General features: G+C 42.4%; 1 protein-coding gene across 2 annotated transcripts; it reads right to left on the bottom strand.

The window, feature by feature from the left end:
* Positions 1-29801: 29801 nt before the first annotated feature.
* Positions 29802-69643, bottom strand: LOC149320073 (ras-related protein Rab-38-like). 2 transcript variants are annotated; one of them, XM_089512872.1, is made up of 4 exons: positions 69374-69643; positions 46122-46402; positions 38869-39017; positions 30686-30759 (listed from the first exon to the last, which is right to left on the bottom strand). In XM_089512872.1, exons 1-3 carry the CDS (start codon positions 69588-69590, stop codon positions 38871-38873), a joined length of 645 nt encoding a protein of 214 aa, XP_089368998.1. In that variant the 5' UTR covers positions 69591-69643; the 3' UTR covers positions 30686-30759; positions 38869-38870. The 2 variants fall into 2 exon arrangements, with proteins under 2 accessions (XP_089368997.1, XP_089368998.1); XM_089512871.1 differs by lacking the exon at positions 38869-39017 and having other exon boundaries at positions 29802-30759.
* Positions 69644-72089: the final 2446 nt, after the last annotated feature.

Below are 72089 nucleotides of genomic sequence, written 5' to 3'. Positions count from 1 at the left end.
AATAATGAACAAATGGGTCATAGAACAAATCAGACCAGAACTCTTCCTAGAAACTCAAATGGCAAAACTGAGGTTGTCATACTTTGGCCACATCATGACAAGGCATTAATTACTCAAAAAGATAATAATGCTAATAAAGGTGGAGGGCAGTAGAAAGAAAGGAGAACCACATACTAGATGGATAGACTCAATCAGGGAAGTTACAGGCATGAACCTACAAGACTTAAGCAGAGCAGTGGAGGATATGGGGGCTTGGAGCTGTCTCATCCACAGTGTTGGCATGAATCGGGGCTGAATTGAGGCAGTTAACAACAACAAGAAGAACAAAAGCTGGGATTTCCAGAAACTCTTTTGTTATCTGGAGGTGCACTCAGTCAGTCCCAAAGGCTTGTCCAAACAAAAACATCTTCAATTGCCACTGGAAGGGCTTCACAGAGGAATCCAGTCTAGCCTCTCTAGGGAAGGCGTTCCAGAGCCTCAGAGGAGTCACCAAAAAGGCTGTCTCCTGTATTGCCACCAGACGTCCCTGTGAGAGTGAAGGAATGAAGAAAAAACCTTCCCATGAAGCGCCAAATACTCCAAAAAGCTGACAGGCCTCCATGTTATCTTTAGTCAACCAGCAGAAGTAACAATATAATTTTGGTTGACATTGTGGTTGGCTATTTGGAGATTGGAAGGTGGAATTCTCAGTAGATTTTCCTATCTCTAACCCTAACCAGTCCTAATCCTAAATACATTGGAATTCTCACTGAAGTCAATATTTGATTCACAATTTACTAAAAATTGGTGTATGAGGATAACTGAAGACTCCAAAGACTGAAAGTAAGTGAAGCATATCATTACACATTTCTTAGCAGATCTCTTTGAACAGGGCAACCGTTGTAGCTTGGCCTCAAGGTGATACCTGGCCAGAGTCAAGAATTTGACAAAGGCATATAAACAGCCTGAGATATTCAGGTCATGTTCCTCAGTGGGGGGTATTTGTCTGGAAGACTGTTTCTTAATTCAGGATCAACGTGGAATGTTTCACTTTGGAAAACCACTTAAAGGACAAGGGTTGTGGTAGCATTTCCCCATCATAGATAAGAGTTATATAATCTAGGGAAAGGGAACAAAAACAATTGACTTCAGTCAGCCTCAGGGTGAAGGAAGGAAATCTCTGAGCAGCAAGTCAGATCAAACCAATGCCCTGGAAGAGCCCACTCTTAAAACCTGCACCAGACCCTCCTTTTCCCAAGAAAATGGATTGCCAAGGTGTACCAATTTAACAGATTTAGCCTTTGCCTGTTTCCCCACAGTCCTCCTGACATCACAGAACCATAGAACTATAGAATTGGAACGGACCTCATAGATAATCTCATCTAACTCCTGCCATTGCAGGATATCTATGGCTAAAGCATCCCTTACAGGGACTCATCCAATTTCTGTTTAGAAACCATTGATGAAGGAGAGTGCAAGGAGGCCAGTGCCACTGTTGAATCACTCTCACCAGTAGATAGTTCTTCCTGAGGTTTGGAACAAATCTCCATTCATGTAATTTGAGTTTTATTCCCACCCTATGAACCAGCAGAAAACAAGCCTGTTCCATCTTCTGTGTGACAACCTTACAGTTGTTTGAAGATGGCTCCAATATCATCTCTCAGTCTTCTCCTCTCCAAGCTAAACATACCCCTCTCCCTCAACTGTTCCTCATAGGGTTTGCTTTCTAGGCCTTTTACAATCTTGATTAACTTTTTCTGGAAATTATCTGGAGTAAAGACACATCAGATCTGACACATCATTCTGGACTAACAAATCTAAAGGATGGGCAAATCCAGCTACCCAGCTCTAGGAACTGTTTTATCTTAATGAAATGAGAAGTTGTGCAGACCGGCCATTTGGACCAGCTTGGGTGCAGAGTTGGGGCATAGCATCTCCATGACACATGCCCCAACTCCACCCGCAGGGTGGTGTGACACCGCACACCACACCGCATGGCACACAGTGCTTCTCTGGTATTGCATACATATGATGCAGCCCCAAAGGAGCACCACCAAGCCGTGGCAATGCAACTATCACACCCTTTGCAGAATGCAAAAAGGAGGTGCTTTTTGTGACTCCTTTTTGTGCCCTGCAAAGGCCAGATCAGGGTTGTGGCATGCAGTTGCCGTGGCCCTGATCTGGCTGTAACAAGGGTGGTTCCAAGCTGCCCCTTCAGGGCTGTGTGTACTGTCCGTAAGTTCACCAAGAACCTCTGAAAGAGGAAGGGTTCAACCAGACAGCAGTTACCCCAACATTTTCTCCAAACTGGACACAATCCTAATGATCCTAGTTGAATGTGATTTCTCCCCTTTAGCATCTGTTCAGGAAAAGCTGAATTGCAGAGCCATACATGGCACGTCTACTAAGTTTATTTTGAGAGATGCCTTCATCTACACTCCAAAAAAGATGCAGAAACTGTGCTTCACTTCCACACTTTCCTCTATGCCTTGAGTTCCTGCATGGGTGACAGAGATAGATAATCAAAATGGAACCTTATTTATCTAGCATTGCCAGAGGACACAAGCTGCAAAGACTGGTCACAAGTGGAGTTCATTAGCAGGTGAATATAAATGCACATTATACACAAGTACCTAGGATGGATGGGCCTGTCTTTGAAATCCCCAAGATGCCCAAGACTTCATTAGACACATAGCTACTGCCAACATACAAGACCAGAGATCTGCTTTATATCTCTAATTAAGACACACAAGAGGGCTAAACACTCATTCATTAAAAGGGGGTCTTCTGGGGGAGAAATATGCCAGTACGTTCCCTTTTATGGAATGCCAGTGTACCCTTGGGTTACCACAAATGCATGCTTATGTACTAGCAAGTAGAGTGATTACATATGTACAGCCACACACACAAAATAAAGATGACACAAATGGAGGCTTGCATAAATTTGGATAAGGTAAGGACAGCCAGGAAGAGCCAGTGTGATGTACTGGTTTGTGTGCTGGACTATGACTCTAGGGACCAGGGTTTCAATCCCTGCTAAGCCATAGAAACCCACTGGATGGCCTTGGGCGAGTCACACTCACTTAGGCGTTTATCAGACGGGGTCTTTGCAGCTCAGATCCCGGGCTTTTGCGGATCGGGCGATTCGCATTCACATGATAATGAGAATGTATTTTCATACCTGGTAGTTTTAAATGTGAGCCCCTTCCGTGGGACTTCTGAACTGAATCCTTACTGGCTCCTCATTTTGGCACGTTTTGGCGAGTGCGCTAAATAAGTGGATTGACGCGATTCGCATTGGGGCTCTGTTCGATCTCACTGCAAATTGGTCTGGTGTGGAATCCCAGTTTGCTTGTGCTCCTGAACACCATCGCAAGACCCTCAAGGTTGCAAATCTCCCATGATGCCCTGCTGCAATTTGCCCCATGTACTTCCAGTGGCCCTTTTTGCTTTCAGGGCAACCGGGGCTCCATTGGAGCTCTGTCTCTGCTTCCGTCTCCTTCCTCGCTGCAACTTCTTGGCCAGCGTGCTTTCTCCCTCCCTGCCTCTCTCTCTCTCTCTCTCTCTCTCTCTCTCACACACACACATATCCCTGGCAGCCAAATCCAAAGGGATCCTCCATGTCAGAGCCCCATCCATTTCATCCACATGTACATCTATCCTAAGGATGTATACTAATGTTTTTGAAATAGATGTGAAGGAAATGAAACATGAGGATGGAGGGAAAGATGGAACTCCCAGAATTCCATAGCCTCGAGCCAAGGACCCCACAACAAACTCCAACTCCCATAATAGTAAAACTTTATTTTTAAAATAATAATAAGCTATTATTTTAAAATAATAATAATAATAATAATAATAATAATTCAGGTTATTAGTTTGTTGAGGTACCAGAGCTCTCTGGCAGAGAAGTCTCAATGTCTCTGGACACTACAGTTCCCAGAATTCCATAGCACTGAGCCAGGACAGTTAAACTGGAGTTAAACTGGATAATCTCCCCAGTGTGGATGCAACCTAAGAGAAGGCAACTGAATGACAGGAGAATGGATGTGGATATATAGAGATATAGCTCTTTAAGGGCTTCTGGACTTCAGCTCCCAGAATCCCAGGCTATTGGCCAACATGACTGAGGCTTCTGGGAGCTGAAGCCCAGGATCCTTTAAAGGGCACAATTTGGGGACCACTGGGATAGATGTAGATGTGGATGAATTGGATCGGGGCTCTGCCATGGAGGACCCTTTGAATTTGGCTGCCAGGGATGGGAAACTAGAAGGGAGGAAGAAAAAAGGGAGAGCTGTCATTCTGGAGAGGCTAGCATTCGCATGAAAGTGGAGCCAGGCTCCCTTCTTAGCCCCGGAAGTGCAAAGGTTCAGGATGCCTTCAGGGCCCCACTGAGCATGTGCAAGGGTCCCAATTTGAATCGTTGAATCCCCTATGGTATGCAGCGGTGTGGAAATACAATTTGCACTCACTCCGCTTTGCCTGAATCCGCATCACGCGACTTCCTTCGCTTCGATTCCCCCTCAGTTCAGAAGGGCAATGGAACAGCAACCAGGTATGAAAATACATTCTCGTTATAACATGAATTCGAATCGCCTGATCCACAGACGCCCTGGATCAGACCCCGTCTGATAAACGCCCTAGTCTGGTAATGGCAAACCTCCTCTGAAGAAACTTGCTAAGGAAGCCCTGTGAGGTTTCCCTAAGGGTCACCATAAGATGGAAATCACTTGAAGGCACACAACAACAACAAGGACAGCCCTCATGGTGTAGTGGTTTGCACATTGGACTATGACTCTTGAGATCAGAGTTCAATTCTCTGCTTGGTTATGGAAAGCTACTGGGCGAGTCACACATTCTCAGCCCCGGTAAACAACTTGAAGGCACACAACAAAAAAAACAATTTGTATGCATAAATGCAATACAATGTAATTTAAATAAAAATAGAATATAAATGCAATGCAACTTTCCATAGTGTGAAAGGGAGATGAGCAGGGGCCTTTTCACTTTAACTGCTATGACTGGACCTTACGGAATCTTGGGTTTTGTAATTTGGGAAGGCACTAGAGCTCTTAGGCTGAACATTCTAAATACCACCCCCAACTGCAGATCCCAGGATTCCACAAGATGTTGCCATGGCAGATAAAGTGGAACCACAGATCTACAACTATGTAGTATGAACAGGCCCCAGGTTACCTGTGTGCCTCTTGTTCCGATTGCTATCCAGATGTAAAGTGCTGATATCAAGACCCCTGTTCTCCTTTCTCTAGAGTTCTTTATTTTTCACATGGATGTTCACCAACAAACCACCCCTTCAAACATAAGACTGTCCTATGGTATGTATTTTAGATAACGATTTAATTTATGCATTGTACTGATAGTGGTGTTATTGTTTTACTGTACTGACTTTATTTTATATGATATTGTAGCTTTTATTGTTGTAATGTTGTTTTTATTGCTGTAATTCCACCATGATCTGCAGGGAGAGGTGGGAAATAATAATAATAATAATAATAATTATTATTATTATTATTATTATTATTATTATTATTATTATTATAGTGGAAAACACAATCACCCTATGAGCAAGTCCAATTCAGGGCACTGGGATTTATTTCTAAATAAACTGGATGGCTGGTTAATTGGTGACAATTATATCATGACTTTCCTCCAAGGAGTTGCTGGCTCCTCCCTACATTCTTCACTCAGTTATCCTATGAGGTAGGCCACCCAGAGATAAATAGGGGAGTGTAGCAGCCCCAAAGTCACCAAGCATGTTTCCTTGCTTGGTGAGGACTAGACCTCAGATTTCTCCAAGTCCCAGCTCTAATCAACAAAACTACACTGTCTCTCTCTCTATGTATCAAATCTGGATGTATATCTGCTGTCCTGTACATACTGATGTCTCACCTCAGTGGAAGTATGAGTGAAATCTGACTATATAAAATAGTCTTTTAGACAAGGCTGCACTAGCAGAGATGGGTAGAGCATGATTCACAATACCCCTCTGTGCTACACAGATGAAAATAAGGACATGGATACTTGTGAAAGCTCTTTTCTACCCCACTGATTTTGGTCAGAACTCCAATGACTCAATAGTTGAATCATGAGCTGACATGCAGGTAAATCCTATAGATACAATGGTTCTTTGTTGTTGTTGACTGCCCTCAATTCAAATGTAACTCATGGTGACCCTGTTTATGAGACATTTCCAAGCCCCTTTCTCCTCCACTGCTCTACTTAGATCTTGTGAATTTAGTCCCATGACCTCCCTGATTGAATCTATCCATCTGGCTTGCAGTCTTCCTCTCTTTCTGCTACCCTCTACCTTTCCTAGCATTGGTGGTTTACAGACCACCCCTTTGGGGTGGCCTGTACCAGCCCTTTCCCCCGACGGATCGGGGCCTCAGCTGCCACAGCAGCAGCCCTGAGGTCCCTATCCGCCACTTTTCCATGCTGCAGGGAATTGGCAAAAGGCCACTTCCCTGTGGCCTGGAAAGGGGTGTCCTTGGGGCTTCAAGCCCCAAGGACACCCCAACAGTGGTGGGGAAAGGGAAAAAGGGGCCACTCGGACCCTTTTTCCTTTGTGTCACTGGCACAACTCTGTAAAGGCTGCACCAGCAACACAAACCCAGGAAGGAGCTCCAAAATGGAGCTCCTTCCGGCACTGCAGAAAGGGCACCACAGGCGCCCTTCCGTTGTGCCAGGACATCACGTCAACGCTGCTCCGTTTGGAGGCTGTGTGGCCGTGACGTCGTAATGGCGGCACCCAGGTGGACAGGGTGCTGCCATTTTGTACGTACTCCGTACGTACTAGGGTTGGGGGCGTCTAGAAGAGATGCCCATTTGTAGGGTGCCCATTTGTAAAGGGCCATTGTTGTGTTTTCCAGTGATTCATGACTTCTCATGATGTGGCCAAAGTATGACAGCCTCAATTTAAGCACCGTGGCTTTCAGGAAAAGTTCAGGCTTGATCTCTTCAAAGAAACAATTTGTTTGTTTGTTTGTTTTTGGTTATCCATGGTATCCTCAACACTCTTCCCTAGCACCACATCTCAAATAAGCTGATTTTCTTTTTATCCACTTTCTTCTCTACTCTAGTTGAAATTAACCATGAAGAACACATGCCCCTCATTCTTTATCCACAGAGGTTTTTGTTGCCTGAACTGTGAACTGTGTCTTCAAGTTATTTCTGACTTATGGTGACCCTAAGAACAAATGGGTTTTTGAACAGATCAGACTAGAGCCCTCCTTGGAAGCTAAGTTGAATAAGCTGAGACTATCATACTTTCATCACATAATAAGAAGGCAGAGATCACTAGAAAAAAATAATAATGCTAAGAAAGGTAGAGGGTAGAAGAAAGAGAGGAAGACCTCAGACCAAATGGATAAATTCAATCAGGGGGTTTATGGACAAAGGCTTGTAGGATCTGGGCAAGGCAGCGGAGGATAGGAATTCGTGGAGATGTCTCATCCACATGAGTCAAGTCAACTCAAAGGAAGCTAACAACAACAACAAAGAGTTTATCATGAGGTTTCTTGGGGTTGAGAGTGTATGACTCACCCAAGGGGTTGGACTGGATGGCCATTGTGGTCTCTTCCAACTGTACAGTTCTATGAAGGTCACCCAGTGGGTTTCCATGACTGAGCAAGGAACTGAACCCTGGTCTCCAGAGTTATAGTCCAACTACCAGACTACGACACCATGCTGGCTGCCCTACACACACACTGATTTCTGAAACAATTAGCATTAGTACAGTGTGTGCATGTGTATGAGGAGGGGGGGGGAGAGCCTTCAAGTCACCTGTTGATTCTGAAAACACCATGCATTTCACAGGGTTTTGTGAGGCAAGAAATACTCAGAAGTGGTTTTGCCAGTTCCTTCCTCTGAAATACAGCCTATAGAACCTGGTATGTGTTTTTGGTCTCCCATTAAAATACAGAGCAGGGGTGACCTTGCTTAGCTTCTGAGATCAGATGGGATTGAGTGCCTTTAAGATATTTTGTACCAGAGGCTGAAGTGGCATGGAAAGAAAGATAGGTTACTGTTCCACAAGAAAAAAGCAAGTCAGCATATTTTGGTCTATTTTTATACAAAATGAATAGTATACACATGTGGAATGAAACAACCATGTCAGGTAGGCAGTAAACAAACACATTTTGAATCTCCCAGCAATCACTTGAAGGCTTCTTTCAAAATGCATTTGGGATGACATTTTCCTTCGCTCTTCCACTTTTCTTGTCATTTCCATTTTTTTGCTTCTTATTCTTTAACATGCTGGGGTTAGCTAGTGAGGCAAGCTTATCTGCTCTACCAATTTCTCCCTCTTTTGTTGTTCATGCATTCTCAGCATGGGACTCTGGAGCCAGCTACTTTTTACTTTGCTTGTCATAGGCAGATACACACAGCTAAAGGAGAGGCAGGCAGTGCAGAATGCAATCCCCCCCTCCAAGTTCAAGCTGTATTTCTACAAACAGGCTACTAAAACCTGACACTGAAGGAAAGTCCTCCTTTACCATCCTTCTCTCCTAGCTACTGGTGAGGAATGCTGTGAATTGCAATTGCACCATATGGGGATAGCAATATGATTCCCATCGCTTGTCTAAATCCAATTACTAATCCCAACTAGAGAACACTTATTGAATAAATGGAAATTAAATAAGTGTTGAATCATCCATCAACTGATTCAGTAGCTCTATTATTTGGGACTAGCTATTGTACTTAGGTCAAGGGCTGGAAGCTGGTAGACTAGGGTTGCCATAATTTGCTACCACCAAACGGGGACAAATGTCGAAAAAAATGTAGAACAAAATTTTACTGAAAATATAGGACATTCAAGAAAAATGGTGGACACAACCAACTAGGAGTCAAAAACATTATTTTTTTTTTTTAAAAAAGGCACACAACAGTAGAATTCAAAGATATGGAGATGTCGTACCTGAGTCCTGACTGAATGATACATCTGAGGAAGTAGACTTGTCTAGGAAAGCTAATGCTGCCTAGTTGCTGCCACTCCGCTGGAGCCTGGAGGAGGCCTTGTCATGGAGGCCTCCTTTTTAGTGCCTGGCTGGCTTGCCAGGCCCCTTGCGGTTCTGCTGCGGCCAAAGGAGGCCGCTGCTGGAGCCCCGACCATGGTGCCGCCTCAAGCCTCACTGAGGCCAGAAGAGGCTGTGGCCAGAGTCCCAATCACAGAGCCGCCTCAAGCCTCACCGAGGCTGGAGGAAGCCGCAGCTGGAGCCCCAACCATGGAGCCACCTCAAGCCACGCCGAGGGCGGAGGAGGCCACGGCCAGAGCCCCGACTGCAGAGCTGCCTCAAGTCCCAACTGTGGCGTCGCCTCCAAAGCCTCGCTGAGGCCGGAGGAGGCCATGGCCGGAGCCCTGACCACGGAGCCGCCTCAAGCCTCTCTGAGGCTGGAGGAGGACATGACCGGAGCCCTGACCATGGAGGAGACTCCAAGGCCTCGCCGAGGCCAGAAGAGGCCATAGCCAGAGCCCCGACTGTGGCACTGCCTACAAAGCCTCACCGAGACTGGAGGAGGCCACGGCCAGAGCCCTGACCACAGAGCCGCCTCCACTCCAAGGCCTTGCTGAGGCAGGAGGAGGCCACAGCCAGCACTGCCTCCAATGGGGGCAGGGCAGACTGGCAGATCCTGCCCCCTACCCAAGCGCAGCGCGCTTGCCCTCTCCATTATAAAAGGAGAGGGAGGTTGGAGCCCTGCGCGGCTATGCCCCCAGCCAGCCATGGGTGGCCACCCATGAAATTAGGGCAAGCCGGGATGGGACTGTGCAAAGCCCTAAAAACCCGGGATAGTCCTGGTTGTTTCTGGGATATGGCAACCCTATGGTAGACAGAAAGAGAGATGATTGTCTTAATAGCATTCACCTGCAGCATTCAAGCCATCCCATGAAAAGCTGGAAATCTATCTTTCCTTAGAATTGGGAACTTTACCCCCTAAAGTTCAGGAATGCTTGACATTCTGCTTCTCATCATCTCATCTTTGCAGCTCCTTCCTCTGAGCCACAGGCATCATGCTGAGTGTTTTATTACAGGGTTGTTTTCCAACTGTAGCTAATAGTAGGTCTCTACTTAGAAGGCACCTATTTTTAGCTGCTGATTTTTGCCAAGGATTGGAATCACAATTTACTGGAGCATTCTGCAGAATTCTTCAGATTAGCCTGAAGCATGGTTTGCTCCCAGTGGAATTGATCTTGGAGCTAACCAGCCTGAACAGCAATTTATACAATGTGGTTTTGGAGGCTGGGGTGGGTAAGGTGGGGATAGGGTAGATAAATAAGAAGCGAGATCCCAGACTAGGTTTCTATCTTTCTCTCCTCCACCTTTTTTTTTTTGGGGGGGGGAGGGGGATAATGTGAGGTGAAGGGACTGTTCTTATGAACTCATTCCATAATCTTTAGATGTAAACCTCCCCCAGACAAACAAGTATACAAGATGCCATATGCAGTTTGAGAAAAATTGAGAAATCTCTTTTGCTGTTGTGATACTGTATTATAGCTTTAAAGCACCCTTCAGATGTTTGCTTTGATCACCAGGGCTGACAGTAGGGTACTGTGGGAGATGAGTATTTTATTGTGTTGTTTGACTTTTGTTCTATGAATACTTTGTCAGACACCTTGGGAAACTTTTAGGCTGAAAGGTGGAATGGAAATAGGCTGTTACATAAGGTAGCATTATGCATAGCTGTCAGGTTTCATCTGGGCAGGCACCTGCATGGTCTGATCCTATCTACACTATTGCTCCTTACTTAGAATGATTTTCTTCCAGTGACTGGATTTTGGACAGCTTTACTTGGTTTTACTGAACCTGTTTTAATCTTCAGCACCTTTCTGGATGAAAACCTGAAGTAGATTCATTTCCCCACTGACAAAAGATCCATCCATCACCACTCCTCCATTCACTTTCTTCATACATTCATTAACCGATGGGTTGACTCCATCGTACTGATTTAATTGACAAATAGCTGATTTTGAACAGCAAAACAGCTGCATTAATCAGTTCAATACACATGATTCCTTTAAACCTATTGGTGCCCTGGGAAATCCTTTGTCTCATTAGAACCACGTGTTAATCTCCTTCAGTTCTGCTGAAGTTTCTGCCACCATTTTGCTTAGACAATAGTCTTTCTATTTAATAGAACACAGGTTTTTAAAAGGAGAATTACCATAAATCACATCAGATAGGGACCTGACAGAAACAAGCAGGGCACCACAAGATCTGAATGGAGGGGAGCCTCACTTCCAAAGTTTGGGGTGAAATGACATCCCACCCTGACCATAGGTTGCCTATGGAACAGCATAATAATATTCTTGACACTCAGCTTCTGATGTGGCAGAAAATACATCAGGAGACAATGAGGGACCCTCAAATCAAGAGTTCTCAAACTATAGTTCTTATGGCACATGACTACTATTTCAGCTTCCTCTCCTTCATGAAACCCAAGAACTTCAAGGCACACAAACTGAGCAAAACCATTTTACCTATTTTGCAGTCTCTAGAGTAAGCATCCATAAAATGATGCCCTCTAGATTTCTAGGATTATAACTCCTATATTAATCTTCTCTTCTATTGCTGGGATTAATGGAATTGTTATTCACACTTGTGGAAAGCACCAGTTCAAGGGAAGTTGCTCTAGTCTAGAAAATGTCATCATAGCATAGTAAACCAGTAGTGATGCAAGACCTCTAAGTCTCCCATCACTTACTGGAGACAAGAGGCTGCTTACAACTGGAAAAAAATATTGCATGAAACCAAGCTCTGGTTTGCAGCCTAGGAAGCAGCTGCCCAAAACTGAGCTGTGCTTTCAAACCTAGGTAAGGGCAAACAACAATGTTTAGTCCTCCGGAAGTTGGCTTGTTGTTGTCATTAACTGCTTTTCAGTCAGCCTCAAGTCATGGCAACTCTGTGAATGAGACATCTCCAAGACCTCCATCCTATCCCGCTCTTCTCAGGTACTGCAGGTTCAGGCTTGTGGCCTCTCTGATTGAGTCTAACTATACGGCATGCAGGCTTCCTCTCTTTCTACTACCTTCTACCTTTCCTAACATTATAGTCTTTCCTAGTGAATCTTGCTTTCTTATGGTATGGGCAAAGTATGATAGTCTCAATTTAGTCATCTTGGCTTCTAGAGTGAGTTCAGGCTTGATCTGTTCTAAGACCCATTTTTTGCCTTGGCCATCCACAGCATCCTCAGCACTCTTCTCCAGCACCATATCGCAAAAAAGTTGATTTTTTTCCCTATTCACTTTCTTCACTGTCTAGCTCTCACATCTGTACATGGTAATGGGAGATAGAATGGTTTGGACAATCCTAATTTTAGTGTTCAGTTATACATCTTTGCACTTTAGGATCTTGTCTGACTGGTAGAATACTGTGAATGCTGGGGGTCACAGTTCAGCAGTATCTGGAGGGCTGTGCTTTGCCCACCCCTGTATTACATCATGCTCTGGAGGCATGTAGAACTGAGCTGTGCTTTGAATATTTGATGGTGAAATACCCAACAAATGGCTAAGAATTATGGCTGGTATCCATTTTACTTTGAGCTCACTACATGCACTTAAAACATCCTTTCTAAGTAAGAATTTGGGTCTTGGCTAAAACAAAAAAAGAAACTGAATATTGGTCTGCATCCACACCTAGCAATACTTAGAGTAGGCACCTTGACATGATGATGAATGGCACCTAAGGTATCCATCCATGTGCAAACATGGATGTTTTTATAATTATTCCAGGACTGATAAGAGTTACAAGAATGTTCAGAATTATTATTTCAATAGAAACAAGCCTCTCTAAAAGACAATTTACCAAGGAAAAATTATCTGGAGAATCAAATGAAAGTGTTAACTACAGCCCCCACCCCATTGTTAAACTATTCTGTGCATTTTTATTGTTGGTGTAGTGAATTGGGAAGGATTAAGAGCATCTGCCTGGCAACACACACATTACTTGAGTAACACTACTTTCTCACTCATTGTTATAAAATTTAAAGGCTTCTTCACTGAATAAGGCAAGAGTGATACTTGCTGTAGGAGTGTTTGGCAATGGTTGTGTGCCGAGTGCACACAAAACTGCTGATAGTGTTAAGTGGCTTAACAAGTTGCATTTGAAACATAATGGTTTTAATTCCACACAGCCTTCATAGCAAAAAAACAAAACAAAAAACCCTAGAGGGCTTAAAAAAAAAAGAACCCAAACCTAATTAGAGCATTCAGTACTTTAATTACTTTCCCAAGTTTTCCTTGTTCAAAGCATGACGGGTGACTCTCTCCCACTTTGTTGTCTGCTTGCTTTCTATGAAAAAGGTTATTTTAAACCAAATGTAACTAGTGCCAGATAGTCATGCAGCGGCCTCACTTCAAATATCACATACTTTCTCTAGCTCTTTTGGACATGGCTGCTGTGGTTCAGCTGATTTCAAATGAGAAATATAAGCCAAGATCTTACAGCATTCTTCTGGAGTGTGAAACTACACTCTCTTAGTTAAGTGATGGCTCTACTGAATACTAACTTTGTACAATCCGTTGTATTAACTGTTAAAGTCTTTGTTTATAGTCCCATTGAGGACTAGGCTTTTTGGTAATATCTCACTAGTGTAAACATTGTGAGAGAAAGCTAAGTTGAGCATCACCCTTCTGTAACTCTATCAAGTCCCTGTCAGTCCTCCAAAGACATCCCAAGTTCCCCAATTTTAATTTAATGTGTGTGTGTGTGTGTGTGTGTGTGGAATTTGCTGGTCAATTTTGTTGGTGGTTTGAATGCAGTTCTCTGGTGAACAACAAAAGTAATGCCATTCCATCTGGGTTACTGCTGATGGAGAAACTGAGCCTGTAAATATTCTTGTAAATATTAGTGTGAACCATAAGACGGCGTGTGATTGTGTGAACCACACTGTGTAAACCACAAGGTATGGAAAAGAAATTACCCTCAGAAACCATCCATATGCTCACTGTCGAGCTAAAGAAAAACGCTGATTCCATGAAAACTGTTGTTCTTGCAGTTTGCCAAATACCTGTAATAGCAAAAATTGGCTATTGTACATCTCCAGGACATCTACATGGGTTACATGGAAAACTCCTAAAGGCTTCTTAGAGCCCGTGGTTTAAGGAGGAAGTGGGCAACTGTGTTCAATTTTTCCTTGCCTGCACTCCCTGCTCCGGCAAGCCCAAATACCTACATTTTCCTCTGCAGGCCTTCCCACAATGTGCCAATTCCTCTCATCATTTCGAGAGGGACTATAGAGGAGAAATGTGATCTTTTTGAGGTATTATGGGTTCTAGGGTACTTGTGGAGATGGGTGGTTTTTTTTGGCATGTTTTCCCTGTGGCTTGGGACACTGGAATATTGCCTGAAAATTGCACCAAGCCTTTTCCAGACTGCTGCACAGTTAATGCTTTCTGGCACTGCTTTGTCATAGCTCTATCCTATGGAATCCTGAGATTTGTAGTTTTCTGTGGCACCAGAGGACTCTGACAGAGAAGGCTAAATATCTCACAAAACTACAAACCCCAAAATTCCATAGCATTGAGCCATGGCCGTTAAAGCAGTGTCGAATTGCATTACTTCTGCAGTGTAGATGCAGCCTTAAACAATTTTGGGTGGGGTTGAAGATGCTGGGAGACTATTGGGGGGGGGGGGGGGCTTCAGGGCTACATGGACAGATTGTGTCCCACAGGCCACATTATCTGCATTCCTGTATTAGAAATCGCCCACATGTATTTTACACTGCATCTGTCAGTGTTGCTTTTTAAACTTGGTTGTTCCATTGATGGTTATTTCAATATTATTTATTGAGATCATTTATATACCTCCCCCTTCTGCCATCATGAAATTCAAGGCAGCATGCCACTAGCAATCAACATATCAAGTTTCAAATAGCTAATGCCAAATCTATACCAGATAACACTATTTAAACCCAACTCTGTGTATTCCACAGGATGTTTGAAGAGAGAAATCCATCTAGCACTGGCACACAAATCAATACATCCCACAAGACTGTAAGAAACAGAGTATCTCTCATATAAAAGACTTGTGAAGGGAGTGCTGTCAATAAACTCTTTAATGATAGACTTCAGTTCTTCAGGATTATCCCCTTCATCCCTCTTTTCTTATATTCTTGTAAATATTTAACACAATGCCTTCAGAGATATATTTTTTAAATATGGTGTTCTACAATTGGTTACTGAAGACTGACTAGCAGGAGGACACATGAATCTCAAGATTTATTTCATATCTTGATTTACTGAATTTACTTGATTTACTGATTCAAAATACAACCCATCTGGGCTCAGACTGATATAACGCTGCTTGATTCAGCTCAGTTCTGTATCTCTTGATTCAGAAATTCTTATCTCCTGAAATGGATTCTTAAGGTTGCTGACTTAGCCCAAATTAGCATGGCTTCTAAAGAATAAGCTAATGAAAGATATTTTGAAAGATTGGAAACCATTTATGGATTTTTGGAGCAATTAAAAAAAATCTAACAATGTAATAACTTCTGGCTGTGGTTATTAGTAATTTTAGTAGAATTATTTAGTGGATCTCCAATAGTATGATAGAATACTTTTTCCTTTCCCCTTTTCTTTTCTTTATAGTCAGGATGGGTGTGTGTGTCAAAGCCCTATTACAAGTACATACTTGTATTTTTTTTCTCCTTTCAGTTTCTTTATCTTTGTATATTACTTTGATTGCAAATTAGATTGTTCATGCTAAAAATTAATTTTAAAAATAATCCAAATAAAATAAAATAAAATTCCATCTCTTTACTTGTTAGTGAATATTACTGGAAATCAACAACTGACCCTCTTTTTTCCTTCTGTCACAACTGGACAGAGTATGTTCGCATTGTAACATCTTAGCAAGTGTATATATTGGCAAATTTCAGACAAATAAATACAGGAGGTATGCTTTCTGTGATATAATTTAATTTGTTTTAATTGAATGGATAAACAGGAAGGAAGGAAGGAAGGAAGGATGGATAAATTAAACCAGCCCACAGTGAATTGAAAGCCAGCATCTAGGAGACTGTCAAGGAATACCGGATGCTCTAGGCTACCTTTCAGAGGAAGGAACTGTCAAAATCATCTTTTGATTATTCCTTGGGTTGCCATAAATTGAAAGGCAACCTGAAGGCACATACACACAGAGAACAATTTTTCAAAGCCATGGTAGATAGTCCAGTTTGGTTTACACTTGTAACAGAATGAGCTGGAAATGAAATGATGGAGTGGTGGATTGTGCAATACATCCTGAAGCTGCAAGTAGTAGTCATATTTTTGAATATGAATTGTTCGGCAGGTAGAAAACCTGCACACCGGGAGAGCTATTATTCCAGGTTCTGTATGTTTTCTTTTGGAAATAAAATGATTTCCTCCTCTCAAACATGCTCCCCCCCCTTTCCTTATTAAAATTAATGAGGGATTTGAACATAAAAAGAAAACACTCATAAGATGGGGGGGGGGGAACTATCCCTTCTGAGAGTAGGTGTGCATGCAGAGGGATTACTGCAAGATCTCATGGGAACTTCCTCCCTCCTAGAGATGGAAAGAATATTCATAATCATTTATTCCCCAGTTGAAAAATGGATTTCCCAACAGTTGGGAGAATGCATTGGAAAAATAATAGACAAGCATTTTGTGAAGCTTTCGCCTGGTATTTAAACTCCAGAAACGTTGCGCAGAAATTATTTTCTCAAGAAATGTTGGAAGCAAAGAGGCATGAATACTTGAAAAGTGTTTACTGAGACAGGGAACTTTTCAGTCCTTTTACCAAGAGGAAGGTGGGATATAAGTAAATAAAATAATAAAATGCAAAATAAAAAAGAGAATGCCTGCCCTTTTGTTTCACCTCGGATCTATGTACTCAGTCTTTTATGCTTCTTCCTGCCTGCAGAAGTCACTGCCCCCCATCTCCCAATACATTACTCCTTTGTCTACCTTTCTCTGGGAAGAGATCATTCATGAGACTCCAGCCTCATAATGGCTAACATCTTGACATGAGAGCCAGCCTTAGAGGTGCTTGTATTGAAGTACAGGTAAACTTTCTTTTGCCTTTCTCCTCTCCTATCCCAAGATAGATATCTTGAAATAATAAATGTAAGCTTGGCGGGATACAGACGGGCAAAAAGGGGTGTGTTCATGACGTCATGAAGGTAGAGCCTTCAGACGGTCCTTACCTGAATGCCGCCATGAACACGCCGCCCGCACGCCCCAAGCGGGAAGAAGCAGCATTAAAAAGGTGCTGCTTTTCCCCGCTTCTTTTCTGTATGATGCGCAGCTGCGCAGCTCCGTCTGTAAGCTGCTGCACCGGTACGCCAGAATTGTTACGCTGCTAATTTAAGTTGCCCATTTAAAAGCTCCGTGTCTGCTGCGTCACATAATGAGTCGGGGTCCTGGAACATGCGCAGTTTGCAGTCAGGCTTTAATTGCAGCGTCAGCTGCCATGCAGGTGTGGAAGCTGCAGCACAGCTGCAGCGCATTTTAAGACTCGTAACCCTAACCCTAACCCTAACCCTAGAGCAACATGTACGCATGCGCTGCTAGAATCGGGGAAAGTTTGGAATTTAAAGTGAACCCCTACACACATTCCTGTGCCATTTTCACCTAACAATAAAAAACCCCTGAAACTTTAAATATTTACATATGTACAAGGGAGGTGATGGGGGATGGCAGGGGGACAGCGGTGGCAGTGGCGACAGCTGTGGCTGTGCATTGCAGATTCAGCAAGAGCGCGGGGACCAAAGGAGAGGAGGCATCCATGATGCTGGTGACATTGGCAACGTGCAAGCGGACAAGGATGCCAAGACCAGCTGATCACCAGCTGGCAGGAGACCACTATTGTTCTTGGGCAGGGTGAGGGAAAAAGTTTTAAAGGGGCTTGGGTGCTTTAAATGTGCACATAAGCTTTCTGCCACCGCTGCTGAGCACTGCAGCTGCGCAGCTGCGCATCCGCCAGCCGGCAAAAGGAAAAAAAAAGCCTCATTTTTGGCCGCCCGTGCAGAAGCTGCCTCTCTCTTTGCAGCGTCCTCCGAGGCGGCGGTTTGGAAACTGCGGGTCAGAAACGGCCCCAGGTGAGGCGTCTTCACTGCCCCCCATGTGGAAGCCCCAACACCTGAGCCACGCCCCCGGGGCGAGCGGTCTGGAGGCTCCGTATTCAGCAGAATACACCTCCAAGACGTCTTCCCCTGCCCGTCTGTATCCCGCCTTTGTTTCTTTTTTTAACCTTACAAGAGCATCCTGAGTACTTTCTCTTGTTTCTACCGCAAGCTCATTTTGTACTAGCTCTGCTGCACTATGCTTAATATAAATATCATATATTCCTGTACAAAAATATGTTTCATGTGAAGAAAATGGAATTCCAGGATAGAAACCAGTTTCCTGCACAGAAAATCTTTTTCTCTGTAGAAAACAGTTTTGTGGGGGTTTTTGGGTGTGGAAAAACACATTTTTCTTCACCAAATAATTTCTGTGCAACACCCTGAGATGTTTGAATACGTGAAAAATATTGTGAGAGATGGTGAGGCTGGGGGATAGTTGCTCCTCCAAGAGAGAGCTGATATCTGGCTTTCCTCAGGGTGCCATTCTATCCCCCTTGCTATTTAACATTTACATTAAGCCACTGGGAGAGATCATCCGGAGAATGGGGCGCAGTGTTATCAGTAAGCTGATGACACCCAGATTTATTTCTCTATGTCTCTGACTCTTGCAATGACCAAGGATGGCATTTCTCCTCTAAATGCCTGCCTTGAGTCAGTAATGGGATGGATGAGGGAAAACAAACTCAGGTTGAATCCAGAGAAAACGGAGGTACTAGCGATAGGATCCCTGGGCCCAGGCAGCAAACTTTGTCAACCTGTCCTGGACGGGGTCATACTTCCCCTAAAGGACAAAGTGCGTACTTTGGGAGTACTCCTAGATCCGTCTCTGCAGTTGTTATCTCAAGTAGATGCAATGGCTAGGAGTGCTTGGTATCAACTTCAGTTGATACGTCAACTGCGCCCTTACCTGGACCAAAGGGACCTTGAAGCAGTGGTACTTGCACTGGTAATCTCTCGTTTAGATTTCTGTAATGCACTCTACATGGCACTGCCTTTGTATCAAGTTTGGAAGCTTCAATTAGTTCAAAATGCAGCAGCTAGATTGGTCACTGGAGCATCGAGGTTTGACCATATAACACCAATACTAAAATCTCTGCAGTGGCTGCTGATTAGTTTCCGGGAGCAATACAAAGTGTTGGTTATTACCTTTAAAGCCCTAAATGGCTTGGGTCTGAGTTACTTGAGGGAACGCCTCTCCTTACACAATCCGACCCGCACTCTCAGAATATCTGGGAAGAAATCAGGTTTGCCATTACCTTCCCCTGAGGCTGAGGGTATGTGATTTGCCTAAGGTCACCCAGTGGGTTTCATGGCCAAGTTGGGAATCCAGCCCTGGTCTCTAGAATCATAGTCCAACATTCAAACCACTATGTCATGCTAATTTAACTGAAGGTTTACATTACTTCAGTAGAAATTTGGGAGCATGTTTCGGGGGGGAGGGGCAGAATTCATATTGGTGAAGCAATACTCTCATTTTTCCCTTCCTCCCTACAGCAACACTTATTACCTTAAGATGAAGTCAACTTGACAGCAAATATACGGTAATCAACAATGATTCTTCCCCTCGCCCCCACCAATAATTTTGCAAACAAGAAATAATGGAATCCAAAGTGTAATTGTTTATGTCTTGAGGTCCACCAATCAAATCTTTTTGTACACAACATTATATTTCAATAAGCTGAACATTAGATTATATGAAGCATTTTAAAGGATTGTTGTACTTCCTTCTATTGCAAATTTAGGATTTATCATGTAATGCATTTTTGGCAAGGGGGAGATGATGGACCTTTTCATGCCCATTTGAGGTAGGCAAGTGTCAGAACTTGAGGTTAGATTTTTGGATTACAGCTCCCATAAATCCCAGTCCTGCATGGCTCCTGGGAGTTGGAGTCCACCCACACACCAACCCCAAAGCCTTTCTCAACCTCTAGCAAATATATTTATCCCTGGTTAGCACAAATAATTAACTAGAGTGGGGGCTGCAGTCTGATATACACTGCTGTGGTCTCTGGAAAGAGAGAAGAGCATTCAGGTAGAGTTCCATCATGGTTTGGAATGATGATAAGAAACTCTCCCTCCATGCTCTGGCCTCCGAGGAAGAAAAGAGTAGGCAGTATCTGCTGGACAACACCACCCCCTTTTTCTTGTGTGTCATGTATTTTTACACTATAAACCTAAGGCCAGGGAACTGTCAAAAGTATAAAGGCTGCTCCGGCAGCCTTTTTTGGCTGAAGAGTGGTATAGAAAAGCTCTAAATTAATGAAATCAACATCATCATCATCTTCATAGAATCGGAAGAGACCACAAAGGTTGAAGTTCCCTTATCCAGAGTTCAGAAATCCAAAATACTCCAAAATCCAAAATTGTCCGCATAGGTGGCTGAGATCATTACAGCTTTGCTTTCTGATGGTTTGTTTCAGGCACAGAAATATCTTCTGGTGATGTGTATATGGTGCATGTGAAACATAAACAAATTTGGTGTCTAGACTTGGGTCACATCTCCAAGATATCTCATTATGGCTGCATCCACATTGCAGAAATATTCCAGTTCGACACCGCTTTAACTGCCATGGCTCAATCTATAGAATTCTGGGAACTGTGGTTTTGTGAGACATTTAGCCTTCTCTGTCAGAGAGCTCTCATGCCACAACAAACTACAATTCCCAAAATTCCATAGCATTGAGCCATGGCAGTTAAAGTGGTGTCAAACTGGATTATTTCTGCAAGTATATGTAAATATTTCAAAATAAAAACAAATCTAAAATCTAACAACTTCTGGTCCCAAACATTTTGAATAAGGGAGACTCAACCTGTAATATATTTTCATTCAGTGATCATTACCTCTGAGGAGGCAGGCCTAGGATAGCACAGCATGTGACAAATTCAAGAAACTTACACAGAGTGCTGAGACAAAAATGTTGTGAGCATTCATGCCCTGCTTTGCTAGGGCATAATTGATTGCATAGGCCAGAATTGGGCAGTGCACACTCAAGTTGTTCTTACAAATTCTGAGCCTCTGGACCACATGCGTTTCGGTTTAAACAGTGTATTGCTGGGGATGATGTAACTGTCCTGGAACCCTTTGACACTACACAATTATAACACAATGATTCAACTTTAGTTGCCATGACTTCATCTTATGGAATCCTAGGATTGGTCATTTTGGATAAGGGACAGCATTTTAAAGAGAGTTGAGCATCCACAAATTTTGGTATCCCAGGGGGTCCTGGAACCAAACCCCAGCAGACACCAAGGGCTCACTGTAGTAGTTTCCTGGTTTTGAGCAAACCATGGTCTTCCTAGGAATCAATGTTGATAAAGCATGGTTTGCACAAACATTGCAAACTAGGACAGTCAGTATGTGCCTTCAGTTCCAATGCTCAAGCAAAATTGTATTTTTCTTGTTCAGATGCAATGGTAGGCTCACTAAAAAAACAGGCAGCTGCTAATTAGGTTGAAGATATAAAGACAGAAGGTGATGGGTGCTCATGGGTACTGAGTAGCATCAAGCTAAGGTTTGGTGCCCCATACACTCATATTACTACCATGCAAATAAATTAAGCTTCATGCATAAAGATTTTTAAAAAAATTAACAGAGTGAGTTGTGGGGAATTTTACAACCCCAATGAGTTTTCTGATCCCCCCCCTTCCAGCAATGGGATGACCAACTGACAGCAAAACACAATCTTTCTGCTTTTCAACACGGTGTTTCTTGCAAAAAGCAGCATGAAACCAAAAATATCCCAATGGCAAAATGCAGGTGAAAACAACCTATGAAAAAACAGTATTAACATTTCTGTTGCTGATATGGGGATATGAAGTCAGACATTTGTATATTAAAATCAAATAGAAAACCATTTCAGATCTGGTTTTACAAGGGTGAAATTGTTCTAACCCATGGGAAATCATCTGGGATCAATGTTGGCAAATGTATAATTGTTGGTTGTTCCCCCCCCCCCCCCTCTTTTTCTCTTAAGGTCTGCTCTGCACTGAAGAAATAATGCAGTTTGACATCACTTTAACTGCCATGGCCCAATTTGGTGTAATCCTAGGATTTGTGGTTTGTTGGCAGTAGCAAGAGAAAGCTAAATATCTCACAAAAATAGAAATCCTAAAATTCTATAGCACTGAGCCATGGCAGTTAAAGTGATGTCAAGCAGCATTATTTCTACAGTGCAGATTAGACCTAAGAAACAAATTTCATTTACATTACCATTTTATATCTAATACTGCATGTTACATATTATATGCTTGCTTGACTGTCTTTGTGGTGTTGGTTAATAAGAATCAGGTCTCACTCGTTTTGTTGTTCGGAGCTGTTTTTCTTTGTTTAAAATACTAGACATGGCAAGTGATGGAAATATTGGGAAATTATAGTTTTTTTGTGGGTTTTTCAGGCTATGTGGCCATGTTCTAGAAGAGTACTCTTTTAGAACATAGCCACATAGCCTGAAAAACCCACAAAGAACTATGGATGCCAGCCATGAAAGCCTTCAACTTCATATTGGGAAATTGTTTACAACTGTCTAGGGAGATTATCGCACTGGGTTCTGAGACCGTTCTCATCACGTGATGAGAATGGAACGCATTTGAGTATACCACACGTATGTGTTCCAATCGGGTTCTCAGAACGTTTAAATGTGTTCCAAATGTGTTCCAGGAGGGTACAGATTGAATGTGTTCCCAGAGAGCTGAAACGTGATGAGAACGTTCCAACAGAAGTGTGTGCGGTATTCATATCCGTTCTCAAATCCGTTCTCTCATTCCCCCGTCTCCTGATTGGCTGAAAGAATGACAGGCAGGGAGGGAGGCAGGCAGGCGAGCGACTGCAGTGAGGGAAGGTGTGTGTGTGTGTGAGAGAGAGAGAGAGAGAGAGAGGGGGGGGGGAAGAAGGAGGGAGGGAAGGAAGGAAAAAGGGAGGAAAGGTGGGACAAGGAAGAGAAGAGGAAAGCAGGGAAAGAGAGAGAAAGAGAGAGAAAGAGAGAGGGAAAGAAGAGACCAGAGCAGAGAGCAAGAGGGAGAGGGTCTGGCTGCTTCTGCGGGGGCCTCTAGTGTCATGTCGAGTGGGGCTCCTGTGCTGTCACAATGCAGGAGGCAGGGATGCCCAGGACCTTCTCCTCCTTCCCTCCAGGAGGGAACCCACAAAAGCTCCTCTGTTTGGAGCACCACAGAAAAGCAAGCAAACAACTCCCAGAAGTCCATAGCAAAGAGCCAGACAAGAGTTAAAGCGGGGAGGGAAGCTCACAACCTGAAGGCACACATTACATGCACACACACAGGAGGAAATGGGATGACAGCAGAGGACTCTTCTTTTCTAACCGGTTTAAAGAGCTGCAATGGCTGCAGGGGCTCTCCCCTTGGTCCAGTCCCCTCCCTTTCCCTCCGCTTGAAGGGACCTCCGTGGAGCTCCCTTAAAACCCAGGCTGCCAAGGAGGGGACTCTGCCCTTGGCCCATCAAGTTACATAAGTTTTATCCTATTTTTTCAAACATATGCCAGCATATGAAGCCCCAGCGTTTTATAGGGGCTTGCCTTCCTTCCCTCCCAAGAGAATCCTCAGACTCCCTTCGGAGGGAAGACAAGCTGGGGAGGGGGGCTTGCCTTCCTTCCCTCCCAAGGGAATCTTCGGAGGGAAGACTTCTCAGTGAGGCTGAGAAGCACTCTCCCAGCCAGAGTCCCTAGGCTTACTGAAATCCCCCACCTCCCTTCCCCATAGAAATCAATCCAAAAACTGAGTTTAAAAGGAGCAGAGGCGAGCCCTTTGGGTCTGCATCTGGGAGAGATTTTAAATTCCGTTTTTTGATTGATTCCTATGGGGAAAGAGGGGAGAGAGAGAGATGGCAGGACATTCCCATAGCCAGGCAACCTCTGCCTCCCCAGATGAAGACCCATAGGGCTCTCTGCTCCTTCAAAACTCCGTTTTTGGATTGATTTCTATGGGGAAAGAGGGGGGAGAGAGAGAGATGGCAGGACATCCCCATAGCCAGGCAACCTCTGCCTCCCCAGATGAAGACCCATAGGGCTCTCTGCTCCTTCAAAACTCCGTTTTTGGATTGATTTCTATGGGGAAAGAGGGGAGAGGGAGAGATGGCAGGACATCCCCATAGCCAAGCAAGCTCTGCCTCCTCAGATGAAGACCCATAGGGCTCTCTGCTCTTTTTAAACTCCGTTTTTGGATTGATTTCTATGGGGAAAGAGGGGAGAGAGAGAGATGGCAGGACATTCCCATAGCCAGGCAACCTCTGCCTCCCCAGATGAAGACCCATAGGGCTCACTGCTCTTTAAGCTCCGTTTTTGGATTGATTTCTATGGGGAAAGAGGGGAGAGGGAGAGATGGCAGGGCATCCCCATAGCCAAGCAAGCTCTGCCTCCTCAGATGAAGACCCATAAGGGCTCTCTGCTCTTTAAGCTCCGTTTTTGGATTGATTTCTATGGGGAAAGAGGGGAGAGGGAGAGATGGCAGGACATCCCCATAGCCAAGCAAGCTCTGCCTCCTCAGATGAAGACCCATAGGGCTCTCTGCTCTTTTTAAACTCCGTTTTTGGATTGATTTCTATGGGGAAAGAGGGGAGAGAGAGAGATGGCAGGACATTCCCATAGCCAGGCAACCTCTGCCTCCCCAGATGAAGACCCATAGGGCTCTCTGCTCCTTCAAAACTCCGTTTTTGGATTGATTCCTATGGGGAAAGAGGGGAGAGAGAGAGATGGCAGGACATCCCCATAGCCAAGCAAGCTCTGCCTCCCCAGATGAAGACCCATAGGGCTCACTGCTCTTTAAGCTCCGTTTTTGGATTGATTTCTATGGGGAAAGAGGGGAGAGGGAGAGATGGCAGGACATCCCCATAGCCAAGCAAGCTCTGCCTCCCCAGATGAAGACCCATAGGGCTCTCTGCTCTTTAAGCTCCGTTTTTGGATTGATTCCTATGGGGAAAGAGGGGAGAGGGAGAGATGGCAGGACATCCCCATAGCCAAGCAAGCTCTGCCTCCCCAGATGAAGACCCATAGGGCTCACTGCTCTTTAAGCTCCGTTTTTGGATTGATTTCTATGGGGAAAGAGGGGAGAGGGAGAGATGGCAGGACATCCCCATAGCCAAGCAAGCTCTGCCTCCTCAGATGAAGACCCATAGGGCTCACTGCTCTTTAAGCTCCGTTTTTGGATTGATTTCTATGGGGAAAGAGGGGAGAGGGAGAGATGGCAGGGCATCCCCATAGCCAAGCAAGCTCTGCCTCCTCAGATGAAGACCCATAAGGGCTCTCTGCTCTTTAAGCTCCGTTTTTGGATTGATTTCTATGGGGAAAGAGGGGAGAGGGAGAGATGGCAGGACATCCCCATAGCCAAGCAAGCTCTGCCTCCCCAGATGAAGACCCATAGGGCTCTCTGCTCTTTAAGCTCCGTTTTTGGATTGATTTCTATGGGGAAAGAGGGGAGAGGGAGAGATGGCAGGACATCCCCATAGCCAAGCAAGCTCTGCCTCCCCAGATGAAGACCCATAGGGCTCACTGCTCTTTAAGCTCCGTTTTTGGATTGATTTCTATGGGGAAAGAGGGGAGAGGGAGAGATGGCAGGACATCCCCATAGCCAAGCAAGCTCTGCCTCCTCAGATGAAGACCCATAGGGCTCACTGCTCTTTAAGCTCCGTTTTTGGATTGATTTCTATGGGGAAAGAGGGGAGAGGGAGAGATGGCAGGGCATCCCCATAGCCAAGCAAGCTCTGCCTCCTCAGATGAAGACCCATAAGGGCTCTCTGCTCTTTAAGCTCCATTTTTGGATTGATTTCTATGGGGAAAGAGGGGAGAGGGAGAGATGGCAGGGCATCCCCATAGCCAAGCAATCTCTGCCTCCTCAGATGAAGACCCATAGGGCTCACTGCTCTTTAAGCTCCGTTTTTGGATTGATTTCTATGGGGAAAGAGGGGAGAGGGAGAGATGGCAGGACATCCCCATAGCCAAGCAAGCTCTGCCTCCTCAGATGAAGACCCATAGGGCTCTCTGCTCTTTTTAAACTCCGTTTTTGGATTGATTTCTATGGGGAAAGAGGGGAGAGAGAGAGATGGCAGGACATTCCCATAGCCAGGCAACCTCTGCCTCCCCAGATGAAGACCCATAGGGCTCTCTGCTCCTTCAAAACTCCGTTTTTGGATTGATTCCTATGGGGAAAGAGGGGAGAGAGAGAGATGGCAGGACATCCCCATAGCCAAGCAAGCTCTGCCTCCCCAGATGAAGACCCATAGGGCTCACTGCTCTTTAAGCTCCGTTTTTGGATTGATTTCTATGGGGAAAGAGGGGAGAGGGAGAGATGGCAGGACATCCCCATAGCCAAGCAAGCTCTGCCTCCTCAGATGAAGACCCATAGGGCTCACTGCTCTTTAAGCTCCGTTTTTGGATTGATTTCTATGGGGAAAGAGGGGAGAGGGAGAGATGGCAGGGCATCCCCATAGCCAAGCAAGCTCTGCCTCCTCAGATGAAGACCCATAAGGGCTCTCTGCTCTTTAAGCTCCGTTTTTGGATTGATTTCTATGGGGAAAGAGGGGAGAGGGAGAGATGGCAGGACATCCCCATAGCCAAGCAAGCTCTGCCTCCCCAGATGAAGACCCATAGGGCTCTCTGCTCTTTAAGCTCCGTTTTTGGATTGATTTCTATGGGGAAAGAGGGGAGAGGGAGAGATGGCAGGACATCCCCATAGCCAAGCAAGCTCTGCCTCCCCAGATGAAGACCCATAGGGCTCACTGCTCTTTAAGCTCCGTTTTTGGATTGATTTCTATGGGGAAAGAGGGGAGAGGGAGAGATGGCAGGACATCCCCATAGCCAAGCAAGCTCTGCCTCCTCAGATGAAGACCCATAGGGCTCACTGCTCTTTAAGCTCCGTTTTTGGATTGATTTCTATGGGGAAAGAGGGGAGAGGGAGAGATGGCAGGGCATCCCCATAGCCAAGCAAGCTCTGCCTCCTCAGATGAAGACCCATAAGGGCTCTCTGCTCTTTAAGCTCCATTTTTGGATTGATTTCTATGGGGAAAGAGGGGAGAGGGAGAGATGGCAGGGCATCCCCATAGCCAAGCAATCTCTGCCTCCTCAGATGAAAACCCATAGGGCTCACTGCTCTTTAAGCTCCGTTTTTGGATTGATTTCTATGGGGAAAGAGGGGAGAGGGAGAGATGGCAGGACATCCCCATAGCCAAGCAAGCTCTGCCTCCACAGATGAAGACCCATAGGGCTCACTGCTCTTTAAGCTGCGTTTTTGGATTGATTTCTATGGGGAAAGAGGGGAGAGGGAGAGATGGCAGGACATCCCCATAGACAAGCAAGCTCTGCCTCCTCAGATGAAGACCCATAGGGCTCTCTGCTCTTTAAGCTCCGTTTTTGGATTGATTTCTATGGGGAAAGAGGGGAGAGGGAGAGATGGCAGGACATCCCCATAGCCAAGCAAGCTCTGCCTCCCCAGATGAAGACCCATAGGGCTCACTGCTCTTTAAGCTCCGTTTTTGGATTGATTTCTATGGGGAAAGAGGGGAGAGGGAGAGATGGCAGGACATCCCCATAGCCAAGCAAGCTCTGCCTCCTCAGATGAAGACCCATAGGGCTCACTGCTCTTTAAGCTCCGTTTTTGGATTGATTTCTATGGGGAAAGAGGGGAGAGGGAGAGATGGCAGGGCATCCCCATAGCCAAGCAAGCTCTGCCTACTCAGATGAAGACCCATAAGGGCTCTCTGCTCTTTAAGCTCCATTTTTGGATTGATTTCTATGGGGAAAGAGGGGAGAGGGAGAGATGGCAGGGCATCCCCATAGCCAAGCAATCTCTGCCTCCTCAGATGAAGACCCATAGGGCTCACTGCTCTTTAAGCTCCGTTTTTGGATTGATTTCTATGGGGAAAGAGGGGAGAGGGAGAGATGGCAGGACATCCCCATAGCCAAGCAAGCTCTGCCTCCACAGATGAAGACCCATAGGGCTCACTGCTCTTTAAGCTCCGTTTTTGGATTGATTTCTATGGGGAAAGAGGGGAGAGGGAGAGATGGCAGGACATCCCCATAGCCAAGCAAGCTCTGCCTCCCCAGATGAAGACCCATAGGGCTCTCTGCTCTTTAAGCTCCGTTTTTGGATTGATTTCTATGGGGAAAGAGGGGAGAGGGAGAGATGGCAGGACATCCCCATAGCCAAGCAAGCTCTGCCTCCACAGATGAAGACCCATAGGGCTCACTGCTCTTTAAGCTCCGTTTTTGGATTGATTTCTATGGGGAAAGAGGGGAGAGGGAGAGATGGCAGGACATCCCCATAGCCAAGCAAGCTCTGCCTCCCCAGATGAAGACCCATAGGGCTCACTGCTCTTTAAGCTCCGTTTTTGGATTGATTTCTATGGGGAAAGAGGGGAGAGGGAGAGATGGCAGGACATCCCCATAGCCAAGCAACCTCTCCCTCCTCAGATGAAGACCCATAAGGGCTCTCTGCTTTTTAAGCTCCGTTTTTGGATTGATTTCTATGGGGAAAGAGCGGAGAGGGAGAGATGGCAGGACATCCCCATAGCCAAGCAACCTCTGCCTCCTCAGATGAAGACCCATAGGGCTCACTGCTCTTTAAGCTCCGTTTTTGGATTGATTTCTATGGGGAAAGAGGGGAGAGGGAGAGATGGCAGGACATCCCCATAGCCAAGCAAGCTCTGCCTCCCCAGATGAAGACCCATAGGGCTCACTGCTCTTTAAGCTCCGTTTTTGGATTGATTTCTATGGGGAAAGAGGGGAGAGAGAGAGATGGCAGGACATCCCCATAGCCAAGCAACCTCTGCCTCCTCAGATGAAGACCCATAAGGGCTCTCTGCTCTTTTTTAACCTCCATTTTTGGATTGATTCCTATGGGGAAGGGAGGTGAGGGATTTCAGTAAGCCAAGCCTCCCTTTTTCCTCTTTCCTGGGAGCAGCGCCTCTCCCAAGCCGTCCAACCTCTGAGTGGCGACGTCATCAGAACACAGCCCACAAAACGTAATACAGCAAACCGTTCTGAGAACGGTTTCAAGAAAAAGGAATCGCTGTGCGGTAAAATGCAGATCTGATCACGTTCTGATCACGTTCTAGTTTACTAATGCAGTAATATCTGTTCCAGGAACGTTCTCATCACGTGATGATACGGAACGTTCTCAGAACGCAGTGCGATAATCTTCTAGGTGACAATGGCATTGAATGGCACTGAAGGCCTTCTCTGTGGCTGTTCCCACTCCTTGGAAGAACTTCCGAAGGTAGGTTGGCTCCTTCTTGGTTTTCATTTTGATGGCAGGTTAAGACCTGTCATTTCCATTAAGCCTTTGGAAATTGACTTTAACAAGACAGGAGCTTTTAAAGTACAATGCTGTTCTCTGCTTCAGTGTAAGATTTTAAATGCTTACTTTTCAAACTAAATGTTTTCATTGTATTTTATGCCTTCTTTGTAAGCCACTTTGAGTCCCAGACTGGGAGAAACATGGGATATAAATAAAGTGATGGATGGATGAATGACCCACCAGGTAGCCTCAAGCTGTTTTGGACTACAAGTCCCGGCAATCCTGCTAATAGGGATTGATGGAAACTGAAGTCCAGTGGAAAAGGCAATAGGAGAATTAAGGCCATACTAAATGCTGTAGCAAATTTCCCACTTGGGTGTGAACTACAGCAGTTCTCAGATTTGATCCATACGAATACAGAATGAAGGAATTCTCTCCCCCCCCCCCCCCTCCCTAAGGAAGATCTTCTGATTTCAAATTAAGCTCTCTACTTAGTAGGAAGTATGATCTGTATTCAGCTCTCAGCATTATTGTGCTCCAGTGCAAAATATATTTTCCACACTTCCTCTATAACCCCTAGAAAAAATACATAATGAAAATAACTCCATACATATCCCCAAATAGTCAGGAATCTATTCCTCTCTCTCTGTGTGTAGTTTTTGGACTACAGTTCAAAGAATGCCTGAATCAGGGGGATTCTTGACACTGCAGTCCAAAGACTATTTTCCCAAGCTATAGACCATGACTGGGAATTGTGAGCTCTCCAGATAATATTTAACTGCAGATCCAGCATTCCTCATCATTATCTATGTTGACTAGGACTGCTGGGAGTTGCAGTCCACCAGGATTTGGAGGGTGATAAAATTAACCACCCTGGTTCCAGACTCCCAAGAGGCCAATTCACACATATACACAAAACCCTCTCCAAAAGAAAAAAAGAATCATCTTCTGATGTTTAAGCTTTCCCAGAATGAGCGCTTTGCCTGAGCAAACACATTGAAGTGAAACAGCTTAGACAATTAATATAAAATATTTGCAGAGGTTTTCACAACCAATCCAGAGAACAGTGACAAAAATAATAAGTTGAAAAGTAAAAAAAGAACTAAAGCCCTTTGGATTTTCTTTTACAGCCAAATATTTGAAAAGGATGGAGATTTTGTGATCTTGGTTTTGTGCTCGGGAGCAGCACAAGCCAGGCGACATGCTCTGGAGGCACTTTTCTTCCTGAGTTGCGTGTTGCTCAGTCCCAGTGTCCAAACACACCTTGGAAATTGCTTAGGATCTGAAGCAAGCTGAACAGCTGGTGAACTTGGAGGAATTCAAGTGTGGCTTGATGACATCAGGTTCAACAGGCTGGAGCACGGGGTCGCTCTCAGTGGCCATGATGTGTCTCACCAAACATCGGGAGGCTTCATCAATATTTATGTTTTCCTGCAAATGGGAAGAGGATGGGTGGCACATAGATGGAAAGAATGAATGAATTGGAGATTAAAACAGTTTAAAATCAACTGGAAAGATTCTCCTGCTCTGGCCTTGTCTGCACAGGCCAGGATGTTCCAGGGGCATCCAGAATATCCTGGTACTGCAGCTGCCCTGTCTTGCTCCCATTACCTTGGCCTCTATTTACCTACCATGGAAGCTGTCTGTACAGATGTTCTCCTGGGCTGCTTAGTGCATCCAGCCCTGCTCCAGTTGTTCATTTTAAGGTCAGAATATGGCTCCCAGCAATGGTCACACATTGCTGGGTGTCTTATTATGATTATTTTATTTTCTGAGAGAACAAGTGACCCAAAGGAGCAGATGTACCAAGTGGCCCAGTGAGACACCCATGCAGACAGCAGTTGCGGCAAGGGAATGGTGGTATTTAGATCTTCTTGGAAGATCTGGAGCAACAGGTAAATTTTTAAAAATTCATGTCAGTGCCACACACTACTTGTGGTCCTTCCCTGCTGGGCTCTGCAAGGCTACCAGCAGGTTTAACTGTGCAATGTGCTAAAGAAATATCCAGAGTCTCCATGTTCTATTTACAGAACTTTACTACTAAGTATATACAGCATTATATACATGACAATGACTCTCCAACCAACTATCCACTAATAACAATAATCCACACTGTCGATAGTTCATGCCCATATTTATAGATATTGTTCATGGCATGATCTCCTCCAATGGGTGTCTGCAATTGTTCACTTGCATCAGCCTCTTGCATCATGCCTGTTGAGTTATCCTGGGTGTATCTGTGGCTCTAATCCAAGCTCTTAGGCTGCATCTACACTGCAGAATTAATGCAGTTTGACACTGCTTTAACTGCCATGATTGAATGCTATGGAATTCTGGGATTTATAATTTTGCAAGATATTTAGCCTTCTCTTTCAGAGCGCTCTGGTGCAATAAGAAACTACAAATCCCAGGAGTCCACAGGATGGAACCATGGCAGTTAAACTGGTGTTAAACTGCCTTAATTCTGAAATATGGACACACCCTTAGAAGCAGAATGGAATAGTTATTCCAGTTTAATTGATCCAAGATGATAAAGAGGCTCATTTATAATGGATACTGCTTTAAAATGACCCTGTCTACCTGTGGATATCTTCTGATTCTATGAGATCTTGTGAGTGTACCAAGCTTGTCCTTTTGCCAGCACACTGTTAAGTGGCTCAGAATTTAATGGCTTAGAGACTGGCACTGAATGGAGAATAGTCACCCAATACTTTTGTGCTGGGCCACAGAGAAGTGTAAGTCAGTCATGTGCTATTCTGAACAGCCATGTAAATTCCTCTGGTTTGTAAGAAGCTATTTGCAGGGTGCTGTAAAGTGGCATTTGAGGAAAAAAAAAAAGAAAGAAAGAAAAAGCAAAAAAGCAAAAAAGCAAAGCATGGAGAAGAAGTGAATAAAAAAAACCAAGAGTAAAGATGAAAATTTTATATGACACAACTGATAGAGGAGGTCTTGCATTACCTAACTTAAACTGGTATTATTATGTGTGTATATTTGATTGGATATTAGACTGGATTAGATTACAAAACTAGAGAACCCTGAATTTGGAAAAGATAAATTTAAAATTTGGATTACATGGTTATTTGTTTTATGAAAAAACCAAAATTGATGGTAACTTTAATAATCACTGTATTCGGAAAAATCTGATGTGAATTTGGTCTAACCCTAACCCTAACCCATTTTTTTTCGTTCATGCCAATAATTTAAAATCAAAAATCCCATTACGGGCATCAACTAACGAAGCCATGTTTATAAGGGAAGAATATAAGAAAAATGATTGGGTAGTATATGAAGAAATCACAAAAAATTGTTGGAGCAAGGATACAATTGCAGTTGGTTTACATATATGCAAATAAGGGAAAGGTTTTTGTTAGATTTCAAAGGAGTAGAGATTGGACCAGCTGAACCTGAACTGGAAAAAATAATAAAGGACCCAACCAAACAAATTTCTAAAATATATAAATTGATATTAAGGTTTGAATTGGAAGATGAAACAGTGAAGGAATTTATGATAAAACGGGCAAAGGATTTGAAGCAAATAATTCAATTTGATGAATGGGAGGAGCTGTGGAAACGGAAAACCAAACAAACAGCATGTGTAGAATTAAGAGAGAACATATACAAATCAATGTACAGATGGTACCTGACCCCTACAATCTATCTAAAATGTTTAAGAATAATAGAAATATATGCTGGAAATGTGAAAAAGAGGTGGGAATGTATTTTCATATGTGGTGGAATTGTCTGAAGGCTAAATTATTTTGGAAAAATATTCATAGGGAATTAAGGAAAATGTTTAATTTGAAAGAAAGACCTAATGCCAAAATGTATCTTTTGAATTTGACAGACAACTTACAATTGGAAAACAAAAATAAAAAAGTACTATTTTATGCAATCATTGCCGCGAGAACATTATACGCTAAATATTGGGAAAAGTTGGAAATCCCAGAAATACAAGATTGGCGAGTAAAAATGATTGATATTTATAAAATGGACAAATTGACAAATATGATAAATAAATCCTCCATGGAAGATTTTTATATTGGATAGGAGGTATGGAAAGATTATATGCAGAGGGAGAAAAAGGAAGAGTTACATTTGACTTTATTGGCGAATTGAGGAAATGATACAGATTATAAAGAGAATGTCTGAGATTTAGAACACTTTGAGATAATAGTGTATAAGGTAATGAATGTCGGAAATATATAGATTAAGTCGTGACTCTCTTTTATTTCTTCTCTCGTTCTTTTAGTTCTCCCTTTTGATTTTTCTAAAAAATGTACCAGAATGAATAAAATGTATGTATGTATATCAAAATATGAAGGACATTATAGCACAAAGGAATGAAGACAGATAGAATTTAATGGAACAAGGTGGAAAATGGAAAAAGAGCTTAGTAGAAAAATAGTAGTTTAGTAGTATCTTAGATAAGCCCAAGAATCCAGGAAGTACAAAGAAGAGATGTACGTTTTTGTTTTTTTGTTTTCTGTATGTAACATTTTTAATAATAACATTTAAAGAAAGTACATTCTGAAGCCTCACTGGGTAGATCCACCCTGGCCTTCTGCCTCTGAAACTGCCCTGAATTCCCTATTACATAGACACTCTAAACTAGTGGTGCTGGGGAGCTGTCTCCACTCTTTTCCCATTGTGCCACCCACTGCTGTTGGCACAGGTTGCTCCCTTTGTGGTTGAAATGAGACAATCACATGACTAGGCACCTTACTGTGAGCTGGGAAGAATGACTTGTACTAGTGGCACTGGTGCCAGGCAAAACAATGGGACCCTGTGTAAATAGTCACCCAGCATTGCTCTGGAGTGCTCCAGATTTTCCTGAAAAATCCAGAGGAAATAGTGAGGTTTTTTTTTTTTTAAAAAAAACAACAACTGGTGTTAAAGGAGAGATGGCCCAAATTCCAGACCTTTCATCCTTTTGGTTGCCATCCTCTGGACATGCTCCACCTTGTCAATATCCCTCCTGAGTTGTGGTGTCCGCAAACTGTACACTACAGTACCTCAAAATCCAACTGTGACATTTCATTATGGGAAGGAGATGACCATGAGCCTTCGGCTGCTGTCAGCACTGCAGAATTAATGTAGTTTGACACCACATTACCTGCCATGGCTCAATGTTATGGAATCCTGAGATCTGTAGTTTTGTGAGATGTTTTGCCTTCTCTGTCAGGGAGCACTGGTGATACAACAAACTACAAATCTTGCAATTCCATAGGATGGAGCCATGACAGTTAAAATGGTGTCAAACTGCATTAGTTCTGTAGTGTGGTAGCAACTTTGAAGGCTATGCCAGGACAGTGCCATTTCTGGCAGGTTTTATTAAGCTGGTAAGGCTCTGAGTTCATCCCAATGTCAGAACCATATATCTGCTCTCTGGAGGATTCGTTTACATAAGTATAGAAAAGCTTATCGCCAAAAACTGGCCACCAGATGATGACTTGGCAAGCAAAGAGGAAGATAACTATGTTGCAGAATAGTTGCAGCCTTCAACCATGGTGGGGGGACCACAGTGATGAAATCACAGGCCATCTTGATAAGGAGAAATGATAACAACTGCCTATTGAAACAGAAATGAGCCAACATGAACTTAGAAAAGAGCGCATCTGAAAGCGATGTGTTGTTCACTCCTGTGCTATTAGGGTTGCCAGTTCAGAATTGCCCTTAGTTTATGGGGCAAAACCTGAGACCTAGGAACAGGTGATGCCATTAAGTTTTATGCACTACATACCAGTCATAGTGGTTCATTCAAACAGAAAGGGGAAGGGACATATTTTCATGTTTGTAAATTAAGAGAGAAGTCTTAGTTAAAGATTTGGTTCCCAGACTAAGGTGAAAGGAGAGGATCATTCCTTCTTACCTATTTGGAACTCAGGACATTATCACATAAACCTCATCCTTGCCGCAATTGCTCTTGTTCAAGTAAACACAAACATATTGATTTGTGAGCAGCCATAATCGCACATCTATTTAATCACACAACTCTTTAATCCCACAGTGGGTGGCACACTCCCTTCCGGATTTGCCCAGCTTCCCTGTCCTATGCCCTACTCAGCATGCCTTTTGTTTTTAAATTTTTATTTTTTACTTTTTTAAAATGCAGTTCCAGAGTTTAGTGAATGTGATTTAAGTTTAATAGAAAAAAAGAAAAGAAAAACAAAACAAAACAAAACAAAAAAGGGACTGCGAATAGCAAGGATGACAGGGGAAAAGGAGGCGACTGTGATATCACACAACTGCCAACAATGCAACTTTGGTGGCAGTGATATTTTGCACCTGTGGAGTCCTAGGACTGCTGCACAATTGGGAACTATTGACATATTTCCCCCATTAATGAAAAGGGATGTCCTACTTGCACTTGGCAGACACAGCAGCTATGGGTCAGAGGTAGCATCATGTGATAAGAATCACCAAAGGTGTTATTCAACAACTTTAATAGCAATTTAAAAGCCACGTATATTAATTTCTTTAGAAATATTTAATCTGTTCTAGGCCACTTGCTTCTAGCTAGAAGGTGGATGAAGAGGAGAGCAGAAGGTAAGCCCTGGCACCACAATAACTGGGACAGAAGGTGAATGCCAACTAAGGAAACATACAGAACCCCAAAGCGTTTATCACAAGTTGCAACAACAAAGCACTCTGCAAATTTCAGCAAGCTGCTGCTCTATTAACTAGCTGGAGATTAGCATACAACCTTTTCCTCTTGCCTGGAGCTGAGCTTTGCAAAATTGGAAAATCAGCCCCCTTGTCTTCTATCTGGAGATAACCCATAAAAACTGGAGACTCAGGACCAGGCCCTGAGAGCTAACAGCCTCATGTGTTATTCTGAATAAAAAATAAACACTTTATTAAATATACATAAAGCAATCTCAGGATGCAGTTTCGAATTTGTTATTGGTATCCTGTCAGCATCTTTCATTTTACTATAATGCTAAGGCACAACATTAACGATTTAAGAGTTCTCAGTGGTAATTCCTGAAATAAATCCCCTTAAATCAGGGTGGGCGACTTTTTTTGCTGCCATAATGTGCTTTTATTGATTTTTATGGGCTTTTCCCACTTCCAAATGAAATATTTTTTATGGCTCGCTATGCAAATCTTACAGGGTTTATGATTCTTGTGGTCCCAGGATATAAAGCTGCTTCTAGATTTATACAGTGAAGTCATTTTAGTTTATAGTAATGTGAAAGTAACTAATAGAACATTTTTTTCCAGGAATAAATGCAAATTCTTATGTTCAAGGTGGAAAAATCAGATGCGCTAATATAGGATGGAGTGTGTTGTTTGCAGTAGTACATGTGAAAACTGATCTTGAGTCTTACTGAAACATAAGCTATATTAAGTGAATGGTGTGTGAGGCCAAAGCAAATAAAGTAAAGCAATTCTATGCTTTATCACTGAGTCAGCATGCCACAGTGGTTTGAGCGTTGGACTACGACTCTGGAGTCCAGGGTTCCATTCCCACTCAGTCACGAAACCCACTGGGTGACCTAGGGCAAGTCACACTCTCTCAGCCTCAGAAGAAGGCAATGACAAACATCCTCTGAACAAATCTTGCTAAGAAATCACCATGTTAGGTTCACCTTAGGGTCGCCATAATTTGGAAATGACTTGAAGGCACACAGTACACACACACACACACACACACACACACACACACAGAGTAATAAGCAGTAAGTGTGGTGTAGTGATTTGACCATGGAACTGCAACTCTGGAGATCAAAGTCTGATTCCCTGCTCAGCCATGGAAACTCATTTGGTGGCCTGGGACAAGTCACATGCTCTCAGCCCCAGAAATCCCCATGATAGGGTCACCATAAGTTGGAAATGACTTGTAGGCACACAACACACACACACACAGTAATAAATAATAAGTGTAGTGTAATGGTTTGAGTAATGGACTACAACACTGGAGATCAAGGTTCAATTCCCTGCTCAGCCATGGAAACCCACATGCTCTCAGCCCCAGAAAACCCCATGACAGGTTCACCTTAGGGTCACCTTCACTCAAAAACAAACTGAACAAACACACAGCGACAACAATACTCCTCTATTCTCCTTTAGTCAGACCTAACCTGCAGTACCGTTTCCAGTTCTGGACACCACAGTTTAAGAAGAATGGCAGTGAGCTGGTCTGTGTCTTGAGGAAGGTAAGCAAGATGGTAAAGAGTTTAGAAACATATTTGGTATGGAGAAGAGAAGACTGGAGAGGGAATACAATGTCCATCTTCAAATATTTTAAGGCTGTGACATGGAAGATAGAGCAAGATGGTTTTGGCAGAAACCACTGGATTCAAATTCCGACAAAGGAGATTGTGATTGAAAGTTAGGAAGCCTCCCAATGGTATGAGATTTTTGACATCAGTATGGACTATCACAGATGATGGAGGACTCTTCATTGTTGAAAGTTTTAAAATAGAACCTGGAAGGCCATTTGTCACCACGAGGCTTACTTTGTAGATTTCCTGCACTGCCAGGGGACTGGAGCAAACGACGCTATGAAAAATGGTGACTTTCAAAACCCAAGAGAAAGTATAGAGTTGCCAAATATTTTGTCATTCACATCAGGATATCTCTACTTGTTTGTAGGAGAAAATGAATACATGTAATCATCATGTAATGGCTTAGATGGGATCTTCACTGCCCTGAAGGACCTGGTTTGTTGCCAGTGTGTAGTTATTAATCCTGTTCTTACTCTAGAGGATCATGTGCCCTCTTTGGCACAAAGCAGAGCATCCTTTGCCAATCGCTACCAGTACATTATCATTGCTTGAAGGTAACACATTACAAATCTGGAATTAATGTTCCTTGTTAACTGCAGCACATTACTTTTTGTGTTAACAAAGCCATACTGCCAAAATAATCTTATTTTCACAAATTAATGCAGCAGCCACCCAGCCACTACTTTTGAGGGCTTGCATAGCATTTTTGAGGGGTTATTCATTATTTGTGGTAGTCAGGAGACAGTTGACTCTTAGTAAAAAAAAGTTCATCTTTTTTCCTTAACTCTACAAAGCTGTGAGGGGGGATTTGTTTTATAAAAGGGCCATGTTTGTTTCATATCACTGCAGGACACTGCCTTGCTGTTTATGCCAGCCTGCATGTGCAGTAGGGCTGTGGTAGGACTGAGCATTCACATGCTCCAAGCCCTTCTTTCTCCACCAGGTGCCACCATGGTGCACACCCATCCAGATGGTGCATGCCATGATGACGTCTGTGCAGTGCAGCGCCCAAACAGCGTTCCATGGAAAGGGTGTCATCATGGCACATGAGTGCACTGTGGCGTCCCTTCCAGGACTCAAAAAGAATCCACTGGGAAGTGGGTTCTTTTTGGTTCTTCCGGAGGCCACGGCGTCTGGTTGCCATGGCCTCCATGCTGACCCCAAAGGGGCGGCATTGAGCTGCCCATCTGTAGAGGCCCAGAGTTAGCTTTCACAAACTTCTCAGGAAGCAAAGGAGCATTTCAAAGGAAACCACAATTTCCTGAGTCCTAGTCCACAAGTAATCATCTGATCATTAGAAGATAGTTACCATTATCTTTCAACAGTTACTTTAGAAAACATTGCAGTGCTCAGCTGAAGAATTCTCACAGAGGAACAGTGTGGTGAAGTGGAAAGTGAATTCAATGTGGGTTTAAATCTTCCATCAGACAGGACGTTTATGGTCCATGCTCTGCAATGCTGCACAGAAAAAAGAGGGATTATTAGGCTATGGGTAGGAAACTGAAGGACTTCGATACACGAGTTATCATTTTGTCTCTCCTCCCAGTTGAAGGACATGGACCAGGAAAGGCGAAAAGAACAGTGGCGGTGAACAATTGCTTCCTGTGGAATTCTGGGATTTGCATTTAAGGAGGGACATTTAGAATTATCAGCCAGGGGGCTTTAGCACCTCTCTAAATTACAAACTCCAGAATTCCATAGGAAGCAGCCAAAGGAGTTAAAGCAATAGCAACAGCAAGTACATTTCTATACTGCTTATCAGCACACTTAAGCACTCCCTAAGCAGTCTACAATGTGTAAGCCAATTGCCCCCAGCAAGCTGGGTACTCATTTTTGTGATCTACAGAAGGATGCAAGGCTGAGTCGACCCAGAGGCCCTGACTGGTATTGAACTCACAACCTTATGGTTTGTGAATGAGTGGCTGCAGTACAGGCATTTTACCCCTGCACCACCAGGGCTCTTAAAGTGGAATAATAGCACTATGTCAATGTAGTGTGATATTGTTTTTACACTATGAAAGCATGATATAGGAGCCTGGTCAAAATGTGCTTTTGCTTTAAGTGTGTATGAAGGATCAAGACCCTTACTAAAAACTATTAACTATAAAGTGCTTCATTACATGATTATAGCCACAAGGACACTTTATGCTCAGAAATGGAAAAGTACTGAAAAATGAACTTTGGATTTTGATAGGTTTTGAAAAAGCAGAAAGGGGTAAGCTTTCCATTTTGTTTAAAGAAAAATCATTGGATATATTTTAGAATGACTGGAAATCTTTCACAGATTTTTTTAATAATAATAATAATAATAATAATAATAATAATAATAATAATTTGTTTTATTTATATACCACTATTCCAAAGATCATAGCGGTGAACAGCAAGTAAGCTAATTAGCAAGTATAATTAGCAAGTATAATTAGCAAGGTATAAAAATGCTTGGGGTTTTTGAATATTGTGTTCATACTAATGGTGGAAAAGTTAGAATTATAAGGATTTGTGGTTGTTATTGAGTAGAACCAAGGAAATGAACTTCATTTTATATTTTACAATTTCAACTCGGTAGGGTGGAAAGTGAATATATTCATGTGTGTGATTTTTGTTAGATGGAAGATGGAGGTTTCAAGGGTAACTGGGATTATTATATGTGTTTCCTTGTCTTTATGTTTGGAAGCATAATATTAGATGCTTTTTTTTTAATAAAGGAAAGTTTTAAATAAAGAAGTAAATGAAAGCAGGCATTTTGACTCAAAAATTACATTGAATTTTATCTTATCCATGTTCTTGCACTGTCTTTTTAAAAATATCTGTTACCCCTGCCTACCTCTAGTGATGATACACATCAGAAAACTAGCTAAACAGTATTTGTTTGATACAAGGATTGTATCAAAGACATCAGTGTCCAAAAATGATGCAAATCAGGAGAGATCGAATTGCTATCTGTATACAAGGCCTCACCAAAATTTACTGGAATAATACATGATTGAGTCTGACTTTTCATCTTCATAACATTAAAAGCAAGATATGGTGCATATCCTGGGATCTGTTACATGGCTCCTTGGTTGTCCTCACATATTTATGCCTGACCTATATCAAGATCGTGCTGCACTCTCCAGAAATTCTAAGCCATTTCCCTGATATCTCTAGAGATCTAATTACTTTGCAAGAAATGTTACCATCTCTTTGAAATAGATAAAGAATGTGGAAGGCCGAAACAGTTGTGATGGAGGCAAGAGACAATCAGGAATTTCCCAGGGTTGTAGTTACAGCAGCAGGCAAAGGCTGCATCTGCACTGCAGAAATAATGAAGTTTGACACTGCTTTAATTGTTATGGCTCAATGCTATGGAATTCTGGGATGTGTAGTTTTATTAGTTATTTAACCTTCTCTGTCAAAGAGCTCTGGTGCCACAACAAACTACAACTCCCAGAATTCGATATCATTGAGCAATAGCAGTTAAAGCGGTATCAAACTGTATTATTTCTGCAGTGCAGATGCAGTCAAAATGAGGGCATTGCCCTCTCCAAAGAATTCTTTCCCTCTATGAATTTTTCCTTCAGTTCCCAAATGTAAAGTAACTTAGAAATTTAATTGAGCATTTATTTAGTAGGGATGCAATTCTTTGTTAATTTTTTCTTCTGAAAGGAAGCAACATGTTTATTTTCTCCCTCCAACAAATCTTCAAAAACTGCACAGCTGTCAAAGATTATGGTTGGAATTCACTATCACAGTTACAAATGTGTGCCAAGTGTCATGCATTCAGAACTGATTTGTATTCATAATCCCTACATATTCAAAAGTGTAGGGAATATATTGGGATCATGGAAGTCGCACCTTCCTGACTTAGTGGGCAGCAACTACTGCAAGCAATGAGGGTCTAGTCTCCAGTTGATCACAATGCAGCAACCTCTCACAAGTAATCTCTGGTGCAACAGTCAGAAGTAGGATTCCTATTACAATTCTTCCTCATATTAAAGATTACTCACAGGAGCAAGGTTAAATTCCAACTGACAGAAAACAGACCCCCATAACTCACTGCAGCTGTTACCCAGTAATATAGGATTGGGGGAGTTGGACTGGGAGATAATAGAATCATAGAGTTGGAAGAGACCACAAGGGCCATCCAGTCCAACCCCCTGCCATGCAGGAAATCTCAATCAAAGCATCCCCAACAGATAGCCATCCAGCCTCTGTTTAAAGACCTCTAAGGATGGAGACTCCACTACACTCTGAGGAAGGAGTCCCTTCACCATTTTAGTCTTTGGACATGCTCCAGTTTCTCAACATCCTTTTAAAATTGTGGTGCCCAGAAATGGACACAATATTCCAAGTGAGGCCTGACCAGAGCAGAATAGAGTGGCACTATTACTTCCCTTCATCTAGACACTATTCTTTTATTGATGCAGCCTAACATCGCATTGGCCTTGTTAGCTGCTGCATCACACTGTTGACTCATGTTCAACTTGTGGTCTACTTGGACTCCCAGATCCCTTTCACATGTAGGCGGGATACAAACGGGCAGGGGAAGACATCTTGGAGGTGTATTCTGCTGAATACGGAGCCTCCAGACCGCCCGCCCTGGGGGCGTGGCTCAGGAGATAGGGCTTCCACATGGGGGGCAGTGAAGACGTCTCACCTGGGGCCGTTTCTGACCCGCAGTTTCCAAACCACCACCTCGGAGGACGCTGCAAAGAGAGAGGCAGCTTCCTCACGGGCGGCCAAAAACGGGGCTTTTTTTTTCTTTTGCCGGCTGGCGGATGCGCAGCTGCGCAGCTGCAGCGCTAAGCAGCGGCGGCAGAAAGCCTATGGGCACATTTAAAGTGCCCAAGCCCCTTTAAAACTTTTTCCCCCGCTCTGCCCAAGAACAATGGTGGTCTCCTGCCAGCTGGTGATCAGCTGGTGTTGGCATCCTTGTTCGCTTGCACTTTGCCAGTGTCACCAGCATCATGGATGCCTCCTCTCCTTTGGTCCCCGCGCTCCTGCTGAATCTGCAATGCACAGCCACAGCTGTCACCGCTGCCACCGCTGTCCCCCTGCCATCCCCCATCACCTCCCTTGTATATATGTAAATATTTACAGTTTTAGCATTTTTTATTGTTAGGTGAAAATGGCACAGGAATGTGTGTAGGGGCTCACTTTAAAGTCCAAACTTTCCAAGCAGCGCATGCGTACATGTTGCTCTAGGGTTAGGGTTAGGGTTAGGGTTAGGGTTATGAGTCTTAAAATGCGCTGCAGCTGTGCTGCAGCTTCCACACCTGCATGGCAGCTGACGCTGCAATTAAAGCCTGACTGCAAACTGCGCATGTTCCAGGACCCCGACTCATTATGCGACGCAGCAGACACGGAGCTTTTAAATGGGCAACTTAAATTAGCGGCGTAGCAATTCTGGCGTACCGGTGCAGCAGCTTATAGATGGAGCTGCGCAGCTGCGCATCAAACGGAAAAAAAGCGGAGAAAAGCAGCACCTTTTTAATGCCGCTTCTTCCCGCTTGGGGCGTGCGGGGGGCGTGTTCATGGCGGCATTCAGGTAAGGCCCGTCTGAAGGCTCTACCTTCATGACGTCATGAATACACCCCTTTTTGCCCGTCTGTATCCCGCCGTAGTTTCATTCAGCCAGGTGTCACCCATCCTATATCTGTGCATTTCATTTTTCCGCTGTAAGTGCAGTACCTTGCATTTCTACATGTTGAAATTCATTTTGTTAGCATAATAATAATAATAATAATAATAATAATAATAATAATTTATTTGTATCCCACCTCTCCCACAGGATCAAGGCAGCTTACAATAGTGATAAAATACATACAATATAAAAATCAATCTCATTATCCCCTCCACCCTAAAACAACATCATAATAGTTCTTACATGACAATAATAAATAAATACCATTAAAATCATTGAGACAGTCAGAGACAGATGCCACTTAGCTACACAGCTGAAGTGTTTACATTGGTAAGTATGATTTTATGACTCTATGACTCTATGATTCTATGATACCTACGTAGCCGATCTAGAATACCAGTCTATTTGAGTTCGAGACTTATTCTGCACAAAATCTGCATGTGGAATTTTTGTCAGAAAAGAACATTTCCTGCATAGAACTATTATTGTTCTGCAGAAAATGCTGTTTTCTATGCAAAAATTTCACATATGAATTTTGCATAGAAAACCCCATGAATTACAAAGATTCTCATTTGTCCAGATTAATCTTGTCAGGGTTTCTCAATACCCAAAGAATAAATTTTTCAACTGTTTTCCACATATTTTCCCTAGCAGAAAAGAAAAAGGGAAAACTGCCACGGGAATGTGAACACAAAAAAAAAGCAATAGGAAGTACATTTCTATACTGCTTATCAGTGTACTTAAGCACTCCTTAAGCGGTTTACAAATTGTAAGCTAATTGCCCCCAACAATCTGGGTACTCATTTTAGCAACCTCCTCGGAAGGATGCAAGCCTGAGTCGAGCTTGAGCCCTTTTGCCGGGATTCAACTCATAACCTTATGGTTTGTGAATGAGTGGCTGCAGTGCAGGTATTTAACCACTGCGCCACCAGGGCTCTTCTAGAAGAGTTCAATGTGTCAATGGCTTTTAAGTCTGAGGCTGCATCCACACTGCAGAAATAATCCAGTCTGACACTACTTTAACTACAGTATTTTCTGGCATATAAGACTACTTTTTAGCCCAGGAAAATCTTCTCAAAAGTCGGGGGGTCATCTTATACTCTGGGTTTTGTCTTATAGGGCAGGTGCAACTTCCGAGCCAGACTGAAGAATCTGCGGTCGCCGCATATGGTGGGGGGAGCTCAAAAACAGCCGCAGCTGCATTCCTACCATATGCGACAATCGTATGTAAGCAGCTACTGCTCTGACAGTCTTGGAGACAGGGAGAGCTGGGCAGGCAGGGAGAGCTGACCAATCCAAGCAGGCTTTGTATACAACAAGGTTTCCTGCTAAGTACCTGCATGTCATAAGCATTTGAATTAAAATTACCATATTGAAATCAAATCTGATGTTTTAAAAAAATTTATTGGGTGTGCGTTGGAAGAGGGGTAGTCTTATACGGTGAGTATATCCCAAACTCTTTATTTTAACTGGAAAAGTTGGAAGTCTCCTTATATGCCCAGTCGTCTTATACGCTGGAAAATACGGTACCATGGCTCAATGCTATGGAGTTCTGGCAATTGTAGTCTGTTATGGCACCAGAGCTCTCTAACAGAGAAGTCTAAATGGCTCACAAAATGACAAATCCCAAAATTCCATAGCATTGAGCGATGGCAGTTAGTTGGGTCAAACTGTATTATTTCTGAGATGCAGATGTCACTCTGTACAATGCTAGAAATTTGGGAATTGAAAGAAAAATTCAGGAAGTGAGAATTCTTATTTGGTGGAGCAATGGCCTATAACTTTGAACTGGGCTCAGAAACAGACTTTCAGCCAATGGAACTGTTGGAACAAGGGAATTGTATCATCCCAGCCATTTGGTTCTCCATCAGATACAGGAGTTTCGTTTTTCTCCATTCCAACATGTGTGGCTTCACTTTGTCATCAGGCAAGCACACTGGGGACCCTGTACAGTTATTTAAAAACTTGATGTAATTAGAAGGTTTTGTTTTTTTAAAGTTAATTTACAAGCTCAGCCTGCCCAAGCCGGGAGGCACTTCTGTGAGCATCCACAGACACAAAACCCATGCAATTTCATTCTTACTATATTCTCAGTTCATACTGGCCTGATCTTTACAAATATGGAAAGGCAATGCTGAGAGTAGTGACACTCATTGCTATTGTGTTTTACCCCTAGCTATACAGAAATGAAATAGTGACTGTACATTAATTGAGTCATAAAGAGTTTTGTTGTTCTTGTGTGCCTTCAGGTCATTTCTGACTTATGTTGATCCTGAGATGAACCTATCATGAGGTTTCTGGACCATGAGAGAGTGTGATTTGCCCAAGGGCTCAGAAACAGTGGGTTTCCATCACTGAGCTGGAAAGTTGCAGGGCATGAAAGGGAAAAGAGAGAATTAGCATGCTACTAGATCCAAATAGTTGAGTTATAATTTGCACTGAGACCCGGTTTGGTGGAGTGTTTATAGTGTTGGGGCTTGGAAGATCTAGTTTTTAATCCTCTAAACGTAGGGTCTGTGCACACTGGCATCTTTGGCTGGGCTGGGGGCAAGGCTGGGGTGTAGCATCTACATGATGCACGCCCCAGCTCTGCCCCCAGGGTGGTGTGATGCCACGTGCGGCTCCATATGGTGTGTGGTATCACAGCGGTCCTCTGGCACTGTGTCTGCTTGACACAGCGCCAAAGGAATGCCATAAAGCCATGGTGACATGGCTATCACACCCTTTGCAGGACGCAAAAAGGAGCAGCTTTTGGTGGCTTTTTTGCCCCCTGCAAAGGCCAGATTGGGGCTGCAGCATGCAGTTGCCACAGCCCTGATCTGGCTGTAAAAGGGGTGGTTGGAGACTGCCCCTTCAGGGCTGTCTGCACAGGCCCTCAGCCTCCCAAAGTGAGCCTCAATGTGGGGGCTCCTACTCTTAAGAGGACAAGAAAAGTTTACCTTAGCTGAAGTTTCAAACCATCCCACAAAGCCATTCTCCTGGCAGAATTGCTCCATCTTGATGCCGTTGTTCACAAGCACTTCCTTGCTCTGGTCGCATTTGTTTGCCAACAGAACTGTAGGCACAGGTTTGCCATTCGGAAGAGTCAGCTTAGTGTCCAAATCTTCTTTCCATTTGGTTACTGCTTCAAAAGTCGCCGGTCTGGTCACATCAAAGACAATAAATGCTCCCATGGCTTCTCGGTAATAGACCCGTGTCATGTTCCCAAATCTTTCTTGACCTATTATTTAAAAAATAAACATATACCATACTTCTTAAAATACAGGTATACACAAACACACCAGCCCACACTCATTTGTCAGTTTCACGGCTAGCCCTTTGGCTTGTTTGCTTAATTTATTTGTCACCTTTTTCCTGGAGTGGGACCCAATGTGACTCACCAAATAAATAAATAAATAAATAAATAAATAAATAAAATTTGGCAATACATTTTAAAAAACAATTAAAGCCACCACATTTTGAACAGTATAAAATGATCTTTAAACTAAGCAAATGTTTTTTTAAAAATAAATAAAGCACACATCCCATAGGATGCCTTCTTGATTATACATTAAAAACCTGGTTTTGCCTGTCAGGGAAAGTGAGACTGTGATGGTGGTGGGACTGAGAGAAAGCCCTTCTCTCTTGATCTTAAGATTCTGGCAGGTTCATATAGGGAGATATGCAGCTCTTCCACCCTTCAGAAATAAAGCCATTTGGCACCACTTTGGCTGTGTCCACATTGCAGAAATAATCCAAGTTGACACTGCTTTAACTACCATGGCTCCATGTTATGGAATTATAATAATAAATAAATAATAATATTTTTATTTGTATACTGCTTTTCCTCCAGATCAAAACTGTAGTATGTTGTGGCACCTGAGCTCTCTGACAGAGAAGGCTAAATGTCTCACAAAGCTACCCAGGATTCCATAGCATTGAGCCATGGCAGTTAAAGTGGTGTCAAACTGGATTATTTATGCAGTGCAGATGCAGCCTTTAACAAACATGTGATGACTAATGGAGTGCACCAAGGAATGCCAAAAGAAAATCAGTGTTTATAGACTATAACAAAGACTGTAACTGCATAGATAACGGAAAGCTATAGTGTCATGGGAATGCCATTATATCTGATAGTTCTGATAAGAAATCTGTGAGGACAAGAAGCCATGATTAGAATAGAATATGATGAAACAGCGAGGTCTGGCCAGGTGAGCAAAGCAATGGAAGGGAGGCAGGCCAGGCCACTGTCACCACCATCCTAGGCAGCCCTGGGTAACACCAAGGCCAGTAATGTCCCTGCCTTGCCCCTGCCTGTGACAGCACACCCTACTACTGAAAGACTGCTTGACATATCACTGGTTAGTGCTGCACTGGAAATCCTTTGATTGGGAGTTTGGGAAGGACTTTCAATCATTGCAGTGGTTCAAGAACTACAAATGTAAAAGCCAGTATTTATGACGGTGGAAGTCCTGCTTATAAAATTGTAAATACTGAACAGGTTTGCTATCCACAGTCTTCTTCTCTTTCCATTGTCTTCTCAACTAAGAACACCAATCCGATTAAATAAGGGCAGTCATGTCATCATGTCTTCTCTTGCTCCATCTTTTTGTTATAACTGCCTTCAAGTTGACTTCAATCTATGGCGACCCTACAAATGAGAGCCCTTTAAGTTAACCTATCTTCAACCTCCCTGTTCAGGTCTCGCAAACTCAGCGCCGTGACTTCCCTGATTGAATCCATCCATCTGGTATGCAGTCTTCTTCTTTTCCTATTGCCCTCCACTTTTCCTTGCATTATCATCTTTTATAGTGAGTCTTTTCTTCCCATGATATGGCCAAAGAATGATGACCTCAGTTTAGTAATCTTCGCTTCTAGGGAGAGTTCAGGCTTGATTTGCTCTGGGACCCATAGATTTGTCTCTTCAGCAGTCCACAGTATCTGCAGAACTCTTCTCCAAAACCACATCTCAAATGAATTGATTTTCTTTCTATCAGCTTTTTTCATTCTCCAGCTTTCACAACCATACATAGAGATGGAAAATACTATGGCATGGACCATCCTAACATTAGCATTCAGTAATATGTTTTTATACTTCCAGATATTATCTAGTTCCTGTCCCATCTTAGGAGTGGAGCAAAGTGGAATGTTACTAAGTTAGATGAAAAAATTTCTATGCTAGATAAAAATACAATATTTGAAGGAAATGGACCAGGTTAGATCACCCAGACAAATCATGCTGTGAACAGATATTCACTCTACAACAGATAGTTGAAAAAGCTATTACTTGGCAAACCTCATCTTAAAATCAATTTTACTGGTTGTTGTTTTTTTCCTTCTTTTTTTTATTAAGCCAGGGAATCCATCAACAGAGCTGCTTGGCAGAACAACAACAACAACAAAAAAAACCCTGCTAGATGCACTGAGACGTTGAGAAAATGAATCAATGCTTTTTATAATGGAAAGAGACATAAATAATAAAGGCTGATACCAGACTGAACATGTGGTAAGATGGAGTACGTGAAATAAGGCTGAACCATGTGTTCATAGAAGAATTCATTGAAAGCAAACACTCAAGCACACATTCAGTGCCTTGTAAGCAACCTGAGAAAATGATGTTTAAAGAGACACTACTGCTGTGATATACAAGTGTTAGAGCAGAAATTTCAAGAAATGTATAGTTGAATCTATGGATGCAGTATCTGTGGAAAAGGAGGACTGACTGTAATAGTACAGCTCGTTTTGCTCTGATCAGACATCATCTGGAGTACTGTGACTAGTTCTGAGCACCACAATTTAGGAAAGATATAGACAAGCTGGAATTTGTTCAGAGAAAGACCACCAAGAGAGCCGAATATCTATCTGAAAACCAAACTGTATGAGTAGTTGAAGGATCTGGGTATTTTTCACCTGGAAGAAAAGACTGAAGGTGCATTTACACTATAGAAATAATGCAGTTCAACATCACTTTAACACAAGGCATAAGCACTCTTTGACAGAGAAGGCTAAAGACCTTTTATACTTACAAATCCCAGGATTCCATATGATAGATCTACAGCACTTAAAGTGGTGTCAAACTGCATTATTCCCACAGTGTTGATGCACCCCCAGAGGTGATATGATAGCTATATTCAAATATATGAAGGGCCGTCATGCAAAAACAGACTGGGCTTGTTTTCTGCTGCCCTAAATGGTAGGACTCAAACTAATGGATTCAAATGACAGGTGGTGGACTCTCTTTTGTTGGAAAGTTTTAAACAGAGGTTGGATGACCACATGTCAGGGATGTTTTCACTGTGGATTCATGCATTGGGCAAGGAGTAGAATAGACAATTCTTGGGATCTCTCCCACCTCTACAATTCTGTGATCTTATAACTAGGCTGTATAAATCTGAGCTCCCATAACCCCAATAGGTACTCAACTTGAAGCATGTAGACAGAAGGAGCTATCCACTAGTCTCCTTTACAGTGTCCAGAATGACCAGATGACATAACCACAAAGGAAGACAAGGCATTGCAAAATGTGGGACATTCAAGAAATATGTAGAACAGAACATTACAAAATGAAAGTTTAAATACTGATATAACTTCATTATATATGGAAACAAAAATCCACCCCACTGTGGCCCGGTACACACCACCAGGACGTGATGTCCTGGTGGTGATAGTAAGGCTCAGGACTGCGCACCAATCGCATGGTCCTGAGCCCTACTACGTGTGGGCGGTGGAGTAATGGTGGCATCCCGACCACACGGGTGCTGCCATCTTTACATAAAAGACGCATAGCATCTGCACGTCACGGTGTGTCTGCTATGTCCTAAGTGCGCCATTGGTGCACTCGCGACGTAGCCAGGGCACCGTGAAAAGAACCCAGAAAAACAGGGTTCTTTTAACTCTGGAGGGGTGTCGTGTGGTCTAGCAGCTGCGGCATCCCTCCGGAGTTAAAATGGGCACCGGCACACTGCATTTTTCAGGCGGTCTGTACTGCGCCAGTAATACCTTTATTGCCCGACTGAAATGCGCAATATACATGTTGCAAGCATGTGAAGCTCCATAGGCTTCTTCATCAGGCAAGATTTTACATATCAAATAGGAGAAAAATTTGAGATGTTAGTAAGATTCCTGCATTTTGTTGTTTCTGTGCTTAGTTAAGATGGTATGAGGTGGGTACCTGATGAAGAAGCCTGTGGAGCTTTGAAAGCTTGCAACAAGTATATTGTGCATTTCGGTTTTCCAATATGGGTATCACTGTTTGGTGGATTTTTGTTTGATTTGGTAAATGGCCAGCACAGCTACCCCTGCATATATTCATTACATATGGTTTATTTACAGCTATACTACATATATTATGTTTTAATGTGTACTCAACCATATTTTTCTGCTGAACTTAAAATGCCTTGTTGGCTAGAAATATATTTATAGAACTCTTCTTAGTCATGCTCAAAATAGAGGACATTTTGGAATTCTTCCTGGACAGAATGTTATCCTGGAAAAAGAGGACATCTGATCACCCTGAGCGTGTCCAAAACCTGACAAGACACAGCAGTATTGCTGCTGCTGTTTACCGATTGGAGGAATATGATTCAAGTGATGAGGAAACAAACAGTCTTAGCCACAAGGGGAAGTGAAACAAGGGAAATTTCTATCTAGGAGAGTGACCACATTTTTCCTCTCTCCACCCTGATACATGCCACTTCTTCAGCATTTCCCCAACACTTCCAGGCCATGCCAGGAAATGGCAGCAGAACCGCTTCCAATGAGACTTGACAGCTGCTGGCAGGGGAAAATGGTGTTGAAATGTGCATACAGAGCATTATGCTCCACCTGTTCAATGCTGGATCTCATCCATCTTGCATTATTGAAATAGGTTGAAATGCTTGGGACCAAAAGTGTTTTGGATTTTGGGTTTTTTTTCCAGATTTTGAAATATCTTCATCTATATAATGAGACATCTTGGAGATGGAACTGAACTCTAAGCATGAAATTTATTTATTTATTGTGTACAATTATTCACATAGCCTGAAGGTAATTTCATACATAATATTTTTAACAATTTTGCGCATGAAACAAAGTTAGTGTAGACTGAATCATCAGAAAGCAAAGGTGTCACTCTTTCCATCACCAATGTGGATAATTTTGGATTTTGGAGTATTTCAGATATTGGAATTTTGGATAAGGAATACTCAACCTGTACTTGTTTATAATCGTGTTGTGAGCCATCTTGGCTCCCTGTCCAGGAGAAGGAATGGGTGAAAATAAAATAAAATAATGATAAATTACATTCTTATAGAAATTCATACAGTTCTTACACTTTCATTTCCCCTACTTCCCTGTTGTATTGTCAATTGCAGGATAGATTGTTTCATTATACACAATATATCACAGGTTTCTGACACTAGGTATTTGTTCAATATGCTGATGCTCTTTTTATTTTTTTGAAAAAAGAAGGAACAAATTCATTCACATGATTCAGACCCCTAGAAGCGAACCTCTCTCTTTGCTTCTGTCTGCCCTACATAACACTGCAGTCCATTGATAATGCTGTACTTGAGCATGTTGTTATGCTAAAAGACTGGAAGTCATTTTTTAAAAAATGCACACACAGTTCTTATGTGCATTTCCTGTAAAGATGCCTTATGATCTGCCTCAGCATACTAATCAGATGAGTGGCCAAATCATGTGTTGTTCAATCATCTCCTTGTTGAGGTTTCTTTCTGCGCCAGCATACCTCCATTGCAAATGTCCATTAATTTCCAACATAGTAGCCCAAAGGAAGAACTTCTTAAAATGCTCCAACAATCTAACACTCTACATGTCTACTCAGAAGCAAACTCCATTCATTGTGTATCTATATTGTAGAAATAATGCAGTTTCACACCAGATTAACTGCAATGGCTTCATCCTACGCCGGCCTGGGATGTGTAGATTTATGAGGCACAAGCATGCTTTGGCAGAGCAAGCTAAAGTAAAACTACAAATCCCAGGATTCCATAGGATGGAGCTACAGCACTTAATGTGGTGTCGAACTGCAATTTTTCTACAGTGTAGATATAACCTTAGTTTGTTGCTTCAAAGAATGCATGCATAGCGGGGGCCTGCCAAGGATACGTCCAGATCTATGTTGTAGGAGTATAGCTACTGATGACATTACCCATCAAATATGAATTCTGTTTCCCCCACAATGAAATTTTCCTTCAGTCCCCAAATTTCTGGCATTGCAGAGAATGAGACAATGAAAATCTTCCACACCTAGAATTCTTAAATTTGATCTGTTTCCATTCCCTTGTTAATTCTGCCTGCCCCTTCTCTTTGGATGCCTAAACTATATTATGTTAAACAGAAGTTTGAAGTTATTGCACTGAAGGAAAAATTAATTAAGGGGCAGAAGTCTCATCGGGGGTTCAATGCCATCATTTTGCCCTCCTCTCTGGTAGCTGCACTCCTCTCTACAGCAAGAACTCTGGGTGATTTCCATTTTCAGCAAAGTTCAACTGTGCCATTATTTTACAGCAGCAGCAGAAAAAAAGACTCCCCACCCAGACAGAATAAAACTGTTCAAATGAAAAGGGGGAAAAGGGAATTAAAAGAAAAAGCTTGGGGTAACCCAAGTGGGTTTTGCAGAGAAATGGAGGAAAGTGGCCATGTCATGCAGGGAATTCTGGGAGCTATACACCAGAAAGAAACTTTTCCAAGCTCTGGTTTTGTGTCTAGAAGGACTGTGAGCACTAACCAGTGCTGCTCAGTGGCAGTGGTTGGCTTCCATGTGGGGGTGCTCAACCTACTACAAGGTTTTCTTGGTGAGATTTCTTCAGAGAAGACTTACTATTGCCACCCTCAAATGCTGAGAGAATGTGACTATCCCAAGTTGGATTCTCTGGCTGAACAGGGATTCAAACCCCTGGTTTCTTAGAGTCCCAGCTGAACACTCAAACCACTACATCATCCTGGCTTGTAATGCATCATATTTTGTTGCTTTATTTAGTTGTTATTGAGTGCCTTCAATCCTGCCTTCCTTCCCTATGCTCTATCCAGCATGCCTTTTGGTTTTTATTATTTTTATTTTTACTTCAATTGAGCAATTATGACAATGTGATGAATTAAGAAATGACAACAAAAGAAAAGAAATAGGAAAGGAAAACTGCCTGCTTGGGAATTGCAAGGGAGAAGGGGAGAGGAGGAAAACCATGCCCATTGATGCCATGTGACCACCAACATATCGGAATTGCAGGTCATGGGACCTATCACCGAGAAGGCATTAATGGAAAAGCAACAATATTGGGAGCCATTGAAAAGCTGCACTCCACTAACTAATGGAATGAAAGCATCGGAAGGATACATGTGATGTTGTTTGATAAGTACTAGCCAAAGATGCCTTCCTCCTGTTGAAATTCTGCATTGCTAGCCTCATATGATAAAGTCCTTAGACCAACACTCAAACCACCATACCATGCTAGCTTTGACCCACACTATTGCTATACAATATAAATCTCAAAGTCATGGCTAAATCAAAAGTCCTTGAACTGCCAGCAGAAAGAGAGCTGTGAGGGAGCTAACTGAAGCTCCTGTGGGAAGGGAATTCCACAGACTGGGAGCAGCCAGTAAGAAAATGTGCCTGGAACATTTGACGGAACTCAGAGAAAGCCCGTCCTTAAACCTCAATCTGTCTTGTGTGGATTAAAACAACGCACAGGTAAAAAGTGAATAATAAAAGCTAATTAATTAAGAAGTCCTATTAAAAACCGCAAATTATGAACAGCTAAAAGCACACAAACCACTCATGGACATCGAGTGTCTGCAGCCACTTGTCCAGTACTTGAACCTGTCACCACTCTAGCTCTCTGCAAAATTTTTGCATTAGAGTCAGAAAATGTGAAAAATCTTACAGTGTTCTGCCATTGCCATGGGGTATCTGAATGTGTTGGAACACCCTTTCCAATTGTGTACAGGAAAATTTGTGAGTATCCTTTACAGCCCTATTCATGAAGGGCAAGAAAGAAAATCTCTCCCCTTTTACAAATTTTGTGCTTTATCGCCAAGAGAACATAGCCAAGAAACCACCATGACAATCTCGCATCTGCATGTGAACTTCATTTGTGTCCTAGCAAAAGTATGCTTCTAATATTTTCAGCTCTGGTGCATAAGCCCCATATTTTCATTTGCAAAGTTTTAAGCACCTGAATAATATTGCTTGATTCCTGAAGGACTCTGTTTCTAAAGCAGGAATTGGCAGGACTGGAAAATGAATCAATCCATTCATTATTGTTGCTGCCTTCAGTGTGAAACTCAGAGATTAGAATACTTTGGCAAAAAATAAGGGAAGAAAACATAAAAATACTGGCAATGTTCAACTAGGAGCATGCATACTAATAATTAGGTTTCTGGCTCACCCTGAACTTTAGAGATGGTTTTAATTTTACATGCTCCCACCATGTGAGCATGGCTGTAAAGTCCATTTGCATAACCTCAGCGTGCCAAACGTGAGTCAATGGTCGATACATTTCAAGAAGGATAAATAGAAGGTATTGCATTTAGGCATGAAAAACCAGATTCACAAATACAGAATAGGTGACACTTGGATTGACAGCAGTACATGTGAAAAGGATCAATGGTCTTTGTCAACTAGAATCTCAACAAATGTTAATAGTCTGCTGCGACAACCCCAAAAATTGAATGCAATTCTAGGCTGCATCAACAGGACTACAGTGTCTATCAAAGGAAGTGATAGCACTATTCTATTCTGTTCTTAGCCAGAGCTTGGAGAAGTTCCTTTTGGTACTATAATTCCCAGAATTATAGTTGAGAGCATCTGCAAGTTGCAGTCCAAAAAAAGGAATATATTCAGTTCTAACAAAAATTAACTAGGCTTCAAGCAGACAGAGCCATGTCAAGACATTTTGCTACCTGAGACAGAGCAACAGATTATAGCCCTCCTTCCCAAGTCAAGGTGCACGGTACTTTAAGCTGGACACGTTATTTTGACAGCTGGGACAGAAATTCTCATCAGCACTGCTTCTCAACAATACAACAACAACAAGAAGCAGCTAATGATCTCTCATCCTTGCATGACACTTCAAACTGGCTGCCCAAGGCAGCTGTTTCACTGTGCCGAATGAAAAACAAGAGAAATGTCATGCTATTTAGAATACCACCCAACATTCACCAATGCTCAAGGAAAAAAAAAACCTTTCAAGGAAAAGTTGGTTATAATGGGCAAGTTGTATTTCAGTGAAGTTTATCCCTTACAGAGCTTGGAAGTACAGTGGGCTCTTGGTATCTGCTGGGGTTTCGTTCCAGGACCTCGCGTTGATACCAAGATCTGTGGATACACAAGTCCCATTAATTACAGTGGTGCCCCTTATATAAAATGGCAAAATCTATCTTTGCTTTTTTGGAATATATATTTTTTGAATGTTTTCAAGCTGTGGATAATTGAATCTGTGCGTAAAGAATCTGTGGATATGGAGGCCTATTGTACCAAGTTACAAATAATGTATTTATCTGTAGCAAATTACTTGTCATTCTTTTATTCTCAGTAAAGAGGGTGATAGTGTTTAAAGGGATTTCGTCAGTCATGCATAATGTATGTATAAGCTATATTGCCATGGTTTATTATCCATACAAATCAGAGAGCCAGAAATATAAGGAGCTGAAATAATTGGACTGCAAGGATACAAATCAATTTCCCCATATTTCAAAACAGAGCCTTTCAGGGGAAGAAGGACTCTAGTGTTTCTAACAAGCCAGGGAAATATTTTACCAGAGTTTGGAAAAGCTGTGTTTGGGAGTTACAAATCCCCAAACTGCCACTAGTCGTGCTGGTTGGGAGTTGTAGTCCAAAATATATTCCAATAATAATTGCAAGGGACATTTTCTAAACCCCAAAACACACACATGTGCATACACCCACCCACACATTCTAGTTTAAGGAAAAACCCAACACACTTCTGAGCTGCATCTAAAGAAGTACAATGTCCAGTTAGAAAGCAACAGTAGCACTACTCTATTTTACTTTGGTCAGACCTCATCTGGAATATTGTGTCCAATTCTGGGCATCTCAGTTCAAGAAGGACATTGACAAACTGGAAGTCTGCTAAGATGATCAAATGTCTAGAAACCAAGCCTTATGAGGAATGATTTAGGCAATAGGGTATATTTAGTTTGGAGAAGAGAAAACATAGAGAGGACATGATCGCCATTTTAAATATCTGAAGGTATGTAATGTAGATGATGGAGTGATCTTGCTTTCTGCTGCTTCAGAGACTAGAATATGTAATTTGTAATTCAAATTACAAGAAAAGAGATTCCACCTAAACATTAGGAAGAACATTTTGACTGTAAGAGTTGTTCAACATTGGAACTGACTGCCTCAAATGCTGGTAGACTCTCTATCTTTGAAGGGCTTTAAACAGAGGCTGGATGGTCAGTTTGAGGACAGCTTTAGTTGTCTGTTCCTGCATGACAGGGGGTTAAACAAGATGGTCCTTGTATTCCCTTCCAAATGTTTAGATTTTGTGAATGTAAGCCAACAAACAGTGTACCGGCACCTATTCTAGGGTTAGGGACCGTGTGGGCAGCGTAACAATGGTGGCACCGCCATTGTTACGTAAGCACCAGTGGTGCACTTGTTACGCCGCCCCTGCAGCTCAAAAAGAACCTGGTTTTTCCGGGTTCTTTTTCCTCCGTAGGGTAACTGTGCAGTTTGGCAGCTGCGGCTTCCCTCTGGAGAAGGGTATGTCTCATGCCTAAAAGACATGGAATTGCTTTATCAAAAAAGGTCACAAAAGACTCACCCACCTTTTACACTCAGGCACACAGGAACTAGTCTTATACCCAGTGAGAACATGCACCTTTCCAATTTTATCTATAAGATAGGTGAGAAACTGTGGGGTGGTTCCAGGGGCAAATTTTCTGCCCCTTGGAATGCTCTTCACTCTTCATTGACTGCTATGAATGTCCAAAGAAGGTGGGGGGGGGGGGGGAATGGCCACAAATCCACTTCAGAGCTTGAAAAACAAGATTTTTAAAACATATTAAAAACATCCTGGATGATTCAGAAAGAAGGAATTCACTCCTGTTTTTGCTAAAAAGAGGCAATCTCATAATCTCCGTTCCCATTTGATACAGATTAATCCTTCATTGCTTCACTTTTTTCAGCTGCTTTTAAAAATTTCCCAATCCCCCTCCTCCTCCCACTTTCTCCCTTTGTCCTCAATTTACTTCAGTTGCTGTAAGTGCAAAAATTGTTTGCACGCAATTAACTCAGCAGGGGAGAGAGGCGAGGAGGAAGCAGATTCTTACTGTTACCAGTAAGCTCAGGGCAAAAGCAAACTGCTGAAGTCTCTCCTAGCTTGTGTGTTTTTCCTCATTCATAACTTTCCCTAAACTCTGATGTTGCTTGGCCACATGCATTCTGGCTATCATCTATAAAATGTTGGCGGGTATGCAATCTTGGAAACCTGGAGGGATCGAGGACAACCTTGGGGCCAACATGTGGCCCCTGATCTATTCTGAAGTATAGATTAGGATTGGAGAGAACTATAGGGCATCATCAGGGCAGGACAGAATTATAGAGGCCAGAACTTTATCAGTGGATTCCTGCATTAGCAGTGGGTTGGACCAGGTGGTCCTGGAGTTCCCTTCCAACTCTCTGATTCTACTGATTGGCAACATCTATCCGAGACTCTTGGCTGGAGATATCTGCAGCTGTACCTGGGGACGCCTGTGAGTGAACCTGAGATCTTGAGCATGAAAAAAAAAAAAAAACCCCAAACATGTGCTCTGTTTTTTCATTTGTTCCTAGTTTGCCCCTGGGAACTTCCCTGGATGGGCCTTATTACCATATGTGCAAATCAGTCGTGTCTGCATGGACACAGCTCATTTGGGAAGTCATCTTGATTGATGTGCCTTGAACGTTGCACATCCCCCTTGGTTCAGGAAGACTGTTCTCACACTTACAATACTGCAATTCTCTCTGCCATGCAGCATAATTCAGGTCTTTCCCCCCCTAATTACTTCCAAATCTTCAACTGCCTGCCTGAAAGCTACATCATATGATCGCACAGCACATGATTTGCTGGACAACTTTTCCTTGCACAGATTCTAAGGTTTCTGAAATCAGGGTGCTCTTCCATTATATACTACCCAACTTTCTTTTTTTAAAAAAGACTTCATAAAACTGTTCTTCTCTAACATACGCACAGATCACTACCCTTCACTGCTGTTCTTCCATCAGAAATTATAAACAGTCATGTTTATTATAAATACCATAACCAAGCATGAATACTCATGACTGTTCAGCACTTTTTATACATGTTTCCATTTTACTTCTTTACATTGTGGTGTAGAAGCCAGCAATAGCCATAAAGGAAGAACCCAAAGATGTGAGAGAACCACATGTTGGTGTCTATTCTCCTTGCTACCATTTTCTTGGAGCAGCAACAGTGGAATGTTGAGGAATAACTATAAAGGTTTCTCAAACACAACTTGAGATTCTCAGTTATTTGAGAAGGAGGTCCACTCTCAATTGAATGGCTGCCATACTAACAGAGTGACATATTGTTCTGTTTTGGAATGAGGTATAGTTCCAAGCCTTCCTAGGAGATCATTCAGTACTAAATACAGCCAGCTCTCCATATCCATGGATTCTTTATCCATGGATTCAGCTATCCAAGGCTTAAAAATATTCCAAAACCATATAAATTCTAAAAAGCAAAGCTTGGTCTAGCCATTTTATATAAGGGACACCATTTCAATACACCAGTGTATATAATGGGACTTGAACACCCATGGATTTTGGAATCCATGGGGGCTTCTGGAAGCACACCCCAAGGGATACCAAGGGCCCACTGTACTGACATATGTTAAAAGTTTTATTGGTGGTAAATGATGCAGCTGATAGTCTACAGCACAGCATATTCCAGGTCTTTCATTGATGGAGTTCAGCATCTCCTTACAGCTAATGGTAGAACTGGGCCCCCAACCAATCAATTCTACACAGACTATTCCTGGCTGGTAATCATATTCCTCATCACTGGCTAAATGAGCACCCCGGACCTTCATGGGTGAGGCCTCTGGCAAATAGATTCCCAAGGGTTATATAGTACAGAAAATTAGGACATCCAGCAATGGATTCAAACTACAGGAAAAGAGATTCCATCTAAACATTAAAAACTTCCTGATTGTAAGAGCTGTTTCACAGTGGAATACACTGCCTCAGAGTATGATGGAGTCTCTTTCTTTGGAAACTTTTAAAAACAGGCTAGAAAACCATCTGTGGGAAGTGCTTGATTGTGTCTTCAGGCATGGCAGAGGGTTGAACTTCATGGCCCTTGGGGTCTCTTCCAACTCTTATGATTCTAATTGCCCAAGCAAGACACATCTTCCTTCATAACTACGAGAAATGTGCAAGCAGGCTAGTAACAGAAGGCAATTCAATCCTCTAGTTTGTTCTCAGCCTTCATATCTTTTTCAAGTTTCAAACTGCTAAGCAAATGAAGAAAAAAATCAAAGTCACCAGTACAAATTAACCTTATCTATGCCACTGGACAACTGTTAGCATTTACCCTTGAGACTAACATTAGTGCGTTACACATGCACCGAAAGTACGTGTTAGGGTTAGGAAGGGGCATATTAGGGTTACAAAGGGGCGTCTATTCTAGATGCCCCTCAACCCTAGTACGGACTGGGTCCATACAAAATGCCATCTTGACGTCGTGGATGCACGTCATGTGACTAGTGCCTCGCGGCGCCACTTCTGGAGTGCAAAAAGAAGCGCCATTTTCGGGCTTCTTTATGCCGCAACCAGGAACCGCGCAGTTTGGCCGCTGCGGTTCCTGGACACGGCAACCAGCAGCGCCAGAAGACCGCTGCTTTTAGGCAGTCTGCAATGCGCCATAGATACAAAAACCTATCCACCCAGTTGCATAGGCTCAATTCATTACACATGTGAATAAGACCAAGACTATTACATATTCTCCAATGGCAGTTAACACCAGATTCTAGAAGGGTAGCAACAACTACGTATGTAACCTAAGCTGTATCTACACTGCAGAATTATTGCAGTTTGACACAGTTTTAACTGCAATGGTGCAATGCTATGGAATTCTGGACTTGTAGTTTTGTGAGATACTCTCTGCCAGAGAGCTTTGGTGCCACAACAAACTACAAATCCCACGATTCCATAGGATAGAACCAAGAGAGTTAAAGCAAGCTCAAACTGCATTAATTCTGCCATGTGGCAGCAGCCTTGGAAGTTTGGGTACCATTGAATTTATAAAATACAAAGGTATTCATTGCATAAACGTTACTAATATTGGCTATGCCAACAGCTTGTGCAAGCATCGAAATCCTTTAATTCCAAAAGCATGTTAGGAATTTTATTCCTTTGCTATCATTTTATGTAATTCAAGAAAGAGAGAGAAAGAGAACAATAACAGTAGAGTTTAAAGTTTAAAGCTGTTGATTTCACTCATGTTTTGTCTAAGAAACTTCAGAACATTGTAGAAACAATTAATGAATGCTTATTGGTAAAGGGGAAAAACATTTATTTCTTTTTCTTTCCTAACTAATAAACAGCAGCTGGCATTGTTTCAAAAATGTGTTCTTGTGTGGGGATGAAGGCTATAAAGAAAGAATATAAAAATAAAGGCTCCAACCAGATACTGAAAAAGTTTAAATTGTCATCTAAAACTATTTTGAAGTTTTCCAAACGAAAATCACAGCTGCTCATTTTTATCTTTTAAATGCCTTACACACAGCCAATGTGGATTTCTAATGCAAATGAACTCAAAAGAGCATCAGAAGAGCCCTGGTGGATTGGTCCCAGGCTGGCATGGTGCCCTCAGGAGAGGATTTTGGAGGGGATGATGGCACATCACAGAATAAGGAAAAGCCCCCCCCCCCCCCCAGTTCAGCACGGTTGACTTTTCACATGTTGGAGCAAGTCAAGTTGTGAAACATATCACCCTGCAAGACCATCCAAAATGAGTGAAATTGTGCATGTTCCTATGGACAACAGCAAGAGTTGGGAACCTTACAGTATTCAGATATATGACTGCAAGGGCCTTCTATTCAATCTTCTTGTTTCACATATTAAGCCAGTCAGACATCTCTGAGTTATCCACAAGCAAAACCTGTTATCAGTGCACCTCTCTTATTCCTGTTCTCCTAGGGAGCTGTCAAGTCTGTTTCTAAGAATGCCCCTCTTTTCCATGTCCAAGTCCAACACACTACTTCTATGTGGCTCTTTTTTAAAAAATAGGAAAAAAATACAAATTATTGTATGTGTATGGATTATGTATTGTGTGCATTTAAAGCAGGAGTGGACAACTATGGGAAGCGAGGGTGCCACAGAACACTTGACAAAACATTAGACCCTAGGAGATCTTGAGGGAAGCCCAAACACTTTACAAAAATTTGTCCCCCAAATGTCCTGCAACATATTCTGGGGCCATGGGGGGTATTTTTGCTATGTTTCAGGTCCCCCTGGACCATTTTACACCCAGTAGGGATTTTTTTCTTTCTTTTCAAAATCAGAAATGACCAAAGTCAACTCTGGTTTACTTCCATTTAAAAAAAAACAAAAAACATTTTGGGAGCCTAAAACGGCCAAGGGGAAGGCTCCAAAACATGATGAAAATAAACCCACAACCCTAGAAGGCATTTGTTGGAAGGGGGCAGTTTTTATTTTTATACTCATGGGACACAAAAATGTTTTTGCTCACTCTTGATTTCGAGGATTAATGTATTAATAAATGTATGCTCTAATGGTCTAAAATGTATTATTTGTTGGTTGGGGGGGGGAGTTTGCACATTTTCTTAGTAATTATATGTTGTCAGACACATTCACGGGCCTCTTGCTTGTTTTATGCACACCCAAGTTCCTTTATACATGCAGTTATACTTTTGGGCCATTACTTAATGTTCATATTCAATCCACAGGTACATAATGTAGTTCTACAAGTGTTAAGTGTTGCATGTGCAGCTGTGCATTCTTGGGTGGTACATAATTACTTGTCAGAGCTGGGATCATAGGGAAAGCTTCACAATGGGAGCATTAGCAAGCACATTCATAGCGATGCCATCTGTTGCACAATGTTGGTATTCAGCAGTAAGATGGTGTAGCACAAACATCAGTTAACTATGTAAGTATAGATTTACACTAATGTATACTAAACATAATGTAAGATAGCCACATTGGGTTGACATAATGTAAGTCTGAGACAGCATGGTGTAGTGGTTTGAGTGTCGGAGTAGGACTACTGGCGTTGAATCCCTGCTCAACTATGGAAGCCGACTGGATCACCTTGGACAAATCACACTCTCTCTGCTTCAGAGGAAACCAGTGGCAGACCTCCTCTGAAGAAATCTTGCTAAGGATAGTGTTACCAAAAGTCAGAGTCATAGAATCAGAGTTGGGAGGGACTACATGTACATCTAATCCAACCTCGTGTCATACAGGAACATATAACTAAAGCACTCCTGACAGATGCCCGTTAGCTTGAAGGCACATAAAAATACTAATGAATTTAAATTTTTGCATATGATTGTGCTGCACAACACACATGGAAAGGCAGCACTGAGCCATGGAACCTATACTCCACTGTGTTTAACTTGTAATGTTCAGGCACATCTGTACGTACAATGTAATGTTCAGGCACATCTGTACGTACATGGCCAACTCCCCTGCCATAAACCTGAACTGAATGAAGATTTTCTGCATCAGACAAAAATGCCTCGCTAGTTGGCCATGTTTTTAATGTCAAATGTTTTGCTTCAGTTATGTACTGATGTAACAATATTCTATTTACAGTAAAAAATGTTGTGCCATTAAATGGTGTGTTGTTTTGCTGATTTTTAATAGCCTGTCTTTTAATGAGAGCAGATTGTTTGTTTTTTAAAATAATGTGCACACACATATATACTGTTCACACAAAGAAACATGCTATTTAACTAACACCAACACCCACAAAATAATCTGCTGTAGAGCTAAAACTGCTGTAGAGATGTTTTAATCTATACCCGATTTAATATCTGTAAACCACTTAGAGTTCCAGTATTGGGGAAAAGGAAGTCTATAAATAAATAAAAAGAGGCAGAGGAAAGGGTCATTAAAAATGTCCAATTACTTTCATAGGAGAATTTACACATGTGTATAAAGCCAGTGTGGTATAGTAGTTTGCATGTTGGACTAGGATTCTAGGAGACCAGAGTTTGACTCTCCACTCAGCTATACCCACATATTCTCATCTCTCTAACATCTAGCCAGTTTCATATGTTCAGTGAAAGCTCCTGCGATTTAAGGAAACAGGGCCATATTTGCTGTTCTTCTATCCCCCAGTGTTCACATGTTTATCTTGAGGTCTGAACAAAACTGATATGCCTACAACTGAACACGAAATGGAGGATCAAACCTTCATAACAGTAGACCACAAGCTGAACATGAGCCAACAGTGTGTTGTGGCAGCAAAATCAGCCAATGTGATTCTAGGTTGCATCAAGAGGAATATAGTGTCTAGAACAAGTGCCACTCTGTTCTGCTTTGGTCAGACATCACCTGGAATACTGTGTAGAGTTTGGTGCACCAAAAAGGATGATAACATGCTGGAACATATCCAGAAGAGGGCAGCCAAAATGGTGAAAGATTTGTGAAGAGCTGCTTAGGGAGGTGGGTATATTTATCCTGGAGAAGAGGAGGTTAAGAGGTAACATAATAGTTATGTTTAAAGATTTGAAAGAATGTCATATTAAGGATGGAGCAAGCTTGTTTTCTGTTGTTCCAGAGACTAGGACACGGAGCAATGGAGTCAAGCGACAAGAAAAGAGATTCTACCTAAACATTAGGAAGAGCTTCCTGATGGTAAGAGCTGTTCAGCAGTGGAATAGGCTGCCTTGGAGTGTGGTGGGATCTCCTTCTTTCAAGGTTTTTAAACAGAGACTAAATTATCATCAGTTGGGATTGGTTTGATTGTATATTCCTGCATGGCAGAGAGCTGAACTGGATGGCCCTTGGGGTCTCTTCCAACTCTTCCATTCTATAATGTTTCTGATCGTGCAAATTGCTTACACTTCAGAACACTTAAGATAAACAGTACAACCCCAACTTCTCCATTCTTTCTGTGCTCACTACCAGTACAACTCTCCCCATGTTTACTCAAAAGTAATTGTGATGAAATTCAATGGGACTTACTCCTTAGTATGTGAGCTTAGGGTTTCAACCTGAACTTTTGCAAAGGTTTATGATAGTATTGTTTGCAAAACCAACACCAAGCTTTTTTCAGACTTGTGTTCTTGTTGATAGTATTATTATTTCTCACCCACCTGTCCCTGTGGATCAAGGCAAGGAACAACAACAAATTAGACATGTAACAGCAGTTAAAAGAGCACCTACAATCAATAATTTTAAAACAATCAATACATGCTTTTAAATTCATAATTTAAAAATCACCTAGTCAGGCTGGCCAAAAGAGATAGGTCTTTAGTGCCATTTTGAATCCAGAAAGCATAGCCAGCTGAAAAATCTCCTCTGGCAAATCATTCCACAATCTTAGAGTGGCCCAAAAAAAAAAGTCCTCTGGGCAACAGTTGTCAGCCAAGTTTGGGCTGACTGAAGTAAATATCTGCCAAAGGACCTGAATGTATAAAGTGGATTATTCAGGAGAAAGTGATCCCATAGGTAACTGGAACCCAAACTATGTAGGGCTTTAAAGGTAACAACCAATATTTTGTACCTCGTCCAGAAACTATTTGGCAGCTAGTGGAATGATTTCAATATGATACAATATGATCACTCCTAGGTCTAATCTGCACTGCAGAAATAATGTAGTTCAACACCACTTTAACTGATATGGTTTAATACTATGGAATTCTGGGATCTGTAGTTTGTTGTGGCACCAGAGCTTGCTGATACAGAAGGCTAAATATCTCATCAAACTATAAATCCCATAATTTCATAGCAGAGCCATGGCAGTTAAAGTGGTGTCAAACTGCATTATTTCTGCAGTGCAAATTAGGCCTCAGATGTGCCAACTAATCTGGCTGCCATGTTTTGAGCAAACTAAATTTCTGAACTTAGTATAGAGGTAGTGCAATGTACAGCACATTGCAAAAGTTCAGCCTTGAGGTTACCAGTGCATGCACTACATCTTTAGATCCTCCAGCTCTAGAAAGGGGAGCATCTGGCTGGCATAACAGCTGAAGCTGATCGTAAGCATTCCTGGTTGTCCCATCTGTCTAGGCTCTCCTTTGGAGTAAGAGATCCAGAAGCACGCCCAAGCTACAAACACATTCTTTCAAGGGAGCGTAATCCCATCCTAGACTGGTTGTAAAAGGGGAAGGTTTCCCCTGTGACATGATTGTCTAGTTGTGTCTGACTGTAGAAGGCAGTGCTCATCTCCATTACTAAGCCCAGGGAGCCAGCATTGTCACAGAACTCTATTACCTTCCCACCAAAGTGGTACCTACAGTATCTACTTGCACTTTTACATGCTTTTGAACTGTTAGGGTAGCAGAAGCTGGGACTAGTGACTCCATCATGTGGCACTTGAATCTCAAACTGCTGACCTGCTAACCTTCTGGTCATCTGAGTCAGCATCTTAACTGTTGAACCACCAACATAGTTCCATACCCAGCTTAGGACACTTGACAGTAAGTACCTCCATCTTGTCTTGATTCAGCTTCAGATTGTTTTTCTTGCAAAGTACAATTCATTCATTTCATTTATTACAGCAAAAGCCAGCATACTTGCAAAGTATAGGCTTACTGTTTCTTGGATTCACACTTTTAAAAAAAAGATCACTTGAACATACTTAAAACATCCATAGTTCTTGTAAATAATAGCTGTTTCACCAGATTCCTTGGGCACACTTTCATAAGTTTACAGCTAAGTCAGTCAAAGAAAACATTTGCTAATATAGGTTGAATATCCCTTATCCAGAATTTCAAAATCCAAAATACTCCAAAATCCAAAACTTTTTTCATAGGCAGCTGAGATAGTGACACTTTTGGTTTTTTTTGTTTCCGTGTACACAAACTTTGTTTCATGCACAAAATTATTAAAATATTGTGTATGAAATTATCTTCAGACTATGTATATAAGGTGTTTACAAAACATAAATGGATTTCATGTTCAGACTTGGGTCCCATCTCCAAGATAACTCACTATGTATTTGCAAATATTCTAAAATCCAGGGAAAAATTTCCAAATTCCCAAACACTTCTGGGCCCAAGCATTTTTAATAAGGGAGAGTCATTCTGCTTAATCTCTCTAATAGTTATAATCTGTCTCTCCTCCAATGAACTCAAGACAATACGCATAGCTTTCTTCCCTATTGTACTTCCTGTCAGGTGGTTCAGGATGAGAAGAAATGTCCAGCCCAAGCTGAGTCACATATCTCAGGGAGGAATAATTCTTTTAAAATTTTTCTTTAGAAACATCACATCTTCCCAAATTTTCACTTTAACCACATGCAACTATATACATATAAATACATTTAGGCTGTGCATCTGATATGGTAATTTAAGGGTATAATTTTATTTTGCTAGTTGCTTATGCAGTCAGCCCTCCTTATCCATGGATTTTTTTATGCACGGATTCAAGCATCCACTGTTTGAAAATATTCTAAAAATATATACATTCCAAAAAGCAAACCTTGATTTTGCCATTTTATATAAGGGACACCATTTTATTATGCATTGTATTTGATGGGACTTGAGCATCCATGGATTTTGGTATCCACAGGGGTCCCTGGAACCAAACGCCAGCAGATACCAAGGGCCCACTGTATCACGACTATTCAGTTACAACAGCCAGCATGGCACAGTGGTTTGAGTCCTGAACTACAACTCTGCAGACCGGGGTTCGATTCCTGGCTCAGCCCACTGGGCGACCTTGAGCAAGTCACACTCTCTGAGTCTCAGGGGAAGGGAATGGCAAACCTCCTCTGAACAAATCTTGCCAAGAAAATCCCATGATAGGTTCGCCATATGATTTATGAGTAACATTTAGTACCAAACACATTACTAAGGATTCTGTATGGTGTGATATGGGAGGAGGTCAATGGGGGGTGGCACCATGAGTTACCACACCAAGTGACACCAACCCTATTGGCACCACTGGTGTGGGGCATCAAAAAAGGTTGGGAACCACTGCCTTAGAAGGTTGTCCTAAGTGGGGAATGACTTGAAGACACACAACAACAAACAACAATTGCCATTACATTCAGGGATATATATGGGAATTATGATTTATCAGTAACATCAGAACAACAACAACAACAACAACAACAACTAACAGTACTAAGGATTGTGTATGGTGTGGTAAGAGAAAAGTCAATGGGGGGGGTTGTTACACCATGAGTTCCCACACTGGATGATGCCAACCCTAGTGGACCAGGGTTTGTGAGCATGCATATGCGTACTATCCATTTCTTTAAAAATGTATTATTATACACATATCCAAATGCATCCGAGGGAGTAGACTTAAGTCTTTGGAAGCTCATGCTGCCAACTTCTTTCTTTCAGTTAGTCTCAAAGGTGCTACATTATTATTAATTATTATTATTATTATTATTATTATTAACCTTTATTTATGAAGCGCTGTAAATTTACACAGCGCTGTACATGCAATCTTTTTAGTTAGATGGTTCCCTGCCTTCGGGCTTACAATCTCTACATACAGTGGACCCTTGTTATATGCTGGGGTTTGGTTCCAAGATCCCCCGTGGATAACAAATCCATGGATGCTCAAATCCCATTAAATATAATGACATAGCAAATGGTGTCCCTTATAAAAAATGGAAAATCAAGGTTTGATATTTGAAATTTATACTTTTTTTTGAACATCTTCAAACTGTGGATGCTTGAATCCGTGTATAAGAAATCCGTACATAAGAAGGGCCGACTGTACTAATACACACACATACACACACGCACATTTATATACCACTTTCCTTTTAAAAAAAAATCCCTGCATTGATATACACACCTAAAAAGATATCTATCACTTTCTATTATTTAAACACTGTTAACACTGGTGTGAGGTATAGAAAAGGTTGGGAATGACTGCCTTAAAGGGTCGCCCTAAGTGGGGGAAAACTTGATAAATAATAAAATAAAATAATTAATAAAAATAAAGTTTAAAAAAAGGATTCTGTTATGGTCTGGTATAGGAAAGAGGTCAGTGGGGCAGGGTGACACAGGGTGATGCCAACCCTAGTATATCAGTGTTTGTGTGCATATATGTGCCTACTATCCATTTCTTTTTAAAGTGTATTAATACATACATAAACACAGACACATTTATGTATATTATGTCTGGGGGAAAAGTACACACCTAAAAGGATATCTACAACTTCCTGCAGTGTTAACACTTGTGTGGGGCAGAGAAAAGGTGGGCAAACAACAGCAAAGGTTGGCACACAAGAGAAGAAGTTGGGAAGCACTGCCTTAGAGGGTGGCAATGAGTTGGAAAAGGCTTGAAGGCACACAGCAATGTCAACTGGGTTCCAAAGTGACATAATAATAATAATAATAATAATAATAATAATAATAATAATGGGGTCACCATGAGTGGGAAAAGACTTGAAGGCACACAGCAATGCCAACTGGGATCCAAAGTGACAAATAATAATAATAATTTCTTACCTGCCTCTCCCCATGGATTGAGGTGGGGAACAACAATTAGCAGACAAGCAACATCAGTCCAAAACACATCAGTTAGGACACACATGAGTTTGAAAGGGGGAAAAAATCAAGATTTACACACATTGTTAATTCAAAGATATAGCTGTGTAAGCCTGTGTAGATCAGAATGTAGAGAGATCTTGTAGCCCCTTTGAGATTCACTGAAAAGAAGCTTTCATAGACTTCAGTCTACTTTCTCAGATCAAATGCATCTGAGAAAGTAAACTTTAATCTAGGAAAGCTCCTCCTGCCAACTTCTTTCTTTCAGTTAGTCTCTAAGGGGCTGCAAGAGCTCTTCACATTATTATTATTTTTATTATTATTATTATTATTATTATTATTATTATTATTATAATATCCAAATGCACCTAAGTAGACTGAAGCCTAGGAAAGTTCCTGCTGCCAACTTCTTTCTTTCAGTAGTGAGTCTGAAAGGTGCTACAAGAGCTCTCTAGATACATAGCATCGTCATCACTATCACCCTCCTCCTCCTCCTCCTCCTGCTGCTGCTGCTGCTGCTGCTCTTACTGACCGGCGATGTCCCAGAGCTGTAGGCGGACGAGGGTGTCGGGGTCCCAGGGGAGGACCTTGAGGGCGAAGTCCACTCCGATGGTGGCCCTGTAGTGCGGGGAGAAGTTCTGGTGGACGTAGCGCTTGATGATGCTGGTCTTGCCCACCCCCAGGTCCCCGATCACCAGCAGCTTGTAGAGGCGCTCCCTCTGGCCCGAGGGCGAAGAAGGCATCGGCATCCTCCCGGCCTCGCTGCCTCTCTGCCGGGCTGCTGCCTTCGCCTTCGCCTTCTCCCTCTCTCCCTCCGCCGAGAAGAAGAAGGAGGGAAGGAGGTCAGACCAGGAGGAGGAGGAGGGCCCACAGGAGGCGAAAAGAGGAGGAGGAGAAAAAGAGGAAGGAGGAGAAGAAGAGAGGGAAGAAGAAAAGAAAGAAGAAGAAGAAGAGGAGGAGGAAAAATAAAAAGAAAAAGAGGAGGAGAAAGAGGAGGAATAAGCGAAGGAAGAAGAAGAGGAGGAGGAGGAACAGGAAGAAAAAGAAGAGGAGGAGGAGGAAGAAAGAAAGAAAGAAAGAAGGAGAAAGAAGAAGCGAAGGAAGAAGAAAACGGAGGAGGAGGAAGAACAGGAAGAAGAAGAAGAGGGGGAGGAGAAAAGAAAATGATGAAGAAAAGCAGGAGGAGGAGGAGGAAGAGAAGGGGAAGAAAGAGAAAAGAAAAAGAGGAGAAGAAGGAGGAAGAAGCAAAGGAAGAAGTAGAGGAGGAGGAGGAGGAAGAAAAAAGAAAAGAAAAAGAGAAGGAAGAGGAGGAAGGGGAGAAGGAGAAGGAGAAGAGGAAGAACAGGAAGAAGAAGAGGAAGAGGAGGAAGAGGAGGAAGCTATATAGATAGATATTCCAAAAAACAAACTTTGATTTTGCCATTTTTTTTAAAAAATAAGGGACACCATTATAGTTTTTTGTGGGGGTTTTGGGGCTCTGTGGCCATGTTCTCAAAGATGTTTCACCAGCATCTATGATTGGCATCTTTAGAGACACCATTATGCATTGCCATTGAATTTAGTGGGACTTGAGCATCCACAGATTTTGGGATCCACGGGGGTCCTCCATGTACAACCAGCCCTCCATATCCATGGATTCTGCATCCACAGATTCAAACATCCACAGCTTGAAAATAGCCCCCCTCCCAAAAAAAATTCCCAAAAGCAAACCTTGATTTTGACAGTTGATATAAGAGACACAGTTTTACCAGGCCATAGTAAATAATGGGAATTCAGATCCATGGATTTTGAGGGATTCCTGGAAACAAACCCCATCAGATACCAAGGACCCATCATATACATACATAGGTATTACAAAATCCCAAACACTTGCAAAATCCAAAACCATTCTGGTCTCAAGCATTTCAGATAAGGGAGACTCAACCTGTAGTTCCTAGAATCATTTCTAGGGATAGCTGTGTTGGTCATGTTGCAAAAGTATAATAACATCCCAAATCCACAAAACAGAGATCCCTTTAATTGGCCAACCAAAATGCACAAAATACATGATACAAGCTTTCAAAGAAACACACGAAGAACAACACATGGACACCGCATTAATAAAAGGCAAGCCTGTGGCTAACACCATCATTTTATCATCCCTCCCCACTTGTATGATTCTTAACACCTTTGCTTGATGTGTAATTGAAACAAAGTTTGTGTAGACTGAAACAACCAAAAGGAAAAGTGTCACCATCTCAACCATCCATGAATAAAAGTGTTAGTCTTTGTTGTGATAATAGAGAGTCAATCTGTATTGTTATTAAAAGGATGGTGCAGGGGTTCCAAAACTGTATATAAGGAGTGGGCTCAAGACCGACAAGTCTTTTGTTACTAATTTTGTATACCGTAAAAGCTGTTCAACAGAGAACCATACTCACTTGAAGTTTTTCATGGCCTTCTTCTTCTCCCTTGGAGAGTGGTGGAGTCTCCTTCTTTGGAAGTCTTTAAGCAGAAGCTGGATGGCCATCTGTTGAGAATGCTTTGACTATATATTCCAGCATGCCCAGGGGTTGGACTGGATGAGCCTTGAGGTCTCTTCCAATGCTATGATTCTATAATTCCAACATTCATGGATGGGGCATAAATATTTGGTGCCTTCAATGTTTTGCTTGATTTGTTGGCACTGCAGAAACAGCCACTGTGTATCTCTTATTGTACAAGATGACAAGAAGGAGACACTTTAACAGATATACAATCAGTTGCATATTGCCAATATTCAGCAAAGGGTGATGTACTGCAATCATTCTCTGCGTGGATTCAAACTGCAGGACAAAAGATTCCACCTAAACATTAGGAGGATCTTCTTGACAGTAAGAGCTGTTTGACAGGGGAACATACTCCCTTGGAGTGTGGTGAGGTCTCCTTCTTTTGAGGTCTCTAAACACAGGCTGGATGGCCATCTGTTTGGAGTGCTTTGATAGTGTCTTCCTGCATGGCAGGGAGTTGGACTGGATGACCTTTGTGGTTTCTTCATGATTCTAGATTCATGCTACACAAGCAGAATGTAAGATCTTGGCCATCATCTCAAACATTCTGGGATTAAAATGCAATGTAGGCTGGAATACTCTTAGGTCATGATGAGAGTGTAAAAATAGTAGTTCATTTCTCTGAAGATGCCAGCCACAGATGCAAAACATCAGGAATAAACTCTTCTAGAACATGGCCACATAGCCCGAAAAACCCACAAAAAACTATGGATGCCAGCC

The sequence above is a fragment of the Sceloporus occidentalis genome, unplaced genomic scaffold, assembly GCF_023333645.1.
Source record: "Sceloporus occidentalis isolate IW3139 unplaced genomic scaffold, rSceOcc1.0.p SCAF_2, whole genome shotgun sequence".
NCBI lineage: Eukaryota > Metazoa > Chordata > Lepidosauria > Squamata > Phrynosomatidae > Sceloporus > Sceloporus occidentalis.
The sequence above is the reverse complement of the archived record's forward strand: the minus strand, read 5'-3'. Positions and strand labels throughout refer to the sequence as shown.

Bases quoted from the DNA above. Each gene is read 5' to 3' on its own strand.
- LOC149320073 (XM_089512871.1), bottom strand. From the start codon at position 69,590: ATGCCGATGCCTTCTTCGCCCTCGGGCCAGAGGGAGCGCCTCTACAAG. The intron at 46,403-69,373 runs GTCAGTAAGAGC...TTTAAATAATAG, and splicing joins ACAGCTCTGGGACATCGCCG to GTCAAGAAAGATTTGGGAAC. The intron at 30,760-46,121 runs GTAAACTTTTCT...TCCCATTTGCAG, and splicing joins GGTTTGAAACTTCAGCTAAG to GAAAACATAAATATTGATGA.